The sequence below is a fragment of the Miscanthus floridulus genome, chromosome 1, assembly GCF_019320115.1.
Source record: "Miscanthus floridulus cultivar M001 chromosome 1, ASM1932011v1, whole genome shotgun sequence".
In the NCBI taxonomy this organism is placed as follows: Eukaryota; Viridiplantae; Streptophyta; class Magnoliopsida; order Poales; family Poaceae; genus Miscanthus; species Miscanthus floridulus.
In genome coordinates, this window is record NC_089580.1 from 162,709,662 (window position 1) to 162,781,750 (window position 72,089).

At 45.0% G+C, this 72,089-nt stretch overlaps 3 protein-coding genes across 3 annotated transcripts in view; 1 reads left to right on the plus strand and 2 right to left on the minus strand.

Annotated features, from left to right (window-relative positions):
• LOC136500187 (uncharacterized) overlaps window positions 1–1,165 on the plus strand; it is a 3,922-nt gene extending 2,757 nt beyond the window's left edge. The window contains exons 9-11 of the mRNA XM_066495567.1: window positions 1–128; window positions 288–450; window positions 539–1,165. The exon at window positions 1–128 is cut by the window's left edge and continues 92 nt beyond it. Of these exons, the coding sequence (XP_066351664.1) occupies window positions 1–128; window positions 288–450; window positions 539–952 (705 nt within the window). The 3' untranslated portion in view covers window positions 953–1,165. The remainder of the gene's footprint in view (window positions 129–287; window positions 451–538) is intronic.
• A 557-nt stretch (window positions 1,166–1,722) lies between these two features.
• On the minus strand, window positions 1,723–3,780 carry LOC136500196 (GDSL esterase/lipase At4g16230-like). The gene is made up of 5 exons (XM_066495575.1): window positions 3,362–3,780; window positions 3,103–3,233; window positions 2,488–2,733; window positions 2,133–2,388; window positions 1,723–2,025 (listed from the first exon to the last, which is right to left on the minus strand). Exons 1-5 carry the CDS (start codon window positions 3,633–3,635, stop codon window positions 1,802–1,804), a joined length of 1,131 nt encoding a protein of 376 aa, XP_066351672.1. The 5' UTR covers window positions 3,636–3,780; the 3' UTR covers window positions 1,723–1,801.
• Window positions 3,781–38,647: 34,867 nt separating this feature from the next.
• On the minus strand, window positions 38,648–39,556 carry LOC136466485 (glycine-rich cell wall structural protein-like). Its single transcript, XM_066464915.1, has one exon. The coding sequence runs from the start codon at window positions 39,554–39,556 to the stop codon at window positions 38,648–38,650; it is 909 nt and encodes a 302-aa protein (XP_066321012.1).
• Between the last annotated feature and the right edge of the window lie 32,533 nt (window positions 39,557–72,089).

Consider the following 72,089-nt stretch of genomic DNA (forward strand, 5'->3'; position numbering starts at 1 on the left):
CAAGTCTCGGACTATATCCTGAATGAGAAAAATCCCCTTGGGTCCTTGAGACTAGCAAGATTGAGAAGTATTCTTGATGAAGGCAAAAGTCTTCAGCTGCAGTTCCCTGCAGAGGATCTTGGCTTCTAGTAAGACCCTTTACAACAGAGTGTTCCTAAAAAAAACCTGTTCTTTATTTCTTTCAGCTTAGTTGATGGGACATGAATGGATTTCATTAATCTGGCCATCTTATCAGATTGCTGAAAAATATGTAAATTTTCTTTTGTCTATCTCACTTCTGCCTTCAGCTATGAAGAAGGTGCCCTTGTTCCTGAAGCTAGTTGTGAGGAAACTCAGGAAGGAGGAAAACTACAGCATTCTAAGAGGGCATCAAGAGAGTACATCCCATCTGCTAAGGTTGGTTCACGGCTTCCCCACATGCTAGTAAGAGGACTGCCTGCTTCAAGTGAGGTTTGTCCCTTCGACACCTGATTGGTACACATGTTTTAGCTATCCCTTCTACTGCTGCTTACATTGCGACTGTGATGGATTCTTAAAGGGTGTGTTCTCAACACTGGACCTGGTGAGTGGGGATGAACTCGAGTTCGTTCTCATCATTGCACCAGTGAAAGAGTCATACGAGATTGCCCGTGCCACCCTCAAGTTAGCAGATGAGCTTAAGCTATCAGCCAAAGTATGCGTAATGTGGCCACAAGGTTCGACTGATGCTGAAGTGGAAGAGAGCAGATCTGAGTTGGCACCCTGGACAAACTTTATCGATGTTGAGGAAGTACCTAGGGTGTCTGGTAGTTCATGGTGGGAGATGTGTCGGATTAGTAGGAAAAATGTCCTTTTGGTTAGGCCTGACGAGCACATAGCATGGCGAACAGAATCGGACAGGGTGAGGGACGCTGAATCAGAAATTAGGAGAGTCTTCTCTCATATTCTGTGCCTAAATAGCCACCGGGTGTAAGAATCTGTAAATTTCCTTTCATTTAGTGATTGGGTTTACATACAGCATCAGTGAATTAGCATAGCAAATCATTATATTTGACATTTGACAAGTTACTCGCAAAAACCAAAGACAGACCAGATGACTGCGCTTTTAGTTTAATCGTGAACCAGTGAGAGGAATCATCATGTAAAGTATTGCTGCTCGTTTAATTTAATCGCGCATTATTTTTCCTCTTCATATGACTGCGCTGCGCCGACCATTTGTGTGTGATTCCCATAGATTGTCTCTTGCTGCACGGAGGTCAAGCTGTACGCTCCAGGTCAGGTTATGATGACAATGCTGTGCGACACCTGACTTCGGAGATGAGACCAGGTCTTCTCTTCTCCTGGGCCGCTGCCGATGGGCGCCTCTACTGATGCCATAATGCGAATGAAGAGAGTACTACCTGCAGGTAGGCCTGTTCAATTGGCGGTTTCCTATTGCTTAAAAAAAATGGCGGTTTCCTATGGTTTTACGATGGAACCAAAGTACCAAACCGATCTCATCCGATGTATTTCATACCTCCAATCATCCAGAAACTTTAGTTGTTTTTGTTGTAACCGCCAAACATGTCACGAGTTCACGTCGCAAGAAGTGGTCATGGAAAACTAGAACGAACAGAAATATTCCTAAACAAAGAAGGACGCGCGCGAGATACCGTCCTACAGTATCTAGATAAGCACGAAAAGTGATGTTACACCGAAGAGGGTCCAATCACCGCAACCTAATATCTATGGGGGAAAAAATGATGAATCCAAATTAACAAGCAGCTAGCTCTAGCTGTAGCCTGTAGCCGTAGCACCGGCTCGTTTGATCCACCGGTTGAGTTCAGGTGACGATGAGCTGACGCACGTTGACCGGCGAGATGTCCTCGGGTCCGCCGTCGAGGATCCGGCGGGCAATGAGCGCGTTGGCGGCCTCGCTGGGGTGGTAGGGGTCCCAGAACACGTACTTGGACCTGTCCGCGCAGTACCGCGACGTCGGCCCGCACGGCACCAGCCCGCCGAACCGCTCGCCCACGTAGCAGCACGCCGAGTCCGCTACCTCGAACCCTGCACGACACGAGCACAGCAGATTAGAATCCGAATCCCCATGCGAATTGTGATTCTAGACTATATGAGTAGCCCGGTTATTTGTTCACGGTGCGCGGATGCTGTACCGTGGGATCTGTAGTTGGCGATGATGTCGGAGAAGATGCGATAGACGTCGGCGTAGACGAAGCGCGAGCCGGGGAGGGCGGCGCCCAGCTCGTCCACCAGGGCCCTGAGCCGGCGGTTGAAGGCCTGCGCCAGCTGATTCGGGAACTCGGCGCAGGCCGTGCCGGCCGACGGGTTCGTCTCCCTCTGGTACGGGATGCAGCCGATCGGCCCCACGTTCACCACCACGATCTTGCGGGCGTCCAGGAGGTACAGCCTCTGCAAACGCACGGCAAACCACAGCTATAACAACGCATTGCCATTGCGAGATCCCTGACGGCGGCTGCCCAGCTGCAGCTGCAAGCGAGAGAAGCTTACGGTGAGCTGCTGGCGGTACTTGGCGATCATGGCGCTGATGAAGGCGACCGGAGGCGTCGTGACGCGCTGTGGCACGGAGAAGATGGGCGTCAGGTAGTTGTTGATGAAGTCGTTGGAGCCCATGGTGACCGAGAAGAGCGCGCCCCGCAGCAGGCTCACCGCCTCCACCTCCCCGTGCCGCGCGATCAGGTCGTGCCGGCTGTTCGCGTAGTTGTCGATCTGGGCGTCCAGGTTCAGGCGCCCACCCTGTGTTAGACAGATCAGACACATATCACCAACAGCTTGCGTTAAGGGCTTAAGGCAACCACACTATCTGTCCGTCTCCCATTCAAAATGACTTCTTTTTGTACTATGTAGGAGTAAAAGCTTATCACTGATGACAAGTTCATCATAGGGAACAGTGAAACAGTAAAATGACAGCATTTTTGTACGGTAATGCAGGCATGCAGCTAGCAATTCGTTATTTGTTAGCTCTGTGTTTCACGCGAAAGAGAAGTTTTTGGAGAACAAACTCATGCAGGTGCGATGACCAAGTTCCGTCAGAACAAGCTAAGCATTGGGGGCAAAACGTAAGCATTTGACACAAAAGATTTGGTGGAGGCCATATGTACTGACGAAGATACTGCCGGTTTGGTTGAGGATGCCTCCGCCGCCGGACGCGTAGTTGACGCCTCTCATCACGGCGTCGCCCGTGGTCTCCGGGGCCATGTACGGCGGCACGAACCCTCCCAGTCCCATCTCTTGCCCTGAAACATCAAACATCCAAAGGAAAGTGTGGAGAAATTCAGAAGGCAATCTGCTGGCAGGCAATGGCTGCAATGTACGAGTAACATAGCATCAAAGATCAGGCAAAGAGACTGAGTGCGTATGCCACCTAGGATGTCGATGATGGTCCGGCCGTTCGTGTACCGGCCGGTGGGCTGGTGGCCGAAGAAGTCGATGCCGTTCGGGGGGTAGTTGGCCTTGGACAGGGAGACGATGTAGTTGTTGTTGCCGGCGTCGACGAGCGAGTCGCCGAAGATGAAGTTCGGCGGCATGCCCGCGCCGCCGGCGACGCGGGTACGAGCGAGCACGGCGAGGCAGGCCAGTAGTAGAGCGAGACGAGACGCCAGTCTAGGCCGCCGCTGCTCGTGCGGTCGTCGACGCATCGATCGATGAGGCAAGTGTGTCACGTACGCTCTGGGAGCGGGAGATCTCAAGCGTGGGGTGGTGGGGACAAGAAAACTTTTCCCTTCCCCTAGTAGAAAGCTGCTGTTTGAGTGTTTCGCAGCATGATAGAAGCCGGGGAGGTTGGTTGCGGTGGAGGAAAAGGTTGATGGCGAGGGAAGAAAGCTTTGCCTGGTTATATAGCACACGAGAAACAGAATCTAAGTGGCTGCAGAAAATAATGCAGACAGCTGAGTCACTGAGACGATAGATAGATAGAAGAAAACAAGCTAACAGAAATAGGCTTGGTTGATGCTTGCAAGTAGGAGTAGGAGTAGTACCAATTAGCTCTCCAAATACCAGTATACTACCACAGATGGCAGACAGAGGTTTAAACAGAGAACAAATGTACGCAAAGAAAGCCGCCAAGAAACCGAGACTGACGGGGAGGAAAGACCGTGTGACCTGCGACTGCGAAGGCCGTTGCAAGCAACGTTATATGAAAACCACACATGGCATTGTTTTCGCATGACGGGTAAGGTATACACGTATACAAGGTACACGTCTAAATCCGACCGACTGGCAAACAGGCTGAAAGCAACGACCCGACACTCAAAACTGCCTCGCGGGTGGCCTGCCTAGCTCTGTTGCAGCCTCGCATGCAATTCAGAGCCTGTTTGGCAAGGTTCTAGGAGCTCCTACTTCTCCTAAACCAGCTATAATAAGGAGTTGTTTTCTTTCTCCTCGTGAAATGAACCAGCAGTCCGAAGAAGCCATGTTTTCTAGCTCCTCCGGTTTCCAGCTTGTCGGTGTTTTGAGTTACCACCAACGAGTAAATTTCTAATATTGCGCGTCTGACTCGGATGGTGTGCTAAGAGGACCTAGGGTTTATACTAGTTCGGACAGAATGTCCGTACGTCCAGTTCGCTGCTGCCGCTCGTGTTACTAGCATTGAAAGTTCGTAGTAGGGGTTACAAACAGTCGAGAGAGGGACATGTCCTAAGTCTCTGGTGAGAGGAACGAACGGGCGACGAGGGCTCGGTCGCTTCTCTACTATGTGCTTGTGTGTTCTAATCGGCTCGGGGTTCGAGTTCGAATCGGTGTGATGAGTTACGATGCGATCGATTCGAGTCTAGTCCCCTTCATGGAACGCCCTGCTTTTCCTTTTATAAGCCAAAGGAAAGTATTGGTTACAGTTGAGAAAAAAGGAAAGAAGGAGAAGGAGAAGAAGTCCTCCAGGATCGCCGGGTCCTTCTTTTCCTTCATGCGGGTCTCGCCAAACTTGTAGACGTCAACAGGGACAGCTCCACATCGCGGCCCTGTCCGTCACTGGCACCATGCGCAGGTGTCATCTCCTGGTCGTGGTGTTCCACTCCGTCGCGGCGAACATCGTGGTGAACTGACACGTATATCAGTGCCCGTACGAGGGTTAGGCAGAACAGCACCGATACGTCCTAAAAGGATCAAGATGTCTAAGGGGGGGGGGTGAATTGGACTAATTCTAAATTTCTTTAAAAAAATTAAGTCCTACGGTTAGCCCAATTAACCCCTTGTGCCTAGAAAGTGTTTCTATTGATCTACCGCATAAAAGTTTAGCGACCTATGTTCCAATCATACTCTAGCATAACAATTCTATGAATATAAATGGCAAGAATTGAATTGCTCAAAGTAAATGCTTAAAGTAAAGAGAGAAGGAGAAATACGGCGATATTTTGTCGAGGTATCGGAGAGTCGCCACTCCCCACTAGTCTTCGTTGGAGCACCCGCGCAAGGGTGTAGCTCCCCCTTGATCCGCGTAAGGATCAAGTGCTCTCTACGGGTTGATTCTTTGACACTCCGTCGCGATGAATCACCCACAACCACTCACAACTTGAGTTGGGTCATCCACAAGCTTCACCGGATGATCACCAAGCGCCCAATCACCACCAAGCCATCTAGGTGATGGCGATCACCAAGAGTAACAAGCACGAACTTTCACTTGACCACGACAAGCCTAATGAGAAGGGTGGATGCACACTTTGCTACTCTTGCTTTCACTAATAAGGGCTCTTTTTGGGATTCTCAAATCTCAATCACCTCACTAGGACCTTGCTCTTCTTGGCACTCTCAAGGGTGTTTCTCAGCTGTTGAAATAAGCAAAAAGTATCCCCACACGCGAATGGAGAAAGTATTTATACACCCGTGTTCAAAACGAACCGTTATGTGCCTCTGCGGGGTGACCGGACGTTCCGGTCATGTTGACCGGACGCTCTGGTCAGTTCTCCTCGAACTCTAGTGTTTAAGTTGTGACCGGACGCTGGCACTGACCGAACACGTCCGGTCGCGATTTTCCCTCTATGGAACCTTACTAGAGTCGATCGGACGCTGGCACCCAACGTCCAATCGCTCATCTCTCAGCATCCGGTCGCACCAGACGAAATCTCCTTGATCAAATGAACTGACTGGACTCTATGCCAGCATCCGGTCACATCGGAACCAGCATCTGATCAATATTTGACCCTCCATTCACTTCCAACTCTCAATCATACGTGAATAAAGTTTGCTCCAATGGATCTAAGAGCTTTTTAGGAGCCACCTAGTGCTAGTTTTAGCAAGTGTGCACCACACCTAACCCACTAGACTCACCTAGGTCAAGCTACCCGTCCGTACCCCCCTTAATAGTATGGCCAAAGAAAAAATAAAGTCCTAAACTACTCTAAGTGTCTCTTCAACTCTAAACGACACTTAAAACTAGTCCATCCTTAATCTTGTCGTCCATCCTTTGAAAACCGAAACGATTTCCATCGTATGGGCATGACCACCATGATAGCCTAATCGATCTACCGTGACCTAACTTAATTGCCTCTGCAAAACATACGTTAGTCACAGTAATCACGTATTATCATTAATCACTGAAACCCAACTAGGCGCCTAGATGCTTTAAATCTCCCCGTTTTTTGTGATTGATGATAATACCACCTCGAGTATGTGAAAGAGTTGAGGTTTTTAACATGCTTGGTTCATATAAGCTTTTGATAATAAGAACAAAAGTGTTAGACAAGCTTATATGACCCAAGCCAACATGATGTACTCAAAAGATTTGAAATAAGCATGAGTACAAATAATAAAGCTCATTTACATCGGAGTAAAACACGGAAGCAAAGCAAATGAGCATAACACACGTGATATGACATATAAGTAATTCAAAGTAGAGAGCACACATGTCACATATCACATAAATATCACAATTACGATCACACTTAAGTAGTTCAATGCATAATAGTAAACATGAATGTATAATGTATCACACATAAAACTTCAAATGTAATAGATAAGTTATAAGTTAATAGAAAGACTCCCCCTAAATGTATCGCTCCCCCTAAGGCTAACATACTCGATCCCTCTCCCCCTTTGGCGTCAAACACCAAAACCTAAGGGTCGATCAGCGGGGCTGCAACGGACGAGTCAGACGCTGAGGTATGAGGAGCGAGCTAGAACTATATGCCATCATCATCTGATCCTGAGCTCTAAGCAGTCTGACCCTCTATAGCTGGAAGCGATGCTGAAGCGGTCTGGGTCAAATCTAGAACTGGCGCTACCTGCTCTGATGATGCAACTAACAAAGGGAGCGTCTTTCTAGTCCCGGTAATAGGTGCAACTGTAGAAGGACCTAGGACATGTAGCTCTGGCGGTGTAGGCTGCCCTATCAACTCACTGAATGAAGCACCAAGGCTCCTAGAAACTAAAGTGAGCACTGACGAACTCTGAGGTGGAGTAAAGCCCATATGACGAGGTGTGAACTACAGGGCTGGCACTGGCAAAGCAAACCATTGGGACACCTGCTCTATAGGTGAAGGAAACTATGGCACTGACTATCCCTAACTCTAAAGCCCACTAGTCTGGAAAGTTGGAGTCATAGAAGTGGTGGCAGATTGACCAAGCTGGGGTGAAGGCTATGGCGGTGGAGCTCCAGTAGCTATCACAACATGCAGCATAAACCCAAGTAGCTGCTGCTGCATGAGAAGCTGTTGTTGATGCATGGCCTGCTGCTGCTGCTGTTGGATCGCCTGCTGCTGTCGCTGAAACTCATCCTGTCGAGTCTGAAATTGTGCAAATGTAGCAGCGGTCTCCTAAGCCTAGCGAGCCTGATCCTATCTCATCCGCTTAAGTATAGCAAGTAGAGCAGGATCTGTCTATGGTGTAGGTGGAGCTGAACTAGAGTTAACGGACTCATGGTCATGTCGTCAAGGAGGCATCTAAGGGATAGGCTGGTAGTCATTATCTGAGCTATCACTGGTGTGACAGAACCGCTCAATTTATATAAGATCAAGTACGATTGTCCCCACTAACACGTTGACACGCACATACTTTCACTTATATAAACCCGGTAGTCCACCGAGTATGTCGAAAGACCTCGGTAAATCAACATCACAACCAAGATCGCATGATTAAGCAAATACACATCACATATACAGGGTTGCAGCAGAAATAATATTATAAATGGGTTCACAAATAATAGTACAAGTTTGGGTTTCAAAACTAATTAGTGAAAATAACATAGCTTTCAAAAGATTACATTAATATATGTTTCAAATACATTGCTAGCATAAGTGACATCATCCGACAAAAGTATATAGATGAGAAGTAACTATAGAATCACCGAGCCCACTTGCGGTTAGTCACCATCTTCAACAGGCCGAGAACTTCACCTACAACATGATGGGATAAACCCTGAGTACTCAAATGTACTTAGCCAGACTTACCCGTCGAAAACCAAAACAAATGACACCAAGGATCATGCATAGCTTAATTTAGTGGATCTGGCTGGACAACCTTTTTGCATAAAAGCTTCAGTAACCATTAGCATTATTCACCTATACAGCAGTGACTTTTAGCCATTACATACCCTCTATATTAGCACCTGTACTAATCAATCACTTGATTAAGTTGCAAACAATAATAACCATATCAGGTATTTCATGGCTCATTGTCGTCATCATCATCATCATCATCATTTAACCATATCTTTAAATTTAGTGAATCTACGTTGCCGCTGCTTAGTCAAGTTCTCACTATCCGAGAGAGACGGCGATTCAAATCGATTCCTATCCAGCTAGAGGGGTATTCCTAACACAAACCCTGCTTCCCCCGTCAGGGTCGCAAATAAGTCACCTTTGGCATAATTTAGGAGTCACGAGTTCAAACAGATCGGCATTCTCAGAGAACCACTCTGCCAAGGTTGCTCGGGACTCTAACCTGCCTTGGACTTATGCCAATGGCTCTCCGCACATCCTTACTAACTCTAGAATGCGCGCTACTAGGCTTTGCGGTCGGAATGACTTATTCGGCTAGCTAAGTGTTAGGCTACACTCAACATGACATGAGGACGTACAGCGTATCGGTCCTTAAACGACACAGACAAGGATAGATTCACACCCAAGACCTCCATGCCTTGTTGTTGCACTACCGTCATCCCGTCCGGTCTCCATTCATTATTAACACATGGTTCTTTTCTCATAATAGCATATATAGCCAACTGTGACCAGAGCTCATCCTACATCTCGTAGGTGACAGGAAATCACCTAGCTTCTACCGGTCTATGCATAGCTAAGCAGCATTTGATCCTACACTTAATTAGGATTCACAGGATTTTATCTAGACAAGATAAGGATATAATGCAATAATTGGTTCCAACCAATTCCTATACTTAATGCATCATCAATAATAAAAGATACTCAAGATATTTATAAAAACATAGGAGACTTAGAATGCTTCGGGGCTTGTCTAGGATCCGATACAAGTCAGTTCAGTTAGCTTGCACCATCTTGGTGACATCTCTGGTCCTAGCACTTGCTTAGCCCTTTCATCTTCAGGATAGATCCACCATGCACCTTCCTCGGGTTCGGCTCCAACATCATGTCCTTCACGTGGTTCATCTAGCGTACCTAATTGAGATGCATGATGTAAGTGCATGAATGCAGGGAACAGTAATAAAAGATGCATCACATAAAAACATTCAAGACAAGCACAAGGCTACACCACATGACATGAGTACTTAGAGAGCAAGCTATTCACATCAAACCAAACATCGAGATAGCAAGTACATCAAGCATGACATATTAGTTTACTTAAGTTCTATTCAAATCACTTTAACTTACCAAGTTTAGACAACCTAATATACAATTGCTCATCTTCAGTTAAGGGCCTAGCACCTGCAACTAACAAGTTATCTAAATTAGCCTAGCATCTAAATCATCACATCAACTCATATCAAGCAAACAAGTTATTCACGGCAATCACAGAGTTAAGGCTACAAACAGCAGCAGCTAATTTTACTCATAACAGGAGTTGTACTAATCCAAAAGACATGCAACAAGACAATATGGAAATCTTATGAAATTGTCTACAATTCATATTTAAACCTCTCAGCATGATTCCAAAGTTAACAAGGTCAAACAGGCACATTTATCAAATCTGGTCCAGAAATTCCAGAGAGCTACAATTTTTGAAGACCAACTTAGAACAATCATAACTCACAAACTATTTGGCCACATGCCATGAAAATTTAACACAAGCTAGTTAGGTGAGTTATATATAACTTTCTTATTATCATCTTAAGATGATTCTTCATATAACAAGGTCAATTAATCTAAAGAATGCATCTCTGTCTAAAACATGGATAGAAAATGACATGCCACTTTAAACAGCTATAACTGAAGTTATACATGTCCAATAAATGTGGTTCTAGACTTTTTATAAAGCTTAAAAAATTATAAACAACTTTATTAGAAACACCTAAAGCTAATTCTACTATTAAGAAGGCCCCACAATAAGAACAAGGAAACCCTCTCTGGGTTTGGGCAGAAACAGCCAGAGATATTCAAGCGAGTATAACTCAAGATCTACTTAACCAAAAATCATGATATTTAGCTTTTCGAAAAGCTTAATAAAATTAATACAACTCATGTATTATCATAAAGTCATGATTCATAACTTAACTAAGCCAATTAATTCAAACATGCAGTCCTATTCAGAATAGGAGCAAATCAAACCAGGGCATTTGTTATTTTTATAAATCTTAAACTATCAAGCCTAAAATATTGAAATTTTTACCAGACATCAATAATAACCTTAGTAGCACTCCACAAAAATTTAACAATTATTTGAGCACAACAACTACAGTTATAAAAAAGACAAGTAAGACTAGCATTCAAACTCTAACTGCACAAATCCATTTTTATAGCTAAAACTTTAAACTAAAACATGCCATATTATAGATCTAATGCATAGATAATTTGACAAGGATTCCACAAAGTCCTCATTTACTATTTTATGATTTTTATACTAATTACTTTGAATTTTCAAAGTTCATCATTCAAATCTGTAAAAACAAAAGAAAAGACATGTAAGTCTTGCATCGGGGTCCCTGCGGAAAACTGAAATCAAAGATCAATGATTGACCCTTTTTGACACTATTCACCAGAGTCACGGTTCCTTCACTTACCCCCTCACTTTCTTCAAATTTAAGCGCGAAGTCCTTCGTCTTCTCTGCTTATGACGGCGGCACAGAGAGCCTGGCCGGCTTGCGGCTCCGGCAGGGGTACGCGGCGTCCATGCACGGCGACCACGTCGGCAAGCTGTCGAGCAGGTGGCGGGCACCGGTGTGGACAAGGTGGGGAGCTGATTTGGGCCGCTTCCGGGTCAAATAAAACCTTGGGCCAAAAATGAAGTTTGATCACCTCGGTCTGCTCTACATTTTTCATTAAGGCACTCAAGTCATTTGAGCAACATAACAGTGGGTAATTAACCTCCAAGTTAATAGCGTCAGCACATTAACAGCGATGAACAAAAGCCCAAATTGATGCTCAAAACGAAGTCCAATGAGTGCCATATTTATACATGCTCATCTCCATCATGTACACTCCAACTTTTATCTTTGGACCAAGTCGAGTTGCTTAACAAATTTTGGAGAACGCGGAATGCCAACGTCGTTGCTTAGCGAAACTCCAGACTTAGAATAATTCTAAGTGCTGAAGACTGCAGCAGAATCAATCTTGTGACCTTTGTTTGTCAAGCTTAGAGATAGATTTAGACTTGGGTCCTTAAATAAAGTTTGTAGTACACAAACTATACTACAACTTTTATTTAAGGTCAATCCTTGTATCTTAAATATAAACCATTTCTTTTACTTTGGTCAAAGCAGCATCTCGTTAACCCTAGAATTAGAGTTTTTGACCAATTGAGGCATTTTCTTGACATGTACTCAACACAAACCCTTCATGACTTTTGTTGTAGAGTTCAATTAGAGTCATTTGGGCAAGGTTCCAAGGTTTGGTTGACGATCTAGAATCCCATTCACTCTATAAAACAATTTAGGCAAGGACATAACTTGTCATTTTCTGTGACTTCTTGATTCCAAACTTCATGAAACTTTTCCATGGATCAATATAGATGGATATTGATGTGAGACACATGAAAGAAGCACATCCAACATTACTCAAGCATACTTTTTGAAAAGGGCAGCATATAAGCAATGGTGCATGGTCCAAGTTTAAGTGGTAGCTCATTTTCATATGTTTGACCTAACATCTCCATCACCACTTAACATGCCATGGTTGAGTTTAAACCCATTGCTTAACTAGTGACAAACACCTAGGTCGCTCATGACCATTCCCTCCTACTGAGCATCTAACTGCTCCTCCTCAGTAGCTGCTATGCCCCTGATGGTCTCATCCTACTAGGCTGTAGTTTCTAGCACCTCTGGATGACAGCACGGCTGGCTGGTTGTCCTCACTTCACTATGGTGGATCATCTAAGTTATGTTGTATGCAGAGAACTCTGTAGTGGCACCACTATACTCTATTAGCATCTTAGGTGGCCTTATAGTAACTACCCTGTGGATCAGCAATGTAATCCAATGAACATATGACAGCTGCCTGTGACCCCTAAACCCCTCTGCAATAGTATCCTCCATCTCTGGTAGAAGAAGATCCCAAATATCAAACACAGTCTGCTGCATCAGAGAGTTCAGTAGCCATAGCTGTATGTGAGTCAAGCCCTCACGATACCCCATCCTTGGAAGTAGTGTCCTCCTCATAATAGCATTATGCACTCTAGCAGTAGGAGTGAGATCACTAAGTGTCCTGCTCGACCCCTCGCCGAAAGGCTCTGTGAAGCAATGGCTGACTAGATCTATAGGGGGCACATGATTACCGTAAGGGCGTCTGGGAGGTGTTGTCTGTCCATAGCAAACCTCATGTAGCCGGATGGGCTGCTCCTAAAGTCCGAGTATCTCTATGACCCTAGAGCTCATCAGCCTATAATCTCTGCCTCTGAAAGCAAAGTGAATGAATCTGTACAGCGGGTCAATCCAAGATGTAGCATAGAACTCATAGACCCAAGATGGAACATATAAGCCTATTCGTCTAAGTAAATCTATCAACCCTAGCAGGTAAGATAGGTAAGGGCGAATATGCTCTCCAGCTGCTGCTACAATGGACTCAATGTTGCATACCCACTAAGATCTGAATACTGCCCACTGTTAAGATATGCATTATAAAAATCTTCCTGTAGTGGTGTGTAGAAGCCCTCTGAAGCTTGGTCATCCCTCCTTAGCAGGAACCACTGCTCAAAGTCCATAAATCTGAGCTGCTGCACTTGCTTGGCCATGGCGGCCCTCAAATCTAGACGAGTCACTGGAGGTGGACCCTGTGGCCTAGGAGACAGAAGAGAACCCCTCTGCCGTGTCTCTAGCCTCGGTGTGATTGGAGCACGGGTATGATCAGAGTGGCATAATTATGGCTGAGGTGCCTGCTCTGTCTCCTCGATTTGCTCTTCCTCCTGAGTCTGATCTGCTAGTTGTGGCTACTGCTGTGACTCCCCCTGAGGCTGACTCTCATCAATAACCACACGCCGTCCTCCAACCATGATAGTCTTAGCTGAACCACCATGACGGCGCTCAACCTGCTCAAGTACAGCCCTCTATATTGGTGAAAGCTGATCTACAGTAACAACACCACTCCTAGCACCTTCTCTCTCTGTGCACTCTATGGCCTCTACAACTATGGCTGCTCTCACTGTATCTACATCAGGGTACTTGCGCTTTTTCGTTGCCTTGCCTTTTATATCTGTAGGCAGGCGAGGCAGGGGCCTCGAATCCTCATCACTGAGACCTCCTCTGACATTCTTGACATGAGCCATCTGATGAAGCTAAAAAGAACAACTACCCTGATAAGAATCAACTGCCAACTGTCACTTCTGAGGCTTGGCCTCGATTCATACTTGCGAGCTTGGCCCCGAGTTGACTGACAACTGCTAATGAGACCTCAGAAACACCGACTCGCTGCACGATGGAATATATCAAATATATGAACAATTATAATAAATCTAGAGATACAAAACCCTAAGAAGCAAGCAGTTAGGTATGAAATTAGAATCAAGAGCTTGCTACTTGACGAACCGACAAACCAAGGAACAAGGAACGGATCACGAAGAACCACCGGGTCAGCACTATGAAGCTAGGGTTAGGGTTGCGCTGGTCGACGTGGATCGGCTGTGGAGATCCAATGTGGGCACTAGAGATGCTCATGAAGGCAGCAGCGACTCCGGCGAGGCTCTGGTGGTGGTGCTAAGGCGGCTGTGCGAGAGGCGGCAAGGGCACAGCGCGGGCGAGCACGGCGATAGAGCACGACGCTGTTACGGGAGGGCACAGACATCAGGCACGGGCATGGGATGAGATCGTGGTGGTATGGGCGCGGCAGCGTGATGTAGTGGGGAACGGCGGCGTGTGAGCACTGGAGCAGGGCGGCGCAAAGAGCGGTGGTAGATTCGGCGGCTAGGGCTCTAGAGTACGGCGCGAACGAGCGGTGGCGGCGCGGTTGTGGCCTCAGGTCAAATGGCATGGCGTTATATGGGGTCCCCCAATGGATTGGATTAGGAAAGAAGAAAGAGTCCATGATCCAAATGTTTTCTACTAACTGGACACTTCGGTGGCAACGACCGGACGCTGCCACCTAGAGTCCGATCAATTCCAGAGAGGTCCAAAACCTTTGGAATCACAACCGGACGCATCTGGTGAACCCCGATCGGACGTAGCCAAAGTCCAGTCCTCACTGCCTTGATCGCCTTCACTTGATCGGACGCTGAACCACCATCTGACCGAACGCGGAACAGCAGAGTCCGGTCACTCCATCATAACAGGTTTACCTCTTGTGAACTAATCGGACGTTGGACATCTGAGTCCGGTGCAGCGTCCGGTCACTCTTTTTCCAGCAAATCTTCAAAGTCCTCCGTGCTGCCTGTTCCCAATTAAGTCCCAACTTCAATAAGATCCAAATAAACACTAATTGAGACTGATATGAGTAACCTCTCTCAAACCCTCAATTTTTTCAAAAATATTTTGCCTTAGGTTATAATTCTTTTTAAGAAAATAGGCAATAAGAGGGCAATTGAAGATAAACGACAAAGCAACATTCATGCATATGCAATGCAATACTTGAAAGTAAATCTAGTTGCTTGTCAAGTTTGATCTAAGGTTAAGCTTCTTCACTCGCTTTTCGGCGGTTATCTTAACCATGTTAGACAAGCCCTATATGTATTATAAAAAATTAAACATATTGTATATTATAATACAGTGCAAGGGACAACACAAGCTCAATTTTTAGTGAAGTTACTAAAGTGAAGCATATTGAGTTTATTCCACAATCGACAAAAAGTCACCTCATCTAGCGGTTTAGTGAAGATATCCGCCAATTGATCCTTGGTCCTTACACCTTCTAATGAAATATCATTCTTTGCAACATGATCTCTAAGAAAGTGATGGCGGATATCTATGTGCTTGGTGCGAGAGTGTTGAACCGGATTGTTTGCAAGTTTTACCGCACTTTTATTGTTGCACAAAAGAGGCACTTTTTCGAGAACTACACCATAGTCTAGCAAAGTTTGATTTATATAAAGTATTTGTGCACAACAAGCACCCACGATAATGTATTCCGCTTCGGCGGTGGACAAAGCCACACTATTTTATTTCTTGGAGGACAAGACACAAGTGATCTACCAAGCAAATGGCACCCTCTGAATGTGCTTTTTCTATCAACTTTGCAACCGGCATAATCCGAATCAGAATAGCCAACTAATTCAAATATAGCTCCTTTAGGATACCAAAGGCCAATGCTTGGTGTGTGCTTAAGATACCTAAGGATTCTTTTAACGGCAATCAAATGAGTTTCCATAGGATTAGCTTGAAATCTAGCACACATACACACACTAAACATGATGTCGGGCCTAGATATGGTTAAATATAACAAGTTACCAATCATAGAGCAGTATAGAGTTTGATCAACCATGTTACCTCCCTCATCAAGGTCGAGATGTCCATTAGTTTACATTGGTGTCTTGATTGGCTTATATTCATCCATCTTGAATCTCTTAAGAAGATCATTTGTATATTCCTCTTGAGAGATGAAAATCCCTTCTCTCATTTGCTTGACTTGAAAACCAACAAAGAATGTAAGCTCTCTAATCATTGACATCTCAAACTCCTTCGACATCAATTCACCAAATTCTTTGCATGAATCTTCATTTGATGATCCAAAGATGATATCATCAACATATACTTAGCAAATGAAGATATGTCCATCAAGCTTCTTGATGAATAATGTGGTGTCGACCTTCCCAATGGTGAAGCCCTTCTCAATGAGGAAGTCCCGAAGGCGCTCATACTAGCTCTTGGGGTTTGCTTAAGCCCATATAACGCCTTGGACAACCTATAAACATGATTAGGATATTTAGGGTCTTCAAACCCGGAAGGTTGATCAACATAGACTAGTTCATTAATAAAGCCATTTAAAAATGCACTTTTCACATCCATTTGAAATAGTTTCATTTCATGATGTGATGCATATGTAAGGAGGATACGAATGGCTTTTAGTCTTGCAATTGGTGCAAAGGTCTCTCTAAAATCCAAACCTTCAACTTGAGAGAACTCCTTTACAACTAGTCTTGCCTTGTTCCTCACAATAATGCCTTAATCATCTTACTTGTTGCGGAACACCCACTTTGTTCTAATGACTCTTGCACCTTGTGGTCGCTCTTCAAGAGTCTACACTTCATTGTAGGTGAAGTTGTTCAACTCTTCATGCATGGTGTTTATCCAATCTGGATCTTAAAGAGCTTCTTCTACCTTAGTAGGCTCAAAGCGAGAGACAAAAGAGTGATGTTCAACAAATAAAGCAAGCTTTTGAGAACGAGTCATTACTCCCTTTGATAGACTCCATATGATGAGATCTTGTGGATGGGCTTATAGTAGAGGTGAATTTCTTCTATCAACCACTTAAGGGGGAGGTAGTGGAGCATCAACATCTTATGCTTGTACCACTATTTTCTCATGGGAGACATGAGTGTCTTCATTTTCTACTCCCCTATCTTTTCATCATCTTATGGCACACTTGATGAAGAAGGTGGATTAATCACTTGTACATCATCTTTATCATCATTAGGCTTGATGTCTCCAATCGGAATATTCTTTATGGCCTTCCTCAATGGTTTATCACCTACATCATTAAGATTCTCATGTGCTCCTTGGGAGCCATTAGATTCATCAAATTCCACATCATATATTTCTTCAACCAAGACAGTGGCATGATTAAATACTCTATATGCTTTGGACTTTGATGAGTAACCAACAAGAAAATCAATATCACAACATCTTTGAAACTTTCCTAGGTGTTGCCGCTTCTTGTAGATGTAGCATTTGCAATCAAACACCCTAAAGAAAGGAGACGTTCAGCTTCTTCTCATTGAGCAACTCATAAGGTGTCTTACCGAGAAACTTTTGAAGGAATAGGTGGTTGGATGCATAGCATGCGGTGTTGATAGCTTCCGCCCATAGAGCTTCATGAGTGTTGTACTCATCAAGCATTGTTCTTGTTAGTGTGATCAATGTTCATTTCTTTCTCTCAACTATACTATTTTATTAAGGAGTATATGTTGCGGAGGCCTTATGCTTGATCCCAACTTCATCACAATAGGCTTTTATGTTTGTGTTGTCAAATTCTTTGTCGTTGTCACTTCTAATCTTCTTGAGCTTCACTTCAAATTCATTTTATGCTTTCTTAGCAAACTTCTTGAAGTATGATGCAACTTTGGATTTGTCCTGAAGAAAGAACACCCATGTGTATCTTGAATAGTCATCAACAATCACAAGACAATAAAGATTTCTTCCCAAACTCATGTATGTTGTTGGTCCAAATAAGTTCACGTGAAAAAGTTCTAGCACTCTTGTGGTTGACATAAAAGCTTTTGTTGGATGAGTATTTGCAACTCGCTTGCTGGCTTGATATGCACTACAAAGCTTGTCCTTTTTAAACTTCACATCCTTCAACCCTCTCACCAATTCATTCTTCATTAGCTTCTTGAGTGAGCTCATCCCAACATGAGCAAGTCTTCTATGCTATAGCCACCCAAGTGTTGTTTTGGTAAATAGGCATGTCTTCAAGTTAGCATCTTCAGAGGTGAAATCCATAAAATATAGGTTGTTGTATCTAAATCCTTTAAATATCACTTGATCATTATCCTTCTTAGATACAACAACTTTCTTCTCGATGAACAAGCATTGGAAGCCAAGATCACACAATTATCCAACGAATAGCAAGTTGAAGCTCAATGAAGCAACACATAGCACATTTGAGATTGAATAATCATTTAATATTGCCACTTTGCCCAATCCTTTAATCTTGCCCTTTGAATTATCTCTAAATGTGATTCTTTCTTATCCATCTAGTTCTTCATCTAGTGAGGTGGACATACTAGGATCACCGGTCATATATTGTGTGCAACCACTATCAATAACCTAATGACTTCCACCGGTCTTGTAGAGATCAAGCTTTAGGAACCCAAACTTGTTGAGGGCCCTTCACCTTCTCAACAAGTGACTTTGCTACCCAAATTTTCTTAGGCCTATTCTTGTTGGGAGGTCATAAGAACATGACTTTCATTTTTTCACCAGAATCCTTTCTAAGCATGTAATAAGCATTGAAGGCAAAAGGTCTAGCATGCTTAAGCAAGGGTTGCGGTGGTGGAGTTTGGCACTCATGGGCAAAGTGGCCTTCTTGTCCACACTCAAAACATCTCTTTGGCTTTAGCTTTGACTTGTAATGTTGTTGAGCTTGAGCCTTCTTCTCTTGGTTTGCCAAGTACCCAATGTCACTTCTATCCATCTTCATTATGGTGTTCATTAGTAGCTCACTTTGAAGATGCTTGCCTCTTATGAACTTGCTCAATCCAATCTTGAGATGTTCTTTCTCCAATTTGAGCTTATTGTTCTCTTCCTTGAGTGCATCATTGTTTTTCTTTTCTTTGAGTTTTTTGTTTTCTTTTTTGAGCTTCTCATTCTCAAGAATCAAGTCACCATCATGATCAAGAGTTTCTAGCACTATAGTGTTGGTGGTTTTGAGCTCTTCAAGATCTTTCTTTAGCTTTTCATTGTCATTCTTGAGCTTGACATACTCATCATAATTATCGGTCTCAACCACTTGCTTGCCCTTGCTACTAGAACTTTGCTCAATGCCCTCAATGATCAAATCATCACATGATGTAGCTATATCAATCTTAACAACATCGTTAGTAGCATCATGTGGCTCATTGGATAAATATTCTTAAGCAATGACAAGATTATTATGATTAATCTTGAGAGTTGTATATTCATCTTTTAGCATATTATGGCTAGTGATGAGCTCATTATATATCCTCTAAAGTTTATCATGTTTTTCTTTAAGCTCTTTCTCAGAAGATTTGAGCTCCTTGAGTTTGGATGATATAGCATCATTTGCTTATCTAAGATCAATACTAGCCTTTTTGGCTATATCACATTTAGCTAAAAGAGAATCATTCTTAGCTTCTAACTTGTCATTCTTAGCTCTAGTCTTTCTAATGATCATAATATATTTGTTTAACAATTTGACAAGTTTATCATATGAAGGTGATTCAAATTCATCATCATCACTATCACTATCATAATCATCATTGTTAGCATGATCATCACTACTACTATCATCATCATTTGATACCTTTCGTTCACCCTTGGCCATAAGGCATAGGTGTGTAGAGGATGATAGCGGTGGTGTTGGTGAAGATGATGAAGAGTCAATCATAATGGCGGCCACCTTCTCATTATCGCTATCATCATCGGATGAGCAACTTTATGAATCAATGTCCGTGAGCCAATCATCGACGATATAGGCCTTCCCATTCTTCTTCTTGTGGAAGTCCTTTTTCTTGCCATCTTTCTTCTTGTATGGCTTGTTTTTCTTCTTCTCATCTTCTTCTTCATTACTTGAGTCATCTTTCTTGCCCTTGTACTTGTTCTTGTACTTGTCTTTCTTGGGCTTTATATATTGGTGTGCTAGATGACCAAGTTCTCCATAGTTGTAGCAATCCATCTCCAAGATTGGCTTCTTTCTGGAGCTAGTGAAGAACTTCTTTTTCTTCTCATCAAACTTGATGCCACTCTTGTTAAGCTTCTTTAGCATCTTGGTGGTTCTTCTCACCATGAGAGCAAGACTAGCATCATCAACTTTATCATCACTTGAGCTCTTATACTCAAGCCTTGCTTTGCCCTTCTCTTGGCTAGCTTTGAATGCTAAGTCTTTTTCTTTCTTTTTTTGTAGCGAATGAACCATCTTGAGGTGTGATGTGCATGTACATCTCATGAGCATTGATCTTTCCCAAGATTTATGTTGATGTAGCGGTGGAAAGATCACCTTAATGAAGCACGGTCACAATATACCTATATTTGTCAATGGAGAAGACACTCAAAATCTTTCTTACAACGTCAGATGGTTACATTTGAGTAAGTCCAAGCCCATTGACTTCCTCTACAAGAACATTCAAGCGTGAGTATATTTTATTAGCACTCTCTTTAGGAAGCATCTCAAATGAATTTAGCTTTTTCATGACAAGATAATAGCGTTCCTCACGCTCGCTCTTTGTTCCTTCATGGAGCGCACACATATCCGACCATAGTGTATGGACATCTTTGTGGTTTCTCATCCCGTTAAACACATCTTTGCAAAGGCCTCTAAAGATGGTGTTTCGAGCCTTTGTATTCCATTTCTCGTAATTCACCTTATTGCCTTGTAGGTGTGTAGCATCCCGAGGTTTTGGGAAGCCTTGTGAGGCAGCTCTAAGTATTCCAACATCTAAAGCTTCTAAATACGCCTCCATACAGATTTTTCTATAAGGAAAATCATCCCCCTCAAAGATAGGAGGAGGACCATCCCCATGAGACATCTTTCTCTAGACGGCTAAGTCTAAAAATATGAGCATGAGGCTCTGATACCAATTGAAAGAATCAAGATGCCCAAGAGGAGGGAGGTGAATTGGGCTAATTCTAAATTTCTTTGTAAAAATTAAGTTCTATGGTTAGCCCAATTAACCCCTTGTGCCTAGAAAGTGTTTCTATTGATCTACCACACAAAAATTTAGCAACCTATGTTTCAATCCTACTCTAGTATGGTAATTCTATAAATATAAATGACAAGAATTGAATTGCTTAAAGTAAAGAGAGAAGAAGAAATATGGCGATGTTTTGCCAAGGTATCTGAGAGTCGTCACTCTTCACTAGTCCTTGTTGGAGCACCCGCGCAAGGGTGTAGCTCCCCCTTGATCCGCGCAAGGATCAAGTGCTCTCTACGGGTTGATTCTTTGACACTCCGTTCATGGTGAATCACCCACAATCGCTCACAACTTGAGTTGGGTCATCCACAAGCTCCACCGAATGATCACCAAGCGCCCAATCACCACTAAGCCATCTAGGTGATGGCGATCACCAAGAGTAACAAGCACAAACTCTCACTTGACCACGACAAGCCTAATGAGAAAGGTGGATGCAGACTTTGCTACTCTTGCTTTCATTAATGAGGGCTCTTTTGGGATTCTCAAATCTCAATCACCTCACTAGGATCTTGCTCTTCTTGGCACTCTCAAGGGTATTTCTTAGCTTTTGAAATGAGCAAAAGTACCCCCATACATGAATAGAGAAAGTATTTATACACCCGTGTTCAAAATGAACTGTCATGTGCCTCTACAGGGTGACCAGACGCTCCGGTCATGTTGATCGGACGCTCTGGTCAGTTCTCCTTAAACTCTAGTGTTTAAGTTGTGACCGGACGCGTCCGGTCATGATTTTCCCTCTCTGGAATCTTACTGGAGTCGATTGGACATTGGCACCCAACGTCCGGTCCCTCACCTCTCAGCATCCGGTCGCACCAGATGAAATCACCTTGATCAAATGAACTGACCGAACTCTGTGCCAGCGTCTGGTCACACCGGAACCAGCGTCCGGTCAGTATTTGATCCTCCATTCACTTTCAACTCTCAATCATACGTGAATGAAGTTTGCTCCAATAGATCTAAGAGCTTTTTAGGAGCTACCTAGTGCTAGTTTTAGCAAGTATGCACCACACCTAACACATTAGACTCACCTAGGTCAAGCTATCCATCCGTACCCCCCTTAATAGTATGGCCAAAGAAAAAACAAAGTCCTAAACTACTCTAAGTGACTAAGTGTCTCTTCAACTCTAAACGACACTTAGAACTAGTCCATCCTTAACCTTGTCATCCATCCTTTGAAAATCGAAATGATTTCCATTGTAGGAGCATGACCACCATGATAGCCCAATCGATCTCCATTACCATGACCTAACTTAATTGCCTCTGCAAAACATACGTTAGTTACAGTAATCACGTATTGTCATTAATCACCAAAACTCAACTAGGGGCCTAGATGCTTTCACACCCGACGCTGTTACTGATGTGAATCTCCAGACATGGACCGTTACGGCCACGGGTTTACATCGGTGTGAGTCGGTCACCTCCCTAGTATTAGAGCTTTGATATAGGCCCATTTGCTTGGACCTAGGGTGGGTGGTGACGGTATGGATCTCCGTCGAGCGAGGCGGAGCACATATTCAAGGATCGCGCGAGGTGGAGTCCTCCCCCAGAGGCCGAGCGAGACGGAACTAGCTCTCAGAGGTCGGGCGAGGCAGAGCCTACGTGCCTAGAGGTCGGTTGATGCTGTAGTCGTGCTCTTAACTGCTCGAACTTGTCAATATTGATGGTTATTATCCTCTCCTCTTCGGATATCTTAGTATTGATCCTCGACACAGCTCCTCTGGCATTGTAGCATAGAGCCGAAGGTAGAGAGCCTGCCAAAGAGGGCCTTAGTTTCGGCTTTCGAGGCATTGGCATCGTTTTGCTAAAGCAAGGCTAATAATACAGCCGATAGAGCGGCTGTAAGGATCTTGCGTCCTTCTCTTAGCCCACTAATATATAGTAGTTAGTTATTCACTATTAATACATGACTCACTTGTCTATCTCATAAAGTTTCTCGGTTTTTATGTCTAAGTCGGTTGTAAGCTTAGAGCAAGTATAATAGTAGGTTGTAAGCTGGCTAAATGTAGAGGAGAGGACAGAGAGCAAAAACGGGCTATAAAGTTAAAGCCAGCTTAGACACAAGAACCAAGAAGGTTTATGAGAGAGACAAGTGGACCATGTATTAATAATGATGAGCTAACCACTATATGAGTGGACTGAGAGAATGCTGTAAAGAAATCTTACAGCCAGTAGCCATTTGTATCATTAGCCTTGCTATGATAGCCTACTTCTCTTCTCTCTCATCTCCTCTCTTCTCTACCTCGGCATTCAGCCGGTTTCTAACCTGCTATTATACTTGCTTTTATTTAAAAAAACTATTATACTTGCTCTTATTACACCATGTTTTCACCGTTTCAGGTTCGCGGACAAAAATGAGAATTGAGCCTAAACGTTTCACTATTGACGGTGCCAAACGCACCCTAAATTATTTCCTATAATAACATGTATTAGAATATTACTTTACATTATCTTTTATAATAACAAAGATAGATAATTTATAAAATTATTAAAGGCTATTTTAAATTACCTTTCACAGTGATATACGTGGATTAAGAAATAAAGTTAAACAGTTATTTTAAATTATCTTTTATAACGATAAATATGAGCAATCTAGGTATGGTAATTTAGATGTAAAATTAGGGGTTACTTTATATATATATTTTTATAACATTAGATGTGGATATTTCTGTAATAAATTACAACAGATCCAGGTCTCGAGCCCTGGAGGCCTCGGATTGGACATGATCCAAAGCAGCAGATGGCTGGGCTGTTGTTTTTGTAACTCAGTCTGTTCGTTCGTTGATTTTAGTTGGGGCTTATGGATTTTAGTCAGGGCTTATCAGTCAGTCAACAGTGTTTTTTTTTTCATAACAAACCAGTACCAACCGGGTTTATCAGCCCAGAAATCAATCAGCGAACAAGCCGAACTGTCTGCACAGATCTACAGGTCCCGATCTTATTTAGCATGTTCGCTCGGTTGTATTTGGCTTATAAGTCATGACTTATCAGTCAACGAACATTATTTTTCTCACATTGAGCTAGTTAGCCCTTGTTTAGTTCGCGAAATTTAGATTTTAGGGCTACTGTAGCACCTTCGTTTTTATTTGGTAAATAGTATCCAAACATTGACTAATTAGGCTTAAAACGTTCGTCTCGCAATTTCCCACCAAACTGTGTAATTAGTTTTTCTTTTCGTCTACATTTAATGCTCCATGCACGGGCCGTAAACATTTGATGTGACAGATACTGTAGCAACTTTTTGGATTTTGGGGTCCAACTAAACAAGGACTTAATAGTACTTTCGATCATGATTTATAAGCCAAACAAACCTAAACGAATAGGACGATTGTCTTGGAAATCAAACGGAGGTTTGAATCTTGCAGGGAAGCCTTTTACTCTGCTATTTACTGCCTCGCGGCATGATGCTCGATGCAAGCTGCTGCGCTTGCGCCAGGGTCCACGGTAAATTCATACTACTACTACTGTAGCGTCTTACTGCAAGTCGAATCAGATAAAACTAGAAAGGTGGGTGTGGTTTTGCCGCGCCTTTTCTTTTGATTAGGGCAATGGCAATAAGAATATAGGTGTAGTGATGAGAAACTCAATAATTTTTTTTTATTTATTTTATGATTTTTATGTATTTTTGAGATTTTATCATCATGAAGGTATAAATTTATTTGCCTCTTAAAAGCATAGGTAAAAGTTTATATGAAAAAATCCTTATTAAAACATGTGATATCATGGATGCACTGCATAGTTCTACTCGTTAGGATTTCAGATCAACTTGATTTTTTAATTTACATTTTTTCTGTGATTTACTATGCAATTTTAAAGTTTCAGCTAATTTATTTTTTTTTTGAAAAAAAGAGATATAATCAAAGGTGGCCTGTATTTTTATTTGAGAAAAATCTGAGGAGGTTTTCGTAAAAATTGCTGAGAGTGTCTCTAGAGCGCGGTTTAATTTTCGATAAAGTGAAGGTCTTTTTTGCAAAAAAAAAAACCCGGAGCTCATCCGTTCTGGACTGCGGGTTGATTTGGAAATAATCTGAGATGTTTTTTTTTGTAAAATATTCTGAGAGGCCTCTGGAGCGCGGGTTGATTTTTAAAAAACAGAAGGTATTTTTTATAAAATGACCACGGATCGTCTGATCTGGACCATCTACGCGTCCGATCGAACGGCCGCGAAAAGCCCGTGACGTGATACGCTGGCTGGCCATAGTTTGGACGTAGGTTTCATATGTAAAAGATGAAATCCTTGACCCCTGTTCTCGAAACAGAGCAGCAAAGCACGTGACCGAGAAGCCATACGCGGTACGCCCATACCAATGACTCGACCAGTATGGTGTACCGACGTACCGTAAAAGAACCATTTCGTTTTCCTACGAAAGGGGTTTAGAAATTGACGCATGTTTATAGAAGAAACAAAGCAACGCGGCTTGTTTGGGAGGCCGTAAACGATCATGGATTATTTACTGCTGGCTGGTTTGATGTGAGAGAAAAACACTGTTCCCGGTTGAAAATTTACGATCGTTTACGAGCAAGCGAACAGGCTGACGACCGTTAAGCCCTCCACGGTGTGGAGTGGTGCCTTAAAACAATTGGGCCCCACGATCAGGATTTTGGCATTACCTAGCAAAGGCCACAGCGTGCGGAGCAGCCTGACATCACTAGCGGACCCACATAATAATAATTAAAAAAACAAAGCCAGCGCTCATTCTGTCCTTCCTATTCCTTCAGCTAGTACAGACTCTTTCTCTTTCCTCCATTGAAAAACAAAGATAGCACCGACGCAACTACTTACGCTGCTCCCATTTTTTCCAATGCAAGCATCGATAGTTACAGTGTCTGAAGTGATGTTTTATCTTTCTCTCTATATTTCTGACACCACTTTAGCTACACGTTGTGGAAGGCCTTAGTCAAAGCTGCCTCGCAGGTGGGCTGCCTTGCTTTGTTGCAGCCTCGCAGGTGATTCGACTTTGGAGGCGGTGGATCATTTCTTCCGGAATTTCGTACTTCACTACACTCCCTTCATTCTAAAAAATATATAATTATATCATTGTGCAAAAAAATATTAATATTTATGATACCAAATAAATGCTATTAGATTTGTCATGGAATATATTTTAGAGTTTTGTAGTATAACTATTCCGAATTACTTATAAATATTGACTCTTCTATAAACTTTGTCAGACCTTAGCCTGTTTGATTAATTTTTTTTCAGAACGGAGCTTGATTAAAATATGTTTGTTTCCATCTCCCATACGAAACGTAAGCAAGTTGCACGTCAAGTAGTACTACTAAAATTGCCATTCATCCCATCGGCATTTACAGACTTGTAGTACGACTTCACTACTTCAGTTCTGTGCATTAAGATGTACAGTGCAGGTGCGAAGGATCTTTTCCAAGGAGAAAACTTTCTTTCGTCAAACCGCCGATAGGGAAAATCGCTATCCAGTATCCACTAACAAGATTCGGTGTTTTAGGAACGTTACTAGCAGTAGCAACAGGTTAAAAAAAAGCAACAGGTTTTGAGCACCATCCCAGGCACAGCTGCACAGCATGTCCGGTTCCAGGATCCATGCCTGCATCTGCACGAAACGCATGGTGTTGGACTGTTGGCGATATGCTGCAGTCTGAATGGCGAGGACGACACCTAGGGCCAGCCAGCCGCAACAGCTGAAACCCAGCAGTTCGCCACTGCTGAAGACAGGTCACAGGTGCATCGCCCTTGCGGCCTTGCCCATCAATTCCATCAGGGACGGATCGGCCTCCGCTGCTGGCAAAGCTGCAGCTGCTACGGGCCTGCTCGCACTGTTTGTAGCACTGCCGCTCTAAAATTTTAAGCCACTTTGACTTCTAGATTCATAATGTTAGTGTGTCGTTACTAAAATACTCTAAACTATACTACATCCGTCCTGAAAAGAATGCAAATAGGTTGCGTGTCACGAAAAGTGATTCATATTTAATCAAAGTTTTTAATGAATAATACACATCTATGACTTTAAATTAATTTATTATAAAAATACATTTCGTAAATAATCTAATAATGCAATGGTATTGATTTGGCATCATAAACATGGATACTTTTTATTTATAATTGGTTAAACTTAAGGTACTAAAACGTGACACTGTGCTAGAATTACATTCTTTGGGGGAGAGGTAGTATATATGAAAAATGACCATGATAAGGGCATTTCAATGATGTACTCCGCCTGTTACAAATTGTGTCATTTTGACTTTTCTATATTTATAGTTTTTAGTTTTATGCATTTAGATATAGTGTATATGTACGTGCATTGAGAAATCTTTATTTGTAAAAAAGACAGAATGACTTAAAACTTTAATCCACTCATTCAGTACTCTCTTGTCTAGTTCAAATGGGATGATGGCCATGGCCTGACCGGCCTTGAACCATGCTTTAGTGCTAGTCGATTTGTATGGCAATAATTCAAATTAGGATTTCTTCTCTATCATTTGAAGAAAAAAAAACTGAACACAAGATGGAGAACATCAATTTTTTTAAAAGTGTTTTTTTCTCTTGGTTCATAATCATAACTCCAGGGCTCCAGGCGCCCGGGAAAAAAAAGTTGCGGTGCACGACAGCCCAATTAATCAGCCCATAGGCTTGTCCGCACTATCCAAACGAGGGCGGGTTGGAGGCTTCGAGCCCATGGGCCGGCACGACCGAGTAAGCACGCCGTGTAAAGATCAGTGATCACAGAGCCAGTTGGTGCATTCCATGGTTAACAACCGGTCAAGACAACGGTGATGGTTTTGTGATTGTCCGGTGACACTCAGGGCTATTATAGAAACTCAAATCCTCTTGGACTCCCTGACTTTTTTTAGTGCGAGAAATCTATGGAGAGTTCTTCGTTGAGGGGTTGTCTATCCAGGTTGTCTCCCCTGCTTCCAAATTAGCCGTCAGGGAATGATGTGATATTGTGATGCATGCATAATGCATTGCAAGCGGAAGGCAACAGCCCGGTCCGGGAGTCCAAGCGCGTGCCGTCGTCGCGAGCTCGCGGCGGCTCTCACCCCGGAAAAGGCCGGCGTCCAAGTACCTCCTCGTCATCAACGCCAAATGAGTGGCTGCCAGCGCGCTACTGTCAATCGGAATCGGAACAGAATGAACATGAGTAGAGTAGTCGATTAGTTGCGATAGGATTTCGACAGATTAACTGATGATGATCCTGTCCTTGAAAATATGCGCATGTTATTGTTAATTGCTACAGTAATTGGAAGGTCCTTTCTGTTGTGGCGTCCAGCGCATCATCACGTTTATTTGGCTGTACCATAAAATTTGCAACGGCCTTCTTCTCGCTTTGTAGTACATACATACAGCAAGTAAGCATGGACTCCATGTAGCTCATAACAGTTTCTTTATTTCGACAAAATACAATGAAAATAGTACAAGTACAAAGTAATAATCTTTCAGCTTTCTATACTGACGCAGTGTGTATATATACCGTATAAACCATCATACAACTATGACCGACTAGACGCGCATTGCAACATTCTTATTCCGTCGTTATGCAGGGAGTATATGATCAGGGTCGATCGGTATAGCACACACATGCTATAGCTTGATGACTCCACGCATGCCTGTCGAGGAGTGCGTCGAGCACTTGCATGCAGTCGAGCTGCGAGCACTTGCATGCACTCGCCGTGCATGCATGTAAAAGGCCGGGTGAATCAGACACCGCCGCCGATTCCACCTCCACCTCCGGCACCACCACCATAACCACTGCCGCCGCCAGAGCCAAGGCCACCCCCAGCGCCAGCACCACCACCGTAACCTCCACCTGCGCCACCGCCAGCACCTCCACCGTAGCCACCACCGGCACCACCGCCAGCTCCTCCACCGAAACCGCCTCTGGAGCCACCTCCTGCGCCTGCACCTCCACCGTATCCACCGCCGGTGCCCCCACCAGCTCCTCCACCGTAACCGCCTCCTGCACCGGCACCTCCACCATATCCACCTCCCGCGCCACCTCCTGCACCAGCACCTCCGCCATACCCCCCGCCAGTGCCACCACCCGCACCTGCTCCTCCGCCGTAACCACCACCAGCCCCGGCTCCTCCTCCGCCACCAAGACCACCGCCTCCACCAGCACCGCCACCAAGCCCGCCTCCTCCGCCTTCACCACCGCCGAGACCTCCACCGGAACCACCCCCAAGGCCGCCGCCTCCACCAGCACCTCCGCCGGCACCACCACCATAACCACCTCCTTCACCGCTACCAAGCCCTCCTCCTCCGCCTAAGCCGCCTCCAGCTCCACCACCGAGGCCGCCTCCACCGCCTGCACCCCCACCGAAACCACCACCCTTCCCTCCTCCAAACCCAAGCCCTACACCGTGCCCAAGGCCGCCACCAAGCCCGCCGCCGCCGCCATACCCTCCCCCGCCACCAAGCCCGCACCCACCGCACAGGTTCTGCTTCTCCAAGGACCGCGCCTCGGTGGCCACCGCAAGAACCACCGCGACGGCCAGCCCCAGAAGCGCCATGTTCCACACACCGCTCGGCGCCTTCCCCATGTCGGGCCAAGCAGGAGTTCACTAGGTAGAGGCGTAGAGCCAAGTAGTAGTGACGCTGCTGCTCTGGAGCGCTGGACGAAGACGACCGAGCTCTATCGGTGCGCTTATATAGCGGGGCAGAGTGGCGTGTAGTCGCCTACCCAGTTAATGCGTAGGTAGTTGTGCCTTGCGCGCGCGCACGGCCTCGCGTCCCTGCTTTCAGGACAGCCAGGTGGTGAGCGGGCAGGCACTAGCTCAAGCTGTGCTGGGACCGAGAACAAGTATAATAATGGACTGTAACCAGCCTAAACGTTGAGGCAGGGAAGAAGAGAGCGGAGAAGTGGATTATAAGTTTACAGTCGGTTTAGATATAAGAACCAAAAGAACTCTATGAGATAGACAGTGAGCTATATATTAATTGTGAAGATGTAACTATTATATAAATGGGCTGAGAGATAAACGGTAAGAATTCCTACAGTCAACGGCAGGTTGTATTATTAGTCTTCTCTGACTGGGCTGGGAGAGTACAGAGGGACGGGCCCAGTTCACCGCGGGGCGCAGCGGGCGGCCGCTGAAGAAGTATCGCCCCTCCCGCCGCATTGACCATGATGGGTGGTGTGGCGAGCCGCGAGCGCCGCGCGGTGCGGCACTGGCGCTGGTCGATGCCGTGACGTGCGTGTCCGGTGTCCCTCACCCTCCCTGCACGTCGACGGGGAGACGATGATGAGAATAGCAGATTGAGCTGCATTTATGTCGGCGCGCTGTGAGGGACGACGGCGCAACTACCCGCGCACATGCCAGAGCGACTTCGGCTGCCGGAGGGGATCGGGGGGCACCATGCATGACATTGACATGAACATGATCGGTGTAGAGCGATCGAACTGGCGAGTGATGTGGCGAATGGCGAATAATATCGCTTGTCCGATCGACATCCAAATCAGAGTGATCGGATCGGAGCTGAGCTGAGGGAAAAGTTGGCCACGTACGTGAGGAGATGGTCGAGCCTGTCGTTTACCATTAGAATGTCAGCATGGAAATGGAGCGCTGATTTTCTCGGCAACGGCTTAGGCCTCGTTTAGATTGCAAAAAAAAATTGAACCTGATGAATAGTACCATTTTCGTCTTATTTGATAAATATTGTCCAATCGTGAACCAACTAGGCTCAAAAGATTCATCTCGTGATTTCCAACTAAACTGTGTAATTAGTTATTTTTTTACCTATATTTAATACTCCATACAAGCGGCTAAAAATTGATGTGACGGAGAGAGAGTGAAAAAACTTGGAATTTGGATGGCATCTAAACAAGGCCTTAGTGCCGAATTCGTGTCCGTGGTTTGCTTTGCTAATAATTGTTGTGGTGGTCAACAATGAGAGAAATGGAGATGATTAACATTTTGCATGCTTTTCCATGACATTCATTCAATATACTCATACCTCAGTCGACGCTACTATCAGTAATCACTCTATAAACTTATCTGGAAACTGAAGATACAAGTCTATGTCTGTCTGTAAACTAAGTTAAACTTCCTAAAATCCTTGGCAAGAGCGACGACAGTCTTCTTTATTGACAGCAGAACAGTTATCATGGTAGTTTTTTTTTACCATGTTCATTCTTGCTTAGAAGTTTGCTAACTGATGTTTAAAACTTTCCACCACGTGGTCTAAAAAAATCACCATTTAATCAATAATGTTACCATATTAATTATTATTATACCTTTTCTAATGCTTGGTATCATATACTGTAATTAGGGGAAAAGTAGTGTTCAAATGATTGCTATGCTTTTTTTATATATATAAATAGCAAAGCTTTATTCAAACACAATTATTGATCTGACATGGGAAGAAATCACCCCAAGAGAGAAGTTTTGCAATGCCACAAGTACCGAGCATTGTACATCATGGAGCATGTGTGTACAAGTTTAAACTGGAGCGACTCTATCAGCATGCTTCCAAGCATTCCTAGCAAGAGAATGAGCGATTTTGTTTCACTTTTTTTATTTTTCACACCTCAAGTTGGGTTCTGCAGCCACTGCTCTTGGAGAAGTCTGCTAGAATGGGCCGAAGATTCCATTGGCCTGGAGTGGCGATAATATAATCTCGATCTCTTTTATGAAATGTTGACACAAACGCCTGTCATCATGGAAGCTAATTGGAAGGCCTTCGCTTCAACCATCAGAGGGTTCTGTGGTCTGTGCACCAAACCAATGTTAAAAGGTGCAAGCATGTAAAAGATACCAGTAGTAGCTTTACATTTTTTAAACTTGTGCATGACCAAATAAAACTGACTACACTTTGTACCACAATCTTCTAGCACCTTGAACAAGCGGCCCTTCCTGTTCAAATCTAGGCCAGCTAACTTGTGGCAAAATATTTGGTCATGCACTTGGACAAAAATATATATGGCAAAGCGTAGCAGCCATCCACGCACGTACGCTTGTTTATCTACGGCTCTACGCAACCGGCGCTTTATACCAGCAATTAAAATTACAGTATGGAGTTGTAACTGAAATTGACCTGCAACTCCACAAGTAAGAACTGAACTGTGGCAAAAAAAAAAAAAAAAAAAAAAAACTTCAGTCCCATTTCCTTGCTTCTCTCATTTTTTCCACACACAGCCACAGGCTCACAGCAGCAGGCCAGCAGCGCAGTTAAAATTCCATGGATATTTTGGCGATGTCGACATGACTTCAGAGCTCTAGCAACATTGCAACAGGTAGCAGTAACCAGACTTGCCCATCGCCACGCCTAGCAAGCGACAACCGATCGGGACTGATGCATGTGCAGTGCAGAGGAGGGGCACCGAGCACCTGCTCTCAATTCATCGGTAAGCCGTTGCGTCAAGAACGGCGGCCGGCCTGATTCTTTTGGTGTCACCACGTGATATGTTCTGCGGTACAGGACGTCGTAGATATCACTCGCCGCTCGCTCCTGTCGATCTGCTGCTCGATCGTCTCGGTCGTACAAGGAAACTTGACATCGGCCCATCACTGGTCGGACGAGCGGCAAGCACCGACGTTCGCCGGACGGTTTGAATTCTGCACGGATTTGATGGACAAAGGCGGGGTTCAGTTACTGTATCTTCTTGTTCGCGTGTCTGCTTGTAAAGCAACGACAAAATTGAGCTCAAATCGATCAGTATCAGATCAGATGTAAAGCAACGACGTTCGTTCAGCGTAACAACCGATCTTCTGCTCATATGAACTGTAGGTACGTTGAAGGACTGCATGCTGACAAGTAGCTTTGAGCTGCTCGCACTGACGGACAGTTGGTGGTGGTCGTCTAGAGATCACCGTAGAGTATTCCATAGAACAGGCCATACGTGCTACACTGTATATAACATGTAAGCATCTAGACCCTCAAGGTACTAATAACAACCGTGTTATCGTGACTAACATTTATTTTGAGCGAGAACAATTTAGAGTTTAGGTCACGACGATACATAAGTAATATGATGACGCCTAATTTCAGTTTCTATGCGACCAAGGACTCAATGTGAAGGTTACGGACCTTTCTGGAGCGGTTTACTTGCAAATCCAAGAACCATATATGTTTCTATTGTGGATCTCGCTAAGGACATGTCTTAGTTTGTTGGCACTAGGCACTAAGGACGCATCTTAGTTTGCTTTATTAGTAGAGGTTAAGATTTGTCGTTTTAACTTTTTAGGACCAATTCACCTCCTCTCTTGGTGTATCTGGTCATCTTTCAAAACTTTTGGACAAGTTCATGTCTAATGTAAACCTCACTAGTCCCAAGAAATTTCACTTTTAAACATTCGAGAATCTTGCCTCCATGTTAATCTTTACCAATAAAGCTAGGAAAGAAATGATAAATTCTAATCATTCTGACATTAAGGAAAAAAAAACCTAGCCATCAATCCGACATGTCAAATCATTAACAAAAGCCCTTACATATATTCTTCTTCTAAATTATCCAAATAATCCCAAAAACTAAATTACCCACAAATGAAAATTTTAAAAAAATATTAAGTGCATCTAAGTTACTGAAATTTCTCACTACAAAAGATAATTTGAAGTAAAATCCTTCTAATCTACATCAAAATTATCCACATTTGTCATTATTAAAATAAACTAAAATATCCATCTAAATTTACATCTAAACTACTCACATTTTCCATTGTGAAAGATAATCTAAGGTAAACTCTTAATTTGTATCTAGTTTACTCACCTCTATCATTATTAAAAATAAACTAAACAACCCCTTAAACATGCTCTAGATTAGGCACTAGTCCATCAACCTTTGATGTTAAGGTAAACTCAAGACTACTATTATGAGTAATCAGTGACCAAAATTTATCATTGTGAAGCACTAGTCCATCAACCTTTGATGTTACATGGCCTAGTAATTTCAAAGAGGCAAGCGTTATAAATTCATGGGTAGATTAGGCACCACAATTAACCAGAATTGTTTATCTTTGCTTTTACCAAGCTCATTTGTTCATATTTAACACAATACTTATGTGGATACTTTCTTATTTTTATCCAGGTGTTACTTATTTTTATGTGGATACTTAATTAGTAAGTAAAATTTTATCACGCAAATATAAGGTGTTACTTTGGGCTATTTTTCATAACGAAAGTGGTTGATAAAGTTTGAAAAATAGAAAAGACCTAATGTCTATTATTGTCTCTAAAAATTCGAGTCTATTGATTTAATGGACGTATATCTGGTTCTTGCGACATTTTCTAAGATTTATTTTTATAATATCACGTGAGGATTGACTTGTGGAGGATTCAAAAGGAGTTTCAAATTAGTAATACTAAAGTATATATGGATATTGTGTTATAAAATAAAGAGAACAATTAAGGATAGACAATCTAATTTAGAGGGTGTCTCCTAAAATTCTAACAAGTTCTCAAGGCTGATCTACTAGTTAAGCTCAAACCAATGTCATTCCTCACAATTTTTCGAGCAATCGCAATATGAATCAAAGGGAAAGTAACTCATGTCGACATGTTTACATTAGAGAGAATTATATATTTGACACTGAAACAAATCAGTCTTTCGTATTTGGCACTTAAAATTTTGAACTTTTTTATTTGACATCAAGTTAAAATTTTCTTCCCTGTATAGCACTACCATCCATTTCATCCACGCATCTGTTTGTTGACTATTTTAACCGTGTCAGTTTTTTTTAAGTGTGACCAAAATACCTTCTGTTACTCACGCACGCGCTCACTCATCCCGCCGCCGCTGCGTGCTCGCTCCTTCGGCCCCGCTGCATCATGCACCTCCGCTGCTGCTACGGCGCACTCGCCCACAGCGGCCGCCGCCCGCTCGCCTGCCGTCCCCACTATGGTCACCGCCCATTAGCCGTCCCCACCACGCTCGACGCTGCCCCCACTCGCCGTCCCCACCGCGCTCGACGCCCGCTGTCCCCACTGTGGCCACCGGCAGCCCCACCGCCACACGCGCGGCCCCCACTGCCCCTCCGTGCCTTCGATTCGGCGGCCAGGCGACCCGGCACCTTGATGCCCTGATCTGATCTGGTGGGGGTGGCCTGGATCCAAAGAGGCAGCGACCTCCCACACCTCCTCTGATCTACAAGTGGCAATGAGTTCACATGCTGCATCGGTGGCCAATCAGTTCATGTTGAACAACGTTGCGCTATCCTCATCACCCTGATTTCCTCACCTCTTTAGCAGCACATCACTGATCTACATTACGGAAAGGTAAGAGCCATATTATGTGTGTAATTAATTTGTGCCCGTCCTTATTTTTCAACTTTTATTAAATTCATGATACATCCGTGGAGGCCTCTGTTCCAAGCTTAATTGTATAATTTTATGAATTCAATTGGATCTTCTAGACTTCAGTGGTAGCTTACTTGTTTTACCTTTGCAGTCAGTACTCGCTACAAATTTTGTTAGACAATGAATAGTATTTGCCAGGCCATACGAAAATCACAGTTAATTGCTCATATGTGATCTTTGCAACATTGCTACGTATTTTAAGCTATTTTGGCATATTTACTTCTTGGTTACTGTGCATTATTCGGTTAGCCCATGCAAATTTAAACTGAATGCGCATTATTGAGTTAGCCCATGCAAGTTAAGACTGAATGCATATAAAACACTTGCTCTGTTACACTTTCTGTTGCTCCATTCAGAGTTTGTCTTTCCGTTATTTATGTTGGTTCATAGAATCGAGAGTTTGCTGATGCCAACAACCAGAAGTACCATTTACAAAAAACAAAGTAAACAAGAACTATTTGGTGAAGCTTCACCTTGCAAAACACTACTACACAAGCAGGATAGAGATATTATAGGTAAACATGAACCATTGAGGCTATTGATTGTTGATACTTGATCTCCTGGAATCGTTCATAGAAATGGAAGCGAATATCAGTTTACCTATAAAATAGAAAGCAAGCCAAAAAAGTAATATGTGGCTTAGACGCTATTGCATTATATATTTTTGACTTTATTAGAATAAGCTCACTTCTCAAGTGCACTATATATATTCGAGAGCGGAAGATCCCCGCTGCACCCAGCTTCAGCTCGTTGTGAGCACCTTTCTCACTCTATCATCTCCTTCTCTCCTCTGTCCATTTCCCTCATTGTCTCCCTCTCCGAGATTTATATCCTCCATGAAGCAGATGATGAATTCAGGGTTGTTTGATCCAGCTACTAAAATTTAGGAGATGTGTCGGGAGGATGTTGCATGGGGTGTTCGGATACTAATAAAAAAACAAATTACATAATCCGTTAGTATTCCACGAGACGAATTTTTTAAGCCTAATTAATCTGTCATTATCACATGTTTACTGTAGCAAAACATTGTTAAATCATGGACTAATTAGGCTCAAAAGATTCATCTCGCAAATTAGTTGCAAACTATGTAATTAGTTTCATAATTAGTCTATATTTAATACTCCATGCATGTGTCTAAACATTCGATGGGACAACGACTAAATTTTAGGAGGGGCAACCAAACACCCCCGAAGTTGGGGTGAAGGCGACGAAGCTATGCGTGGTTGGTGGCGAGCCATGAAGGATTTAGGGGGTGTTTGGATCCAGTGACTAAAATTTAGGAAATGTGTTGGGAGAGTGTTGCATGGGGTGTTCGGATACTAATAAAAAAATAAATTACATAATCTGTCAGTACTCCATGAGACGAAATTATTAAGCCTAGTTAATCTATGATTAGCACATATTTACTGTAGCACCATATTGTCAAATCATGGACTAATTAGACTTAAAAGATTCGTCTCACAAATTAGTCGTAAACTATGCAATTAGTTTCGTAATTAGTCTATATTTAATACTCCATACATATGTTCAAATATTCGATAGAACAGCGACTAAAATTTAGAAGGGACAACCGAACACCCCCAGGATCACAACCGATAAGGGAGGCCGTAAACGATCGTGGATTATTTACTGCTGGCTGGTTTGGTGTGAGAGAAAAACACTGTTCTCGGCTGAAAATTTACGATCGTTTACGAGCAAGCGAACAGGCTGAAGACAATCTCCTGCACTCTCTGTCTAGGCTGTAGACAATCTCCTGCACTCTCCTCTGTCTAGGCTGTGACAGCAAGGATTTTTTTTTCTTTTTGTCAGTAGGATTAAATTCTAGTTCTATTCTAACAAGGATGGTGGCACTGTCAAAAGGCTGGCAGTGGTGATTCAAGTCAGCCAACGCCAGGCAAGTGCTACTCCCTTCCTCGATCCATTGCTGTTCAAATTAAATTTATTGATCTACAAGTTGAATTTACAAGTACTAGATGTGTGGATTGAACAGAGATAGCTTATCAGCTTGTCTTGTTGAATCATTATCTTTGTTGTCTGCTCTGAGCCTGTCATCAAAACACTGAAAAGTTTGAGAAACAATAAACTCAAGTAGTGAAGTCTTGAATGGTGAAAATAAAACACAAACAGCTAAGGGGCAAGCACCGGACGTTTCATTTTTGGAGGCAAACTGAATGTGATTTATATTCGTGAAACTGTTCTTGTCACTCCCTTATAAGTTGTACATTGGAACTTATACTTCATTGGCGGCGTTTGGCTGGTAAGAAAACCAGCCGGAATTTACTGTTCATGATTGGTTTTCACTGTTCATGCTCTCATAAATTCGTCCAGATTCATCTAGATTCCTCCAAATTCATCATACTACTCTTTCTTTCATTTTTTTTTCAGGGACTTGTGGATGCTGCTACCAGCTTGCAAAGTCCCTAGTAGGCGGTAGATAGGCCTAATACTCGTCAGGCCCACATGTACAAATTTCGCTTGTAAATGCTGATAGCGCCTCAAAAAAAATATTATTTATTTATTTACAAACTTCGATTATCAAAATCCCATGTTTTAGTTCATAATATATTTGTAATATTTATAATTTTCTTATTTGATAACTTGTCAATCTATTATTTTTCTATTTGGCATCATGTATTTCTGCTACAAAGAAGGGCATTCATGTTATTTTACCAGCCACTTGACGCCGTTACTAGCCTAAATAGATGGGAGTGCTATTTAAGAAAGAAAATTTCAACTTGATGCCAAATAAGAAAGTTCAAAATTTTTAGTGCCAAATACGAAAGAATAATTTGTTTCAGTGCCAAATACATAATTCTCTCTTTACATTACTAGATGCTTGTTACCAAAGCATGGTGGAATATGTTAACAAGCTGGATATAGATAGTACTATCTGGTTTGTGCTTTCAAAGCATTGGCACGTCGCTCCATAATATCACCTCGAACTAACGAAAATATATATGCCCCGTTCGCTTCGCTGAAAAAATAAGCTGAAACATTGTTCCGACTAATTTGCTGTGAGAGGAAAATATTGATCTGGTTCAAAAAATAAGCTGAAAAATACGGATTATAAGACAAGTGAAAGCACTTGTCAACTCCAAAATGGCAGTAGTTACGAACAAAAGAACTTATCATTGCAAACATAACATTTCAATATCTTTATTCCTTTAGGAAGATGATGAATAAGTAATTGTAAGCACACAACAACGAAGACGGTGAAGCTCAATTAAAATTACGGATATAAGGTCCGGCTCGTCATATGTACTAGTATTCATCTGCATCGAAAAATGGCCCCATGCTTGAATGCATATACAATATACTTCACCAATGGCCGCCGCCAATGCCACCACCACCGCCGAAACCACCGCCCAAGCCAGCGCCACCGCCAAACCCTCCTCCAGCACCACCACCGAACCCTCCTCCAACACCACCTCCGGCTCCACCACCAGCGCCGAAACCGCCACTGCTACCTCCACCAAGACCTCCGCCGAAACCTTTGCCTCCCCCGAAGCCGCCACCTATTCCAGAACCGCTGCCACCTCCAAGGCCACCACCACCACCGAAACCGCTACCAAGGCCGCTGCCTCCGCCAAGACCACCTCCAGCTCCACTTCCCAATCCACCACCTGCACCACCACCAAGGCCACCACCTCCGCCAAGACCACCTCCAGCTCCACCACCTGCACCGCCACCAAGTCCGCCACCTCCAGCGCCACCACCAAGGCCTCCACCAGCACCACCACCTAGGCCACCACCTGCGCTGCCGCCCCCGCCAAGTCCACCTCCTCCACCAAGACCACCTCCAGCACCACCGCCTAGTCCGCCACCCGCTCCACCGCCTAGGCCGCCTCCTCCACCAAGACCTCCTCCACCTCCAAGCCCACCACCATGCCCAAGCCCTCCACCGAGCCCACCGCCTGCTCCGCCACCACTGCCAAACCCACCACCTCCACCAAGACCACTTCCCACACCTAGGCCGCCACCTTTTCCACCTCCAAACCCGCCACCAAGTCCTCCACCATGCCCGAGCCCTCCACCAAATCCACCACCCGCGCCACCTCCTCCACCAAGCCCAACACCACCACCGAAGCCAGCGCCTCCGCCGAAACCGCCGCCGCCGCCCAAGTTCTGCGTCTCAAGGAACCGCGCCTCAACGGCCGCTCCGAGAGCCAGCACCACGGCCAATGTCGCCAGCTCCAAGGACCGCACCCGCCTCGCCGCCGTCCCCATGACGATGAGATCGACAATGGAGTAAATTGAGATGTGTGTTGCTGCAGCTGTGATGCTTGCAGCGAAGGACGCGCTGCATGCTTATATAGCGGAGCCGATGGATCAAGTGGAGCGAGTGGGCAGTGTGGAAAGCTAGCAGACTGCATGTGTACGTGGAGTTAATGCAGGTAGTTGCAGACCACCAGGCTAGCTATCAAAAGTCACGTCTCAACTGTCACGGCCTCAGCCTCCAAAGGCAAGCCGCGCCAGCTACAGGCCAGCTAGCGAGGACACACGCTGAGCGGGATGCCGTCGTCGCGAGGCGAGGAAGAGAGAGCAGAGCACGACATGGGCGAGCAGAGACGGGTCCGGTCGTCTCGCGGCTATTTTTATTTACCACGGGATACTATCCCGGGACCCGGGGCCCCGGCACAGAGACTGTTTGCAATGTGAGGCTGCTCAATCGTAGGCCCGATGCCGGGAGCGGACCAACCATGGGCGTTGGCAGGGAGTGGATTCGGTTGGTGAGCTGTGACTCTCCGAGCAGACGGGGCGCGCGGAAGCCGAAAAGCGAACAGGGGCGCGGGGACGCCGGTGCATTTATGTTCACGCGCTTGACCGGGTGGGGGCGCTGGCCGCTCAACTAACTGACGGGCCAGAGCGCGCGCCGGCGCAAAGACTCGGACGACGCATGTTACCTTGTTGGACAAACGGACATGGATACGGATGCGCCCATGCCACCGTGACACTGTATGTCACGGTGCCGCGGCGCTTTTCGTTTCCTACCGGCTGCGGTTGCACCGGTATTACACGTAGTCACGTACGTACGCGCGCGCGCAGTTCGTGGTCGTATTTCTTCTAACTGGCTGGCAGCCACTACTAGAGAAACGATTTTTAATCCACTTTAAAATTTGGCTTTAGTTTTGGTATTTTTTACGTCCAAAACTAGAGACCTATAGTCCTAGTTTGTAGCTCCAACCAAAACTAAAGGTCCCTGCCCAACGGCTACTGCGGTAGGCTTTTGCTGCAGGGGACCTTTAGTCCCGGTTGGAGCTACCAACCGAGACTAAAGGTTAGCTTTTACTTCCGATTGGTACCTCCAACCGGGAGTAAAAGTCTACTCCCGGCTGGAGGCTCCGTTCGGGACTAGAAAGAGACCTTTAGTCCGGGTTGGTGTCTCCAACCGGACTAGACGTCCCCTCCTATATACCCCTTCTTCCTCCCCGAGTCCAAGCCCATTTGACCTTAGTGTTCTTGCTTCATTGTCGACCTCTCTTTTTCATCATCACTGGTAATCATAAGATTTCTTCGATTCCTCTATCAATTCTTTGGTTCTAAAGGTTATCAACTTTATACTCTCATGTTTCATCAGTACCATATCTCATTTTGTAGACTAGATATATGTGGTTTTTTATGATGGATTTTTTTATTTGTAAGTCATTTAAGCTCAAAATCATTTTAAAGTTTGCATATTTGGATGAAGGAAGGTTAAAGTAGTTATTCAAAACTAGTATTCAGCTTTCATTTCTAGCATGCATAGCACACTTCATGGTTTAGAGATATAGAGAATTTTAGAGTTTTTTAATTTTATTTGTTTATAAAATAAGAAATTTATATTATATTAAAAATAAGTATAGAGAGTAGATGGCAACTGCTTCTAGGTCCTCGGCCTCTCATCGGGTTCCAAAACGATTGAGGCTGGACCTCCCTCTCATTGCATGCGGCAAGTATAAGGAGAAGACTGTGATGGAGTACCGGATGAGGAAGGAGTGTCCCAACAAGGTCCATATCTTCTACAAGTGTTCGGATCGCAATGCGAGTTATTTTATCGCATTTGATGATTATGGTTAATTTATACTTATTTTCATGATGATTGTGATTAAAGTTCTATTTTTTGTTTTAATTTCAGTGGGATGGCACTGGATGTTTAGGCTGGTATTGGGAGGAAGAGTATGTTGAACACGTGCAAAACTCTCTTACACAGGTGGCTACGACGGCTGATGAGGCAGTGATTGTCGACGAAATATGGTTGGCAGTCTATCTAGGGGTATGCCCAAGGTAGTAGATTATCGGCAGACAGATGCGCAGGCCCCAAACAAGACGGTGACGCAAGACAGACACGAGTTTTTATCCAGGTTCGGCCGCTAAGAAGGCGTAATACCTACGTCCTGCGTCTGATTTGTATTGCTGTATGTTAATGAAAGATGTCTTTTTAGAGGGGTCCCCTGCCCGCCTTATATAGTCCGGGGGGCAGGGTTACAGATCTGGAAACTAATCCTAGTCAGTTACAATTGTCATATGTGGCCGGATAAGGATTCCTATTCTAACCGACCAGGATCCTGCTTGGTCGCCAAATCCGTCTTGATTCCTTGTGCGGGACTCCGATCAGGCTAACTGGGCCGCACATCATCTTTCGAGTGAACTGAAACCATCGATCCGGGCCAGCCCAAGCTTAGCCGTAAGGGTATAGGGGTTAATACCCCCACAGCTAGTCCCCGAGCATCATGTATTATGCTGTGACACGCCATTTTAACCTTCTCCGACAAGCGAGGCTTGAATCCTTGACGCCTCCGACCACCGTCATCACCGGAGAAGTAGGTTGTCCAAAGAATGTATGGTGCTCTTAAGAAAAAAGAAAAAGATTTCTGTCCTGAGAAGTGTGCCCACTTGTATTTCTGAAAAGAAATGTAAGTGCGTCTTGAAGTGTAGCATCTTTGATCATCAGAGGCGTAGTGGTCGAAAAACAAGCACATTCACCGCAAGGTGAAGTGTGCCCACTTAGTCCCCGAGCCTGGTAGTAGGTGACTTAGGCACGTGGTGCCAGGGTCTAAAAAGAATTCCTAGTTAAATTGAGAACCCAATCGTCGTATAGGTGATACGAGATGCACCGACAGGTGCATCGTATCGATGTAGTCCCCGAGCTTGCTGGAAGGCGAGGTATGAGCCTTGTAGCAAGGTCCAAGAAAAAATATCCCAACTGTATGCGAGTTGCCAGTCACATGTAGTCGAGGAGAGCAAAACTATAAGAAGTTATCGGGAGAGTCCCCGAGCACAGCGGTGGTCATAGTAGTTCCTGACTATGGTAATGGTCGGAGCAATCCCCGGGCACGGCCGTGGTCGGAGCAGTCCCCGAGCACAAAAGTGGTCTGGGCAGTATCCAAGCACAGTAGTGGTCTGGGCAGTCCCCGAGCACAGTAGTAGTCTGGGCAGTCCCCGAGCACAGTAGTGGTCTGGGCAGTCCCCGAGCACAGTAGTGGTCTGGGCAGTCCCCGAGCACAGTAGTGGTCTGGGCAGTCCACGATCACTTGCGCTGCTTATACTATTATTTGGAGTACTTATTTTTTTCTATGCTCTGCCAAGTCCAGTCTAACACGTCTGGTCAAAAAAGTAAATAGGTATAGTACGTCATTCTGTCTTCTTCTTCTTCTTTTTTTTGGCAAACAGTCGGTTGACACCTGTATTGAGGTGTGTCAGTGTGGGCCCTCTAACACCATCAACGAAGAGGCACGTACACTGTTAACGAAGGAGCGCGTTTATTGGCGCAGATTTCGAGGTTGTGTGAACAACCGTCTGCGGCGCGTGCGCATGACTCCCAATATTCTCGGGCGAACGAAACAACGGTGCTCTTTGTTTTATATAATGTAGATCTGGTAAGTTACTCATACCGTTCCCCATTGTCATCCGCCGCCACAACCTTCTTCTTCCTCCTGCCGAACCCTATTCCCCCAAAAATCATCTCCAAATCCCTTCGGTCTCCGGCATCCACCCACTTAGTAAGGACGAACTAATGGCGAAGAGAGACGCCCAGAAGAAAGGCGGGGTCATGGCGAAGGAATGGTGGAAGTCGCGGAGCAATGAGCAGACCATCGAGGACCTCGTCGCCATGGGGGTGCTCCACAACAAGGCACTTGCGGGATGGCGTGCGCTGGAAGGAGAAAGCTTCCCCGATCCACAACCAGGTGAGATTGTGGTCTTTGAAGACTTTTTCAAACGGGGTTTTGGGATTCCAGTGCACCCTTTCCTTCAGGGTCTCTGCTTGTACTACGAGATTGGGATTTGCAATCTGCATCCCAACTCGATTCTTCTTGTCTCCACCTTCATCCATCTCTGCGAGGCTTATGGTGGCTTCTAGCCCCATTTCGACCTCTTTCGCCACCTGTTCTGTCTTTGGAAAAAAGGGAGCGGTGGCTCGAAGATCCCCGGAGGCGTCTACCTGAACCTGCGTGACGGCATGAAAGCTCAATACCTACACTGCCCCTAGAACACCTCATTGGACGAGTGGTACAAGAAGTGGTTCTACATCCGTGAAGAACCGAACACCATCACTCTGTGTGATGTGGGGCTGATTCCAGAGAAGAAGAGTAGCTGGTCGGAGAAGCCCGAGAACTTGGATCAGATCGCCGAACTGCTCGGGATGATCCCGTGGGGAAGGCTTGATGGCCCGAGCGTTGTCGGCAACTTCATCAGCTGAAGAATTCAGCCCTGCCAGGAAAGGATTCATCCTGGCTTCGAGTACCAAGGAGGCGCTGATCCAACGAGGACCAGGAAGGAGTCGCTCGACAAGATGGAAATCAAGGCCAGGATTGGAGAGCTGTTCAACCTAGCCGATCCCAATTATGTCGCGCTACCCGCCATCGAGCACGCCTTCAAGTTGGCACGACCTCCCCCAAAGGTAAATGACACCTCCTTTTAACTGTAGAGTCATGTTGTAGCAAGAAAATAACTATTTGTCTCCATTTTGTGTCTCAGTGTAATGGTCGTGACCGGGCAGCAGTGTTCGTGTCAGCCCCTCCTGGTGTAGAATGGCCGCAAGCTACCGGCCCAGCCGCCCAGACCAGCGCCAGGACGGACGACGTCCACTGGGCGATACTCGAGAATGTGGACGACGCATCAACTAGAGCCGCTGGCAAGCGTCCGGCTGCCGGCAAACGATGCCAAGCCATCTTCCCTCTGTCAGACGACGAAGCAAAGGATGCGGACATCTTCCGGCTCATCCCTCGAAAGAGGAGAAGGGAGGTGGGACCCACGGAGCAGGGTGGCTCTTCTGGGCCAGCAGTGGTCACAGCACCGACCACTGCAACCCAGAGGACAGACGAAGGAAACGTCAAGCATCATACCCCATCGCCTGTGCCAGAGGTGGAAAGAGTCCCGTCAGAAACTGCCGAGCAAGCAGAGCAGGGGCGGTCGAGAAGACGTTCTTTCGCCACATCATTCCGCAAGTCGAAGCTGTAAGTATCCATACTTTTGATGTAAGCTTGCATTTTGCATTGTATACTATTATCTTCTGAGTATGTCTCCGATGCATTAGATCGGCATCCACCGAGAGCCCCGACCAGCTAGCTGGGTGCGGCACGTCTTCGCCAACAACGGCGGGTCAAACTGCCCAGCAGCCAGCCATGGAGGAGCCCATAGTAGAGACTCCGCTTGGGCCTCAGCAGGCAGACGACCAGACGCCCATCCCCGAGCAGCTGGTCAAGGGAACAACCGAGCAGAGTACAAGTGCTCCGAGCACGAACCCTGCTGAGGCGGATACCATGGCGCCAAGGGAGCTGGATCTAACCGAGGAGCAGCAGCCAGAAGTGGCCCAGAACGCTTTTTTCGACGCGGCGGCTCGTGGAAAAGCCCTAGTGGTCGTGGAGTCTACAAACTCCAGACCAGCGCCGCCTCCTGAACAGGAGGCTGAAGAAGAAGAAGTGGAAGAGGTCCTGGGCCGCCCCCAAGATAGGCGACAACATGTATATGTGTCGCGCTATCGGACCGACGAATGGGTCATGCACGAGGAAATCCCAGAGGTCGAAGAGACCTTAAGAGTCGAACGGGCGGCCAAGCGTCTGGTGACAGAAGTCCAGGTACATTTTGGCTTGAGTCCTTGACCCTGTTTTGTAGTCGAACTGTCTGACGTAGCTTGTCTGTATGCAGGATTTGATGAAAACTGCAAGATACCGAAAAAGGTGCTTCGACCAGATAGAAGGAATCACAACGACCAATAAGGAGCTGACGGCTGAAGTGGAACGCCTACGGCGCCAACTTGAAGCCGCCGACCAGGAGAGGACAGACCGAGAAACACAGAACCAAAACCTGGTCGGCCAGCTCAATAACAAAGAGCGGGAGAGAACAAGTAAGTTTTCACCGTATCATAGCAAGTGCGTGACTTGTGTTATTGTGTTCTTGGTAGTAATAGCTGTAATGCAGGTTTAGAAGCCAAAATGACCCGCCTCCAGGGGGAGAACAACCGTGTGCTTGTAGAATGTGGTCGCCTAAAGGAGGACAACGAGAAACTGGCGCGCAGCCAGTCGGAACTCCAAGACCACACTACCAGAATGAAGGACGACCTGAAAAGTAAGCACTCTAGACCACCTTTCTCATCCTATTGCCCACCTTGCCTTGTCGTGTCATCACGTTTGATGTCTTGTACTGTTTTTAGTTTTGAAAGTAAATGCCAAGAGGCACCTGGAGGCCGTGATCAAGGAACGTGATGACTGGAAAGCACAATGCCTTAAGGCCAGCGAGGAGCAGGACACGTGGAACAAGCGGTGCCAAGAAATGGCAACTGGCATTGTGCCCGTCCTCGACCTTATCGACCCGGCGCTCACAGAGGAAGAGCTAAGGACACCCCAGCTCGGACTGGTCGAGAGATGCAAGCAAGCATGGGGATGGTTCCAAGACTTCGTGAAGGAGGCAGGTGAGTACATGGGTGCCCATGTGCTAAGCATGGTGCGTGCTCACTATCCCCTGATCGATCTCAAATGCTTGGAGGCTGGGTACCCGAAGGAGATAGACCCAGACAAGGCCGAAGAGCTTCAGACGGCCTAGCTGGACTTGTCATCAAAGATAATTGGTGATATTAACCTGTGCGGAGGTGTGACAGCACCTGTGCAGGGTATGCCATCGACAAGCCAGCTGGAAATGCCATCAGCTGCAAGCCAACCAACGAAGCCTGCGGTCTTGACTAGCCAGGCACCGGTGGGGCCATCCCCTTCAGCTTGACTAGCTCAAGAGTCCCCGAGACTCGAGTAGGTTATCAGAGGCGGCAAGCAGTAAATGCCATGCGCCCCGATCAGCCAATGTAATAGGCTTAGAGCTGTAGAAGGAGGACATAGTTGTGTTTTTGTAAACTTGAGCCTCTTCAGGCAAGCTTGTAATAACGTAACTGTATATCATTATAAGCTTGTTTGTTTTATACAAAACGCACTTTAAGCTTAAAATTTTTTGTTGGTGTAACTAAGTGGGAACGTGTTGATGTTCTGTTTAGTTGTACCGTTTTGCTCAACACGTCATCCTGAAAAGTTTGTGCGGCCCTAGTCTGGCATGTGGTCGGAGTGTGAGGTACTATGACCTGTGCACACGTGGACGTAGACAAGTCAAACCAGGGGGGACCTGCCGATCACCCGCAACGTAGAGAGCGGATCCCGTGCACGTGTTGGGAGGAACCGGAGATAGGGCCTGCTCCGAAAAACCATAGAAGGAGTGGTGGTCGGCTTGTACTGGCTTAAGTTGGAATAACCATAAAATTCGGAGTGACACATTGGAGTGGTCGGAGAAATCATAGTTGCTTTAGTAAAGTAAATCGAAAATACAAGTAGAGTACATATCTCAGTAGTTAAGCATAGAAACATCTAAGCTTGTCGATGTGCCATGAGTTCGGTACGTCCGTGCCGTCCAGATGAGCTAACCTGTAAGACGTTGGACGTGTGACTTCCTTGATCATGAAGGGTCCCTCCCATGGGGTTGCGAGTTTGTGGACACCAGCCTGGTTCGACTTCCACTTCAGGACTAAGTCCCCGACCACGAAGAAACGCTCTTTAACGTTCTTGTTGTAGTACCTGCGCAAAACAGCAAGGTATTTGGCCGTGCGTACGCAAGAATCTAGCCTTTTCTCCTCTGCGCTGTTGACTTCTAGCTCCCGTACTTCATTGACCTTGCCTTCATCGAAGTTCTCTACCCGTGCTGATCTGAAAGCTATATCTGGTGGGAGGACTGCCTCAGCGCCGTAAACCATAAAGTATGGCGAGACGCCGGTGTTACGACTGGGCTGAGTTCGGAGGCCCCAGACCACGGCTGGTAACTCCTTGAGCCATCTTCCAGGAGCTTTATCGTTTTCTCTATACATCCTGTTCCTCAATGCGTCCAAGATCATGCCATTTGCCCGCTCGACTTGTCCATTAGCTCTAGGATGCGCCACCGAGACGTATTTTACAACTATGCTCCTTTCATCGCAGAAGTCCCAAAAAGCGTTCCCGGTGAATTGAGTACCTAGATCAGTAATGATGCTGTTGGGCACGCCGAAACGGTGGATGACCTGGTCAAGGAATGTGACAGCTTTCTCTGAGGATGCCTGTACCAGAGGCATGTATTCTATCCACTTAGAAAACTTATCAATTAGCACGAAGACGCATGTAAACTTCCCAGGAGCTGGTTTGAAAGGCCCGATCATGTCCAGTCCCCAGCATGCGAAGGGCCAAGAGGCTGGAATCGTCTGGATCTCATGTGCTGGTACATGGATTCTCTTGGAGAAGAACTGACAACCCTCACAGCGGCGGACTAGCTTCTCTGCGTCGGCCACTGCTGACGGCCAATAGAACCCTGCTCGGAAAGCCTTACCGACCAGTGTTCTTGAGGCCGCGTGGTTGCCGCAGGAGCCAGAGTGGATTTGGTCTAGGAGATGCTCGCCTTCCTCCTGGGTTATACACTTCATCAAGATTTCCTCCTTAGCGTTTTTGCGCCACAACTTGCCGTCGACGAGCAGATACTACTTACTACGACGCATCAGGCGCTCATTTTCTGTTCGATCGATATAACCGCTACCATCTGTTAAGTACTTGATGAAAGGTGTTCTCCAGTCCGGCTCATGAGTGGTCGGAAGCGGCTTGGTTGTGCTTGGCGCCGGAACCGTAGCCACTAATTGCTGGTCTGAAACTTTGTCGGTCGTTGAATCTTCGTCTTCAATGGAAGGCGTGAGCAGGTCTTGGATGAATATGCCATGTGGGATTTTGGCGCGGGATGATCCTAACTTTGACAACGCATCCGCTGCCTAGTTCTTGTCCTGAACCACGTGTATGTACTCGATGCCATAGAACCTACCTTCCAGCTTTCTTATCGATTTGCAGTATGCGTCCATCTTTTCACTGGTCGTGTCCCAGTCCTTGTTGAGTTGGTTGATGACCAGAGCCGAATCTCCGTAGACATAGAGATGTTTAACTCCAAGTTCAACTGCAATGTGTAGACCATGCAGGCATGCTTCATACTCAGCGGCATTATTAGATGCTGGGAAATAAATCCTGAGGACGTACCGGAGCTGCTCCTTGGACGGTGACACGAAAAGAACTCCTGCTCCCGCACCGTCGATGTTGAGAGAACCATCGAAGTACATCGTCCAATATTCGTCGGATCCCAGAGAGGCAGGCGTGCTTAAGTCTGTCCACTCGACGATGAAATCGACGAGTGCCTGAGACTTGATTGTAGTACGGCTTGCAAATTCCAAGGAAAGGGGGCATAGCTCCATTGCCCATTTGACGATGCGCCCGTTCGCATCCTTATTGCGAATGATGTTCGCCAAAGGATACTCGGTTATCACCACCACACGATATCTGTCGAAGTAATGTCTCAACTTTTGGGATGTTATCAGTATGGCGTAGAGCAATTTCTGAATCTGTGGGTACCTGGTCTTGGATTCGTTGAGTACCTCACTAATGAAATAAATTGGCCACTGTACCTTGTAGGCGTGGCTCGGCTCGTCGCGCTCGACCACCATTGTAGTGGAAACCACCCGGTCGGTTGCCGCAATGTAAAGTAGGAGAGTTTCATCTTCTCTGGGAGCAGTGAGTACCGAAGGTGATGTGAGGTATTGTTTTAGCTGCGTGAAAGCGGCGTCCGCTTCCTCCGACCACTCAAACTTCTCGGATGCTTTGAGCAGTTTGAAGAACGGTAGTCCTTTTTCTCCTAATCTTGATATGAAACGGCTTAGAGCAGCCATGCAGCCGGTAAGCTTCTGGACATCCTTCACCTTTTTTGGGGGCTTCATATCTAAGACAGCTTTGACTTTCTCCGGGTTAGGGCGTATGCCGTCATAACTGACGACGTTGCCGAGCAATATGCCAGAAGGGACACCAAAGATGCACTTCTTTGGGTTTAATTTCCATTGGAACGTTTTAAGGGCTACGAAGGTGCGTTCCAGATTGTCAACAAGGGTATGTGCTTCCTTGGTTTTGACAACTACATCGTCGACATAAGCCTCGACAAGGCCATCTCTTATCTCGTCGTTGAGGCAGGCCTGTATAGCGCGTTGGTAGGTAGCCCCGGCGTTTTTCAGCCCAAACGACATAGTCGTGTAGCAGTAGGTGCCGAAAGGTGTGATGAAAGATGTCTTGATCTGGTCGTCCTTTTTGAGAGCGATCTGGTGATAACCAGAGTAGCAATCGAGAAAGGAAAGCAGTTCGCAACCGGCGGTTGAATCTACAACCTCGTCTATGCGAGGTAAGCCGAAGGGGTCCTTAGGGCAGTGTTTGTTGAGATCAGTGTAATCAACTGAAAGGTCCTAATGGCTAGAGGGGGGTGAATAGCCTAATAAAAATTTCTACAACACCACTTGACCAAATGGTTAGACAATTATGAGGCGAAGCGAGTGTTGCGCTAGCCTACTCAAAATGCAAGCCACCTACCACAATTCTAGTTTAGATAGTGTCAATTCACACAAGAGCAATGACACTACCCTATGTTAGTGTGCTCTCAAAGGCTAACTAAAGAGCCACACCAACCAAGCATGCAAGCTCTCACAACTAGCTACACTAAAGAGCTTGTCAACTAGTTTGCGGTAAAGTAAAGAGAGTGATTAAGAGGGTTATACCGCCGTGTAGATGAATGAACCAATCAATCACGAAGATGAATAACAATGATGACCAATCACCTCGGAATCAATGATGAAGACAATGATTTTTTTACCGAGGTTCACTTGCTTGCCGGCAAGCTAGTCCTCGTTGTGGCGATTCACTCACTTGGAGGTTCACGCGCTAATTGGCTTCACACGCCAAACCCTCAATAGGGTGCCGCACAACCAACACAAGATGAGGATCACACAAGCCACGAGCAATCCACTAGAGTACCTTTTGGCGCTCCGCCGGGGAAAGGTCAAGAACCCCTCACAATCACCACGATCGGAGCCGGAGACAATCACCACCTCCGCTCGACGATCCTCGCTGCTCCAAGCCGTCTAGGTGGCGGCAACCACCAAGAGTAACAAGAGAAATCCGCAGCAAAACACGAACACCAAGTGCCTCTAGATGCAATCACTCAAGCAATGCACTTGGATCACTCCCAATCTCACTATGATGATGAATCAATGATGTAGATGAGTGGGAGTCCTTTGGCTAGGCTCACAAGGTTGCTATGTCAATGAAAATGTGCAAGAGCTATCCCTTGAGCCGGCCATGGGGCTATAAATAGAGCCCCCATCAAATAGAGCCGTTATACCCCTTCACTGGGCAAAACGCGTTCTGACCGGACGCTCCAGTCGTGTTGACCGGACGCTGGACCCCAGCGTCCGGTCGCTCGCAGACGACCACGTGTCCTGATTCCAACGGTCACTTGACCTGACCGGACGCTCCGGTATAAACTGACCGGACGCTGAAGGCCCAGCGTCCGGTCGTTTCCAGTAAGCTCCCGAGCATGACCGGACGCGTCCGGTCGAATGCGATCGGACGCAGCCAGCGTCCGGTCACATTCCAGCTACTGTGTCACTGTACGTCAGCGCGACCGGACGCAGCCTGCCAGCGTCCGGTGCATTCAGATCTAGCGTCCGGTCAATTGACCGACGCTGGCATCTTTGCGACCAACTCGTTTTCACTTCTAACTTCTTCACCCTTGCTCCAATGAGCCAATCACCAAGAATTTTGCATCCGGCGCAATAGAAAATAGACATTTCATTTTTCCAAAAGCGCCGAATCCCGCCTCGCAAGCTCGGCGGGAGGGAGAGAGGGACCCAAACCCATCTCAACCCTGCAAGCACCTTGTGCACATGTGTTAGCATATTTTCACAAATGTTATCAAGGGTGTTAGCACTCCACTAGATCCTAAATGCATATGCAATAAGTTAGAGCATCTAGTGGCACTTTGATAACCGCATTCCGATACGAGTTTCACCCCTCTTAATAGTACGGCTATCAAACCTAAATGTGATCACACTCTCTAAGTGTCTTGATCACCAAAACAAAATAGCTCCTATGGTTTATACCTTTGCCTTGAGCTTTTTGTTTTTCTCTTTCTTCTCTTCAAGTTTAAGCCCTTGATCATCTCCATGCTATCACCATTGTCATGCTATGATCTTCATTAGCTTCTTCTACTTGAAGTGTGCTACCTATGTCATGATCACTTGATAAACTAGGTTAGCACTTAGGGTTTCATCAATTCACCAAAACCAAACTAGAGCTTTCAATCTCCCCCTTTTTGGTAATTGATGACAACCCTTATACAAAGATATGAATTGAAATTCAATTGAATCCATGTTGCTTGCCCAAGCATATTTACTATGTGTAAAAGGATATGGACAAGTTTCATGAACCCTAAGTGGTAGCAATTGCTCCCCCTACATATGTGCTAAGAGTTTGGATTGAAGCTTGCACATATGCTTAGATAGGAAATGTAGGAGTCAATGTGTACCAAATGATGCTAAGGTATAAAAGATGGACCTTTGAAGCGTGATACCAATCGGAGTGCACCAATATACCATCCTTAGCATCATGGTTAGCTCAATACCACTTAGAAATATTTGGAAGTGAAATCACTAGATATTCTATACATGCTAGTTTGCATTTCATCATTCAAATCTACAACTAGCATACATCACACAAGCATGGATATTATAAATATGGAACTTATACCATGCAAGCAAACATATGAAATGCACGTTCAAATGCACCATACAAGTTCATGAGCTTGCTCCCCCTACTTGTGTGCTCAAAATTTTAGTTGATCCCTTTCCTTTGTTTCTCTCCCCCTTATCCCCTTTATCTTTGTTTCTCTCCCCCTTTGTCATCAATGACCACAAAGGTTCTAAATAGAATTACTAGAAGGGTCGAGATTATCAATGTCAATCAATGGGGTGAGGGTCATTTTCCCAAATTTGGTTCAATTCTAGATTATTTCCCAAAGATATTTAACTCGGTTTGATCCAAGGACAAGCTTCTTCACACCTCCAAATAAGGGTTATCTTGTACCATGTTGAGTTAAACACTTATAGTTCATTTTCTAGATTAAGCACTAGGTTTGCAAGCCCATAAACATGTCATATGCCATCACTAGATCAAGTCAAGCATAGAAGCAATAGTGATACCATATTGACATCAAAATTCATTTGATTTTCATGAATGAGCCTAATAAGATAGAACCATATGCAAGATCCTAATGAGATTGAAAATATGACTAGATGCACTAAACATGTCCTTAGCAAGGATGTATGTCATGCCAATCAACTTTTACCTTAGATTGCTCGAAGGAGAGGCATGTCATATGAGTGGGGGTGCATCAACACATATTTGAGAAATCCAATATGTTCAACTCATTCCTTAGCTTGCAAAACCTTTTCTCATCCAATGGCTTGGTGAATATATCGGCAAGTTGATCTTCGGTGCCTACACTCTCAATGCAAATGTCCCCTTTTTGTTGGTGATCTCTTATGAAATGATGGCGGACATCAATGTGCTTTGTTCTTGCATGTTGCACCGGATTGTTTGTCAACTTGATTGCACTCTCATTGTCACATAGCAATGGCACTTTCTTGAACTTAATTCCAAAATCACTCAAAGTGGCCTTCATCCAAAGTATTTGTGCACAACAACTACCAGCGGATATGTATTCGGCTTCGGCGGTTGATAATGCAACACTATTTTGCTTCTTTGATGACCATGAAACAAGTGATCTTCCCAACAATTGACATGTGCCCGATGTGCTCTTCCTTTCAACCTTGCATCCCGCATAATCCGAGTCGGAGTAACCAACTAGCTCAAACTTTGCTCCTTTGGGATACCACAAACCAACATTCGGTGTATGCTTCAAGTACCTCAATATCCTCTTTGTAGCCTTCAAATGACTTTCTCTTGGTGAGGCTTGAAATCTTGCACACATGCATACACTAAACATGACATCCAGCCTTGATGCGGTCACATAGAGTAGGCTTCCAATCATAGACCGATACAACTTTTGATCCACCATGTTTCCACTTGCATCACTATCCAAGTTGCCATTGGTTCCCATTGGTGTGCTAATGACTTTGCTATCAATCATTCCAAACTTCTTGATCATGTCCTTGATGTACTTGCCTTGACTTACAAATGTACCATTCTTCAATTGCTTAATTTGAAGACCAAGGAAGTAACTCAACTCTCCAATCATGGACATCTCAAATTCATTAGCCATCATTTTACCAAACTCATCACAAAATTCTTGATTGGTTGATCCAAATATGATGTCATCTACATAGATTTGCAATACAAATAGATCTTTTCCAATCTTCTTGATGAAAAGAGTGGTGTCAACCTTGCCCATTGTGAACCCTTTAGAGAGTAGGAAGTCCCTCAATCTCTCATACCATGCTCTAGGTGCTTGCTTCAAGCCATACAATGCTTTCTTCAACTTGTACACATGGTTGGGCATCTTATCATCTTCAAAACCGGGAGGTTGCTCAACATAGACTTCTTCATTGATGTAGCCATTGAGAAATGCACTCTTAACATCCATTTGATAGAGCTTTATGTTGTGAGCACAAGCATAGGCTAGCAAGATTCTAATTGCTTCCAATCTAGCAACCGGGGCATAGGTTTCTCCAAAGTCAAGACCTTCAACTTGTGTATAGCCTTGTGCTACCAATCTTGCTTTGTTCCTTACAACTATCCCATCTTGATCTTGCTTGTTTCTAAAGACCCATTTGGTTCCAATCACATTGTGTCCCTTTGGTCTTTCTACCAATTCCCATACTTGATTTCTTGTGAAGTTATTCAATTCTTCATGCATAGCATTCATCCAATCAACATCCTTCAAAGCTTCATCTATCTTCTTTGGTTCAATGGATGACACAAAAGAGAAGTGTTTACAAAATGATGCCAATCTTGATCTTGTTTGTACACCTCTTGAAATATCTCCAATGATTGTATCCAAAGGATGATCTCTTGCAATACTTGTCGGTTGAAGGATTGGAACTTGATTGCTTGCACTTGCTTGATCATTTGGTTGAGATGATGTACTAGCCATTTGATCTTGATCAATGTCATGAGAGTTACTTGCACTATCTTGATTTGTATCATCTTGCACATTTGAGTTGGAGAGCACTTGCACTTGATCATCTTCATCATCATTCACTTGCCTAGGCCTCAATTCACCAATATCCATGTTCTTCATGGCATTTGAAAGTTGAATGCCTCTAACATCTTCCAAGTTCTCATTCTCTTCTTGTGAACCCTTGGTTTCATCAAATTCAACATCATGAACTTCCTCAAGAGTACCACTATCCAAATTCCAAACTCTATATGCTTTGCTTGTAGTGGAATAGCCAAGTAGGAATCCTTCATCACATTTCTTGTCAAACTTGCCCAATCTTGTGCCTTTCTTCAAGATATAGCATTTGCAACCAAAGACCCGAAAATATGCAATGTTGGGCTTTCTACCATTCAAGAGCTCATATGGTGTCTTCTCTTTCAATCGGTGACAATAGAGGCGGTTGCTACAATAGCAAGCCGTGTTGATAGCTTCGGCCCAAAAAGATTGACTCACATTATACTCACTAAGCATAGACCTTGCCATATCAATGAGTGTTCTATTCTTTCTCTCAACAAGGCCATTTGATTGAGGTGTGTACTTGGCCGAGAATTGATGTCTAATTCCAAATTCATCACATAACTCATCAATTCTAGTGTTCTTAAACTCACTACCATTGTCACTTCTAACTCTCTTGATGGTTGTTTCAAATTCATTGTGAATGCCTTTGACAAATGATTTGAATGTTGCAAATACATCACTTTTGTCCACTAGAAAGAATACCCATGTGTATCTAGTGTAGTCATCCACTATCACAAATCCATATTTATTTCCACCGATACTAGTGTATTGTGTTGGCCCAAACAAATCCATGTGCAATAACTCAAATGCTTTACTAGTGCTCATCATGCTTTTCTTAGGATGGGTGTTTCCAACTTGTTTGCCGGCTTGACAAGAACTACAAAGCTTATCTTTTTCAAACACAACATCTTTCAAGCCTTTAACTAAGTCATGCTTAATCAATCTATTCAATTGTTTCATTCCAACATGACCAAGCCTTCTATGCCATAACCAACCCATGCTAGACTTAGTGAACAAGCATGTAGATAATCTAGCTTCACTAGCATTGAAATCAACCAAGTATAGATTCTCATATCTAAAGCCTTTGAAGATCAAGTTAGAGCCATCTACACTTATGATCTCTACATCATCTATTCCAAATATGCATTTGAATCCAAGATCACACAATTGAGCTACGGATAGCAAATTAAAGTTCAAGCTCTCTACTAGCAACACATTGGATATGCTCATGTCATTGGATATAGCAATCTTACCAAGCCCTTTGACCTTGCCTTTGCCATTATCACCAAATGTGATACTATCATAACCATCATTGCCATTGGTGTTGATTAAGTTGAACATTCTTGCATCACCGGTCATGTGTTGAGTGCACCCACTATCAAGAACCCAATGCCTTCCTCCGGCTTTGTAATTGACCTACAAAAGAAGATCAATTCTTTTTAGGTACCCAAACTTGCTTGGGTCCTTGAAGGTTAGTTACTAGGCTCTTTGGCACCCAAATGGCTTTCTTCTTTGAGCCCATCCATGGTTTGCCAATGAACTTAGCCTTTACACCATTTGTACCCTTAGTAAGCATATAGCATGAATCAAGCTTAATAAAGGATACATTAGCATTTTTGCTTTTGTTGGTGCATTCATGCTCTCTATGACCAACTTGCTTGCAACTAGTGCAAAACCGACCATTGTTCTTCACAAAACTTGTTTTGTGAGGAGCAAAGGCCGCCTTGCCTTTCTTGGGGGTATAGCCCAATCCCTCTTTGTAGAGAGAAGCTCTTTGGCTACCCAAGGCCATAAGCAAGCGGTCCTCACCACCATAAGCCTTAGCCAAGGTGTGAGTGAGCTTAGTTACCTCCTTCTTGAGGTTCTCATTCTCAACCACTAGTGAGGTATCACAAGTGTGACCATCACTACTAGATGAGGTAGAAGTGGAAGTGCTACAAGAAGGGTTAGTTGGAGGAACAATGATAGGCATAGATAGTGATGTATCAATTAAATCACAAGTTAAACCTACATCACAAGTTTCAACATGCTTCTTTTTATCTTGTTCATTAAGCAAAGTGGAATGAGCTTTTTCAAGCCTTTTGTGAGCCTTGCCAAGCTTCTCATGGGCATCCTCTTGCCTCTCATGAGATGCATTGAGCTCATCAAATGCTTGCTTAAGGGCTTTTAGTTCCTTTCGCAAGCTTTTGCATTCCTTTCTTGAGATGTCAAAGTGTTCTCTAGCATCTTCTAGCATGTCAATTAATTCATCTTTTGTAGGTTCATCATTATCATTATCACTATCACTATCATGTTCACTATCACTTCCATCATCACAAGTTTGTACCTTAGTGGCCTTAGCCATGAAGCATGATGGAGAGTCGAAGAGAGAAGGCTTCTCATTGATTGCTATACTTGCAAGAACCTTCTTCTTGGTGGTCTTGTGATCATCACTATCATCATCATCATCACTTGAGGAAGCATCACTATCCCAAGTGACCACATATGATCCACCCTTCTTCTTCTTGAAGAATGTCTTGTCCTTCTTCTCCTTCTTTTCTTTCTTGTCCTTCTTCTTGTTCTTCTTGTCATCATCATTGTCGCTATTATATGGGCATTGAGCAACAAGATGATCTTTGCTTCCACACTTGAAGCATCTTCTTGACTCATCTTTGTTCTTGGACGAAGACTTCTTTCTTCTTGCACGGTAGCCTTTCTTTACCATGAACTTGCCAAACCTCTTGACAAAGAGAGCCATCTTCTCATCATCACTATCATCCCATGAATCATCATCCTCACTTGATGTTTCTTGCTTTGCTTTTCCCTTGGATGATGTGGCCTTGAATGCCACGCTCTTCTTCTTGTCATCCTTCTTCTCATCTTTCTTCTCCCTCTTTTCTTCCTTCTCATCATCATCTCTATAAGCATCATCGGTCATGATATCTCCCAAGATTTGATTTGGTGTCATTGTGTTCAAACCACTCCTCACTAACAAGGTGACCAACATTTTAAATCTCCCGGGCAAGCATCTCAAGAACTTGTTTGAGAAGTCCTTGTCCTCTATGTTCTCACCAAGTGCTTTGAGATCATTTACAATCACCTCCATTCGGTGGAACATGTCCGGCATACTCTCATCCTCCTTCATCTTGAAGCTTGCAAACTTTTCTTTGAGGATGTATGCCTTTGCACCCTTCACGGCTTGAGTACCTTCAAATGATTCTTCCAACTTCTTCCAAGCCTCATGTGCCATCTCAATATTTTTTATTTGCTCAAATGTTCTTGCATCAATTGCATCATGAATGGCACTTAGAGCAATATCATTGTTTTGGAGAAGTACTTCTTCGGCGGCGGTGGGATTTTCCGGATTACCAATCTCAATTTTGGTTTCTACCACCTTCCACACCTTTCTATTGATTGACTTGATATGTGTGGCCATCTTTGACTTCCAATAAGAATAATTTGAGCCATCAAATTGGGGTGGCTTCTTGGTGTTGTTGATTTGAGCCATTTTAACACCGAAGGTTGTTAAGCCTCAAATAACGGTGACCTCGGCTCTGATACCACTTGAAAGGTCCTAATGGCTAGAGGGGGGTGAATAGCCTAATAAAAATTTCTACAACACCACTTGACCAAATGGTTAGACAATTATGAGGCGAAGCGAGTGTTGCGCTAGCCTACTCAAAATGCAAGCCACCTACCACAATTCTAGTTTAGATAGTGTCAATTCACACAAGAGCAATGACACTACCCTATGTTAGTGTGCTCTCAAAGGCTAACTAAAGAGCCACACCAACCAAGCATGCAAGCTCTCACAACTAGCTACACTAAAGAGCTTGTCAACTAGTTTGCGGTAAAGTAAAGAGAGTGATTAAGAGGGTTATACCGCCGTGTAGATGAATGAACCAATCAATCACGAAGATGAATAACAATGATGACCAATCACCTCGGAATCAATGATGAAGACAATGATTTTTTTACCGAGGTTCACTTGCTTGCCGGCAAGCTAGTCCTCGTTGTGGCGATTCACTCACTTGGAGGTTCACGCGCTAATTGGCTTCACACGCCAAACCCTCAATAGGGTGCCGCACAACCAACACAAGATGAGGATCACACAAGCCACGAGCAATCCACTAGAGTACCTTTTGGCGCTCCGCCGGGGAAAGGTCAAGAACCCCTCACAATCACCACGATCGGAGCCGGAGACAATCACCACCTCCGCTCGACGATCCTCGCTGCTCCAAGCCGTCTAGGTGGCGGCAACCACCAAGAGTAACAAGAGAAATCCGCAGCAAAACACGAACACCAAGTGCCTCTAGATGCAATCACTCAAGCAATGCACTTGGATCACTCCCAATCTCACTATGATGATGAATCAATGATGTAGATGAGTGGGAGTCCTTTGGCTAGGCTCACAAGGTTGCTATGTCAATGAAAATGTGCAAGAGCTATCCCTTGAGCCGGCCATGGGGCTATAAATAGAGCCCCCATCAAATAGAGCCGTTATACCCCTTCACTGGGCAAAACGCGTTCTGACCGGACGCTCCAGTCGTGTTGACCGGACGCTGGACCCCAGCGTCCGGTCGCTCGCAGACGACCACGTGTCCTGATTCCAACGGTCACTTGACCTGACCGGACGCTCCGGTATAAACTGACCGGACGCTGAAGGCCCAGCGTCCGGTCGTTTCCAGTAAGCTCCCGAGCATGACCGGACGCGTCCGGTCGAATGCGATCGGACGCAGCCAGCGTCCGGTCACATTCCAGCTACTGTGTCACTGTACGTCAGCGCGACCGGACGCAGCCTGCCAGCGTCCGGTGCATTCAGATCTAGCGTCCGGTCAATTGACCGACGCTGGCATCTTTGCGACCAACTCGTTTTCACTTCTAACTTCTTCACCCTTGCTCCAATGAGCCAATCACCAAGAATTTTGCATCCGGCGCAATAGAAAATAGACATTTCATTTTTCCAAAAGCGCCGAATCCCGCCTCGCAAGCTCGGCGGGAGGGAGAGAGGGACCCAAACCCATCTCAACCCTGCAAGCACCTTGTGCACATGTGTTAGCATATTTTCACAAATGTTATCAAGGGTGTTAGCACTCCACTAGATCCTAAATGCATATGCAATAAGTTAGAGCATCTAGTGGCACTTTGATAACCGCATTCCGATACGAGTTTCACCCCTCTTAATAGTACGGCTATCAAACCTAAATGTGATCACACTCTCTAAGTGTCTTGATCACCAAAACAAAATAGCTCCTATGGTTTATACCTTTGCCTTGAGCTTTTTGTTTTTCTCTTTCTTCTCTTCAAGTTTAAGCCCTTGATCATCTCCATGCTATCACCATTGTCATGCTATGATCTTCATTAGCTTCTTCTACTTGAAGTGTGCTACCTATGTCATGATCACTTGATAAACTAGGTTAGCACTTAGGGTTTCATCAATTCACCAAAACCAAACTAGAGCTTTCATCAACGCACATTCTCCATTCATTATTCTTTTTGCGTACAAGAACCGGGTTGGCTAACCATTCCGAATGATACACTTCTTTGATAAATCCGGCTGCCAAAAGCCGTGTAACTTCTACCCTAATCGCCTCCTTTTTGTCGTGAGCGAACCATCGTAGCTTCTACTTGATTGGTTTGGCCTTACTGTTGACATTTAAGGAGTGCTCAATCAAGTTCCGAGGTACACCGAGCATGTCGGAAGGTTTCCATGCAAACACATCCACGTTGCCCCTCAAGAACCTGACGAGCGCGTCTTCCTATTTGGGATCCAGGTCGGCCCCGATGAGGGCCGTTTTGCTGGGATTGCCCTCGACCAGCTAGATCGTCTTGTGATCCTTGGATCTGATGTTCTTGCACGGAGCCTCGAGCTCTGGGATCTCCAGGTGGTCAGCCGAGGTCTTCTTAGCGTCGAGCATGGTCTCGGCCATGCGAATAGAGAGGTCGTGGGCCTCTGCTATTTTGAAGCTGTCGTCCTCGTAGGTATAAGCTACATATACGTTGCCCCTGAGGGTTAAAACTCCTTTCTCAGTAGGCATCTTGAGCACCAGATACCTGTAATGAGGTATGGCCATGAACTTGGTGAGCGACGGTCGACCAAGAATAGCATGGTAGGTGCCGTCGAAATCAGCGACCATGAAGTTGACGTAGTCGGTGCGGAAGTGGTCCGGAGTCCCGAATTGCACAGGTAGCGTGATCTACCCGAGAGGTGTGGAGCTCTGTCCGGGGAGAACGCCCCAGAACTATGCCTCGAACGGCTTCAGGTCCGCCTAGGCTATTTTCAGAGCGGGCAGGCTGTTCTTGAACAGTATATCAATGGAGCTGCCGCCGTCGATCAGTACCCTGTCGAATTGAACCTTGTTGATACAAGGATCGAGGACCAGAGGAAAACGCCCTGGCTTGGGTATGGCGGCCCATTGGTCCTTCCTGCTGAAGTAGATTTCACGGTGAGACCACGGAGGAAGCCGTGGATCGGTGAGAAGGTTGTCGGTGTTTGCCACGTTCAAGCAAGCGCGGGCGAGCAGCTTGCGTTCTCGTTTGGTCTCGATGGACACCTTGCCGCCGATGATGGTGTGCACGCGATTAGTCGGCTTGACGTATTTATGACGAGGATCTGCATCATCGTCGTCGTTGTCCTCGTTGCGCTGTTCCCCCGCGTCGTTAGGCTTGTTGGACGTATCCGGAGCCTGTTGACGCGTGTAGATAGTCTTGAGGACGCGGCAATTCTCCATGGTGTGGTTCGACTTAGGATGGAGCTGGCAGGGCCCCTTCAATGCTTTGGCGTAGTCGTCCTCGTAGTTACGATGTCCGCCGCCCTTTTTCATAGTATTGACCTCGCCGTCATCTTCCCGAGCGCGCTTGCTCCTGTAATCGTCACGACGGTTGCGCCGCTGATTACGTTGATCACGGTGGTCGCGGGAGTCATTGCGCTGGTTGCGGCGGTCAAAATTGTCGTTCCGACCACGATTGCCACAGTAATCGTCGCAGTGTGGGGGGTGGTCGGAGCGTGGAACCCTTGCTGCTTCTTCAACGATTATCTTTTTAGCGTCGTCAGTGTTCGCGTATTTCTTAGCGGTGGCCAAAAGCGCTGTGACCGATTCGGGTCTCTTCCGGAGGAGCTTATCTCTCAGGGCGTCGTGGAAACGGAGGCTGGTGACGAAAGCCACGATTGCTTCGTTGTTGGAGATTGATGGGACCTTGATGCGCATCTCCGAAAAATGCCAAACGTACTCGCGTAGTGGTTCATCCTTCCGATCTCGGATCCATTGCAGATCGTACTTGTTGCCGGGTTGTTCACAAGTAGCGATGAAATTGTCGATGAAGGCCTGCTTGAGCTCCTGCCAAGAGTCAAAATAGTTTGCTGGCAAGCTAACCAGCCATTGGTGACCTGCATGACCAACAACGACTGGGAAGTAGTTAGACATGACGTGCTCGTCAGCCATGGCTGAGCGGCACGCAGTTTCGTAGAGCATGACCCATAATTCGGGGTTTTCCTTGCCGTCGTACTTCTGAAGTTTCTCGAGTTTGAAATTCTTGGGCCATATGACTTGGCGAAGGTGTGGAGTGAACTGCTTTAAACCCGGTGGGCCGTGGGCAGTGTCATATTCCATACGGCGATAGCTTTCATGGGATGCACGATCGTTGGCTCTCTGGTTGATGCGAGCGCGCAGATCACGTCCGATGAGGTAATGGCGGAGATCGTTATTGCCATCGCGACGATCTCGATTGCCATCTGGATTAGCCCTGCGACCGTGGTTATCGCGGCGATTGTCGCGGTTATCTCAGGGGTTGTCGCCTCGAACATCGTGGCGGTTATCCTCCTAGCGGCGGTTGTCGTCCCGACCACCATCATGACCACCGTTTCCGCCTTGACGGTTGTCCGATGGGTCGTTATTGTGCGAGCCACGTCGGTTGAGTGGCTGTGACCGACTGGAGTATTGGCGGCTGTGGCTTGATTCGATAGAAATGGATGGAGCCCGAGCTTGATTCATCTCTGCAGTCTGAGCCATAGCAGCCGTCAGATAAGTTTGTATGTCATCACGGATTGCTTGGGTTTCGGGAGTGTTGGGCAGCCGCTGCATTGTTGCCATGGCGACGGCTACGTTGGCGCTTGGGGTCTTGAAGACTTGTTTGTCCCCCACCCTGTCGAAAGCATTGTTGAGGTCACGTGGTTGGACCCTTATGCGTCGTGCCTCCTGGTCTGCTTCAGCTTCGATTTGCCGGCTATTAAACTGGTCAATATTGCGTGCTTCGCGTGCAGTCTTTTCTTGTTCTGTTTCGCCAACTGCTGGCGGCTCATCGTTGCTGACAACATGGACCAAATCCCCTCGTCTTGGCGGGAAAGACGGAAATTGGGGGAAACCCGGGGCGTGGTCTGGTAGATCCAAATCATATTTGACGCCTTCATCTTCATGACGCTGAAGCTCGGTGTGGACAGATGCGTTGGATGCGATGCCGGATGAGGAGGTGGAGTCCCCCTCTCGGACTGTGTGGACGGATCCTTCTTGATAATCTTCAATCCGGACCATGTTGACGATGTTGCATGGCTTCGGCCGAGATCGGTGTATAGGACACAGATCTGAGCAGCGTCGCAGGTTGTATGTGTAGCTGGAGGCAGCGTTTTGCAGGCCGTAGGGCTAGACCTGGTGGTTCTCCGTCGGGACTTCGTACTCGCAGAGTCGAAGACCCGTTGCGACGGCTGGCCGGCGACGAGCGAAACGCCCCTCAGGAGTTGATACAACCACAAGATCTGTTCCAAGTCGCGCAGGACGACTGGTCCGAGCTGGTCGGATAGATCTATTGTGGGGAGCTGTTACCTGCTCGTTAGGTTGGCTTTGAATCGTACTTACTAGAGCCAGGGTTTCAGCGAGTTGGATGCCGACCCGATCAACGGAGTCGAGCAGGTCGGTGTTGTCGATCTGCTTTCCTCTGTAGTAGGGAAGCAGATGACGAGTTGTCGGCATGGCTGTAGGCGTGGTCGGAGCCAGATGTCCTGTGGTCGGAGCCAGGTCCATCGTGGTTGGAGCCGTATTCACCATGGTCGGAGCCGTTTTCACCGTGGTCGGAGCCGTAGTCGATGCAGGTGAAGTAGTCATCGGCGCAGGCTGAACCCACGCCTCCTCCGTGGTCATGGCGATGGAGTCTTTGGAGCCGGTGGTCCAGGTGATCTGGCCGACGATGAACGTGAGGCCGTTGGGCGTAGCCATGGAGCCGGAGATGATGACCATCTTGTTTGCTTGGAGAGCAGTACGCACACCCCCTACCTGGCACGCCACTGTCAACGAAATATAGTCGGCAATCTACCTAGGGGTATGCCCAAGGTAGTAGATTATCGGCAGACAGATGCGCAGGCCCCAAACAAGACGGTGACGCAAGACAGACATGAGTTTTTATCCAGGTTCGGCCGCCAAGAAGGCGTAATACCTACGTCCTGTGTCTGATTTGTATTGCTGTATGTTAATGAAAGATGTCTTTTTAGAGGGGTCCCCTGCCCACCTTATATAGTCCGGGGGGCAGGGTTATAGATCTGGAAACTAATCCTAGTCAGTTACAATTGCCATATGTGGCCGGATAAGGATTCCTATTCTAACCGACCAGGATCCTGCTTGGTCGCCAAATCCGTCTTGATTCCTTGTGCGGGACTCCGATCAGGCTAACTGGGCCGCACATCATCTTTCGAGTGAACTGAAACCATCGATCCGGGCCAGCCCAAGCTTAGCCGTAAGGGTATAGGGGTTAATACCCCCACAGTGATCCTATAGAAGAAGCCCATAGATGTTGAACAAACGCATGATCTGTCTGTTTTAGTTGGGATTGGTCGCGAAATCCTTATGCTGCTGAAGTGCATTTTAGCTTTAGTTTTTTAGTGCTAGTTGAGATTGTTTACATTGTAGCGAGACTTTCATAAATTAATACATTGTGTGGTGGTATGCATGTCGTATAATTAACTAATTATGTTCTAGGTTTTAATATGGTATGTATGTCATGTAATGCATATGAGCCGTCATTGGATGTACAATGCTGATTGCCGCTCCCAAGATTTCATTGAGAGCGTGCATTTTTTCTTACGTGTGCCTGGGGCAAACAAACGTGATGAGTTCATGTGCCGCCCATGTGCCATATGTAAGAATTTAAAGGAATATACTAGCTCAAAGAGTCTTCATTCACACTTGTTGAAGTCGGGTTACATGCTAAACTATATTTGTTGGACGAAGCACGGAGAAACCGGAGTTGTAATGGATGAAGGTGAAGAAGAATAATGGAACGATAATGACATAATTGCTGAATATGGTGCCTTCAATGATATTGCAATGGAGGAAGCTGAAGAAGAGGTAGGGGCAAAAGATGAGCCCGCTAATGATCTTAGTCACGTATTCGTGATGCACAAAGAGAATGTGAAAGTGAAAATGAGAAGATCAAGTTTGAGCGCATGCTAGAGGATCACAAGAAATTATTATACCCAACTTGTCATGCGGGGCAGAAAAAGTTGAGTACCACACTAGAATTGTTGTAATGGAAGGCAAAGAATGGTGTATCTGATAAGGGATTTGGAGAGTTACTGAAAATCCAAAAGAAGATGCTTCCGAAGGATAATGAATTGCCCGCCACTATGTATGAAGCAAAACAGGTAGTCTACCCTTTGGGATTAGAAATCCAGAAGATACATGCATGTCCTAATGACTACATCCTCTACCGTGGTGAGGAGTACGAGAAGTTAGATGCATGCCTGGTATATCATGCATCGCGATATAAGATCAGGCGAGATGACCCTAGTGATATTGAGGGCGAACGTCCCACGAAGAAAATCCGTACCAAGATTATGTGGTATTGTCCTATAATACCACGCTTGAAACGTCTATTCAGAAACAAAGGCCATGTAAAGTTGTTGCGATGGCACAAAGAAGACCGTATGGTAGACAATACGTTGAGACACCCTGTTGATGGGTCCCAATGGAGAGCAATCGATAGAGAATTCCCAGAGTTTGCAAATGATACAAGAAACTTAAGGTTTTCTTTAAGTACGGATGGTATGAATCCTTTCGGGGAGCAGAGCAGTAGTCATAGCACTTGATCTGTTACTCTATGTATCTACAATCTTCCTCCCTGGTTATGCATGAAGCATAAGTTTATTATGATGCCAGTGCTCATCCAAGGCCCAAGGCAACCTGACAACGACATCAATGTGTACCTGATGCCACTAGTTGAAGAACTTCTACTTTTGTGGAACAGACCAGATATACGTGTGTGGGATGAGCACAAACAGGAGCACTTTGACCTACGAGTATTGTTATTCGTAACAATCAATGATTGGCCTGCTCTAAGTAATCTTTCAGGATAATCAAACAAGGGATATAATACATGTACGCACTGTTTTGATGACAATAAAGGTATATTCTTGAAAAATGTTAAAAGGTGTGTACCTTGGCCATCGTCAATTTCTTCCTACGAATCACCCCCTAAGAAAGAAAAGCAAGCATTTTAAAGATAAGGCAGACCACCAGACCAAGCCGGGTAACCGAACTGGTGAGGATATACTCAATATGGTCAAGGATATGAAAGTAGTATTTGGAAAGGCACATGACAGCGAACCTCTTCCGAACGACGCCGACAATCATGCACCTATGTGGAAGACGAAGTCCATATTTTGGGAGCTACCCTATTGGCAAGTCCTAGAGGTTCGTAGCACGATCGACGTAATGCACCTGACGAAGAATCTTTGTGTGAATCTACTAGGCTTCATGGGTGTGTATGGGAAGCCTAAGGACATACTTGAAGCATGACAGGACCTACGGTGTTTGAAAGAATGAGACAACCTACATCCAAAGAAGATAGATGATGGACGCCATTACTTAAGTCCTGCCAGCTACACTCTTAGCAAAGAAGAGAAGGAAATCATGTTTGAATGCCTAGCAAGCATCAAGGTACCATCTGGATTCTCCTCGAATATAAAGGGTATAATAAATGTGCCAGAGAAGAAATTTCTAAACTTAAAGTCCCATCACTGCCACGTGCTCATGACGCAATTGCTTCAAGTTGCATTAAGAGGAATTCTACCTCTAAATGTACGTCTAGCCACCGTGAAGCTATGTGCATTCCTCAATGCAATTTCTCAGAAGGCAATCGATCAAATGGATCTAGCTAAACTATAGAATGATATGGTTCAATGTCTTTTCAGCTTTGAGTTGGTGTTCCCTCCTTCCTTCTTTAATATCATGACACACCTTCTAGTTCACTTGGTCAAGGAGATTAGCATTCTTGGTCCTGTGTTGCCTTTGAGAGGTTCATGGGAGTCCTATAGAAATATGTTCACAATCGTGCTCGGCCAGAAGGAAGTATCGCCAAGGGCTATGGAACAGAGGAGGTCATTGAGTTTTGTGTTGACTTTATTCCTGACCTTGACCCGATTGGTGTTTCTGAATCACGACACGAGGGGAGACTAAGTAGAAAGGGGACACTAGGGAAGAAACCATATATTGGTACGCAGGATAATTATTTTAATAAAGCACACTATACAGTTCTGCAAAACTCTTCCTTGGTGGATCCGTATATCGAGACACATAAAGAGTTGCTCCGATCTAAGTTTTTAGGGAAGTTTGAAGCTTGGATTACGCGTCAGCACATGGAAACTTTCAGCGACTGGTTGAATGTCAGGGTGATGAGAGTATTGATGAGCAACTGTATTTATTGGCTAGGCAGCCATCATGGCATATCCTCACATACAAAGGGTACGAGATAAATGGGAATACATTTTACACAGTAGCCCAAGATAAAAGGAGCACCAACTAAAATAGTAGTGTCCGCATAGATGCCACCGATCCTAAAGGAAATAAGTAAACATATTATGTCCACATAGAGAAGATATGGGAACTAAACTATGCACCTACTTTTAAGGTACCTTTGTTCAAGTGCCAATGGGTAAAGGCGACTAGAGGCGGGGTAGTAGTTGACAACCAGTATAGAATGACAATCGTGGACCTCAATAATATTGGGTATAAAGACGAACCGTTCGTCCTTACCAAGGATGTGAATCAGGTGTTCTATGTCAAGGACATGTCTACAAAACTGAAGAGAGAGAAAAACAACAACGACCCAATCAATAAGCCAAAGCACCACATAGTTCTTTTAGGGAAAAGAAACATCGTCGGAATTGAAGACAAGTCAGACATATCAGAAGATTATGAAAAGGATGACCAAATTCCATCCTTCACAGTGAACAAAGACCCAAGCATCTAGCTAAATGATGAGGATACTCCATGGTTATGGCGTGATCATAACCAAGGGATATATGTTAAGAAGAAGTTCACTACGGTGCCCGCTTGATATATATATAGTGATGTTTAATAGTGTGTATTAGAGATATTATGTAATAATTATAAATTCAGAGATGTTTATGAGGTATTTCATTTTTTTCTATGTTCAGATTAAATTTGTGTTTGATGGTGGGATTTCCATATCGTACAAAGCAAAAAGCAAAAGCAATGCATCTGATGTGAAAAAATTAGTGAAAAATTTATTTTAGTCCCGGCTTGATATGGTGATGTATTAGACCTATTATATAACAATTGTGACTTTATATTTTTTTGTCGTGTTTTCATATTTTCTATGATTTAAATGAATTTTCTGCTTGACAGTGGATTTCCCATGGAGAATGTGTGATGAAAAACTAAATGATCAATGTTAATAAGATGTGAAAACTAATTTCCTATCGAAAAGCAATAGTTTTAATGATTTTAATGAAGTAGTATATTTTTACATGGTGCAAATTATAATTATTATTTACACTATGTTAAATATTTATACAGTAAAACAAAAAAGTTTAGGTTACAAGTTTTTGTTGTGTATAATAATGCAAAACCAAGTCCAAGATTTTTTTATAATTTTTTGGATAATATTTTATTTATTAGGCAATTAATAACTCTCTGCATATTTATATAAAAGAAATATATATAAAAAAAACTTCTGGAAACTAGCAAAAAGCCAACTGTAGTCCACCTTTACTCCTAGGTGGATCAGCCACCCGGGACTAAAGGTGGGCTACGTTTTCGCGGCCCACCAAAAAACAACTTTACTCTCGAGCCGTGGCTACACCTGGAACTAAAGGTCATGCCTTTAGTCTTGGTTCTAACCATCACCCAGGACTAAAGGTCCTTTAGTCCCTGGCCATGGCTTCACCCGGGACTAAAGGTCTACCTTTATAAACCACGCCCTTCTCCCTTCTCTAGTTCTCTTCCTCTCTATCTCCGTCAAGCCATGCCGTCGCCTTATCTTCTCCACCAGATCTGATCCAGCAGCGCCACCGCCCCTAGGCAACCACCCTAGCCTCGCCTCGTCATGCGCGCACGCTTTGTCACTGGCCCCACACGCACTCGCGATTCTTCTCTGGCCGGCCAGCGCATGCCTCGCTCATCCTCGTCTATTGTCGCCGCAGCTCGCGTCACTCGTCCTCGCTGGCCCGCACGCCTCGCTCATCCTCGCTGGCCCACACGCCTCGCTCGTCCTCATTGGAGCTCGCGTCCTCGTCCCCGACCCACCTCGCTCATCCTCACCGGAGCGCCGGCCCTTCACGCCCGAGGAGGAAGCCGCCATCGTCCGCGCCCACGCGCGGCTCGGCAACCGCTGGGCTGCCATCGCGCACCTCCTCCCCGACCACACCGACAACGCCGTCAAGAACCACTAGAACTGCTCCCTCAAGCGCAAGCTTGCCACCACCGCCGTGTCTGGGTCGGGAGTGGTCTCCGCTGCCGCCGTCGCCTCCTCGCTCGTCCTCATCCACACCAGAGAGCACGTGTGCCTCTATGGCTCTCATCTCCGGCTGTCTAGCCGCACCGTCGCCACAGTGACCGCCTTTTCTTCTTATTAACCCTTTTGTAATCGGATGGATGCGTGTGCCGAGCCCTTGTGCCGACAATCTTTTAATGGGATATGGCTCTTTGATTTTTGTTGCGCGATTTTGCGCTGAGCCATTGAGCCAGCTCTTGTGCCTGCTGCGCCATGGCCGTAGTCATAGCCCGCCCCGAACGTTAGAAACGAGCATCAGAAATGTAGTCCAACTTCATGATCCTAGGCCTCCTTGTAGCTCATGTTCAGCTTCTGAGAAAGCATGCTGTCCATTGAAGTAACATCAGAGCAACACATTAAATATGCTAACAACCAAGTTCCCATATGGTCCATAAAATATTGGGTACAAACCAACATGTGCTATTAAAATAGAAATATTAGTGGAGAACTTCAACCCTGAGAATGCTACATTCGAGCAGAATTAACAGGTTTAGCAAACAAAATGAATGATTGATAGTTCCTAAATTGCGCAGACAAAACACAATGTTAATTACTATATCCCATAGGACATTACATTATTGCGGTTAACAAGATATGAAATCATCTAGCTATATATACTACACAAAGTAGCAACAGAATAGGTAAGAGTGACAAATAGTTTGTAACTAGAAAGCAAATTAGAGAAATCAAAGTTATATAAAAAATAGGGTTATATAATTAATTTATATTGTTATATATCTAAATTTGTTATATATATCACTTGCCAATAAATATTTCTAGAAAATAAGAAATCAAAGTTATGCTTTGGAGACTTGAATTTCGAGCATAGTTATTTAATTAATTTTAAGCACATGACTCGATCCATTTTATAGATATATGGTTTTTATTTTTTATAGATATATCTAGTGGTGTAAAAGCTAGATGGCTACCCCGAGAGACATGGATAAAGAAATGATGGATATTATCAACACCAGCACTCAATTTGCCGATGGTGACCAACATGATATAGTTGACGGGAGTCAATACCTGGCTCTTGAAAATAATCAAGAAAATATTGTGCAAGAAAATACTGTCGAGGTATATATATTTTTATATATATTTGAATATTATATATATATTTGAATATCTATCATCTATTATGTGTACACATGATATTTATATATTCTTTTTTTTATACGTAGCCCTCTGGATCGATGACCACAATGGCAAAAAATAAAAATATTCGAGGCCCGAAAAAGCCATTGGAGTGGCGCTACATAATATCAGAATTTAATATCGAGACAGACGAACCACTTGGTCCACATGCAAGGAAATTCGTGCAACACTGTGGGTACCTTGTAAGGGATAGACTTTCAATCAGTGCCCGTGAATGGAAGCAAAAGATCAACTAGCCTCATGTTAGTTTTGTCTCTAATCTTGATAATAATTTAATTTGAGATGATATCCTTCAATATTTCACGTTGCAAGCGGATGATTATGATGATATCAACGATAATGAATTGAAGGAGCTAGTTCAAAAGTGGGCTATGAAGAAGATGGCCACACAATTTTAGACTTGGAAGAAATCCCTATACATGAAATACATCAAGAAGAATCTAACGCCCAATTTTAATACTAGAGGCCTGCTCGCGAAGTTGAGGCCCTACTAGAATGATTTTGTACAGTACAAGACATCAGAAGAGAGTGAGGAACGAGTGAGAAGGAACCAAGAGAATGCTCGACAGAAGGTATACCACCATGGCATAGGATCAGGTGGCTACACGACTGCCATTCCCAAGTAGGAAAAAATGGAAGCGGACATTCTTGCCAAAGGTATCACACCAAAATCACTCAATTGGCCAAAACGCGTAAAGAATTAGTTTTTCGCTCATGGGAGAAGACTGGACCTAGAGACCGGAAAGCTGGTTCATGGCCCAAAACTCGAAAGAGCAACACAAAGATTTTCTTATGCTCTACAAGCTAAAGCTATTGGTGTGTTCAAACCAAATAGAGAGAAGGATGAACTGACGTATGCCATCAGGACTGCTGAACACAGTGGCCAAACGAGAGGTTTAGGACAAAACATTTTTTGGGAGCATGGTTTCCCTAACGACAGAGATACCTACAGAAGCTGATAGAGAAAGAAGGATGAGGAAGTAGCACGGATCAGCAGGTTGGAGAAATATGTTTGTGAGTCATGGAAGGCGTTGCTTCAAGCACAGGAGCACAAAAAAGACATGCAAGCTAGAATGCAGGACAAAATCATAAAGCAAGTGCAAATAGCAATGAGTGCCCAAAGGCAAGCATCAGATCCAGGAATCAACATTAATATTAGCCCCCCTAATCAGTTGAAAAGCAATTGCGCTTCCATGGAGTTGCTAAATCAAGATGACGCAATGCTATGTTTCCCCGTGGATGACATCACTGCATCGTTTACATCATGTGAGCTACATATTTCAAAAGATAATGCCAAAATCATGGTGGCTCTCGATGTTTT

Bases quoted from the DNA above. Each gene is read 5' to 3' on its own strand.
- LOC136500196 (XM_066495575.1), bottom strand. From the start codon at position 3,635: ATGCGTCGACGACCGCACGAGCAGCGGCGGCCTAGACTGGCGTCTCGT. The intron at 2,389-2,487 runs GTAAGCTTCTCT...GTGCGTTTGCAG, and splicing joins AGTACCGCCAGCAGCTCACC to AGGCTGTACCTCCTGGACGC. The intron at 2,026-2,132 runs GTACAGCATCCG...CGTGTCGTGCAG, and splicing joins CGCCAACTACAGATCCCACG to GGTTCGAGGTAGCGGACTCG.
- LOC136466485 (XM_066464915.1), bottom strand. From the start codon at position 39,556: ATGGGGACGGCGGCGAGGCGGGTGCGGTCCTTGGAGCTGGCGACATTG.